This window comes from Tenrec ecaudatus, chromosome 1 (assembly GCF_050624435.1).
Source record: "Tenrec ecaudatus isolate mTenEca1 chromosome 1, mTenEca1.hap1, whole genome shotgun sequence".
NCBI classification, from domain to species: domain Eukaryota; kingdom Metazoa; phylum Chordata; class Mammalia; order Afrosoricida; family Tenrecidae; genus Tenrec; species Tenrec ecaudatus.
In genome coordinates, this window is record NC_134530.1 from 152816164 (window position 1) to 152888252 (window position 72089).

The 72089-nt window shown below is 45.5% G+C and overlaps 1 protein-coding gene across 2 annotated transcripts; it reads left to right on the plus strand.

Annotated features, from left to right (window-relative positions):
• The first annotated feature begins 1608 nt into the window (after positions 1-1608).
• On the plus strand, positions 1609-45970 carry CD101 (CD101 molecule). 2 transcript variants are annotated; one of them, XM_075540325.1, is made up of 9 exons: positions 1609-1651; positions 9172-9552; positions 10743-11159; positions 14462-14848; positions 19405-19785; positions 21930-22334; positions 29552-29962; positions 34164-34559; positions 45723-45970. In XM_075540325.1, exons 1-9 carry the CDS (start codon positions 1609-1611, stop codon positions 45968-45970), a joined length of 3069 nt encoding a protein of 1022 aa, XP_075396440.1. The 2 variants fall into 2 exon arrangements, with proteins under 2 accessions (XP_075396440.1, XP_075396441.1); XM_075540326.1 differs by having other exon boundaries at positions 10929-11159.
• Positions 45971-72089: the final 26119 nt, after the last annotated feature.

Sequence of the window (72089 nt, forward strand, 5' to 3'; positions counted from 1 at the left end):
TGTCCTCTTTATGCACTAATGTTGATTAAAATAGATTCCAAGTTTTCAGAACAAAGGACCCAGAATTCTTGACCTCCCAAGTCTTGCATAATACTTGAAACGGGAAGTGAATGACCTTTCACTAAGGGCATTTGTATTTACTACTTGAGTGACATTGCCAAGGGCTGCTAGTGATTAGGTGTCTTAGTTTGCTAGCACTACTGTAATACAAACATCACAAACAAGTGGCTCTAAAAAACAAAGTCATTGTCTCATAGTCTGGAAGCTAAAAATCCAAATCAGGCCCAACTCTCGTCAGTAGAGCTAGTGCTCCTTGGTGATCCTCCATGAACATGTGTTCCCCAGTGTGTGCTTTCTTCCTCTCTCTGGGCAACTCTTTACCTAGCTCAGAAGTAATGAGACTTAGGTTCCACCCTACACTGGTATGACCTCAGCAGATTGATTACATCTGATGGCCTTGTGGGCAGTTGAGTACACCCAATTAGATTACATTCAATAGTATCGGGGTTACAGTTCCAACATATTTTCAGACACGAAAATCCAATCCATAATAGGTATCACTGCTAATAGACAATATGAGGAAAAAGTAGCAAAACCAAAAAAGCAGAAGTTGGAGGTTCCCAGACAGTCCATTGCCATAGAGTCAACGCTGACTCACAGTGACCCTATTGAACCCCATAGAGTTCCCAGAGGTGAAGTCCATACAGACAGACACTGCCACGTCTTTCTCCCATGGAGCAACTGGTGGGTTCGAACAGCCAGCCTTTCCATTAGCAGCTGTGCACACCACCACCACGGCGTCACCAGTGCTCCACGGCAATTCTTTTAGGAAAGTAGGGCCTCGCTTAAAATGCTACCTTTTCCCTAGAGATTTTTCTGACCTCTATTATCCCCAAATTGGGTTTGTTCTCTTCCTTCTTCAAACAGCCATATCTCTTTGCTTGCATTTCTCTTAGGGGACTTGACGGCTTTATGGGAGAGCCAGTTCTGTCCTGGGTTCCTGTTTACCTCCACCGGGTGCCACAGTCACAAGCAGACGGTCCTTAAACTCAGAGGCCATACTTTAGTGCTTCATGGCTCTCTAGCACCGGACAAGTGCTTATCCGTCAGCAGATACTCAGTAGAATTTGGTGATTTTTTTTTTATCTGTCTCTACTAAAAGCACCATTTGCGTGCAAAGCCAGACAACCTACCCAGAGTCTGTCACCTGTCTCACCACACAGCATTTGAAACTCATATTTTCCAGGGGCTATTCTTTCGTGTCTCAATTCCTCGCCTCACTAAAAGGAAGATTAAGAAGTTCAAGATGAAGAAGTGAAATTTTCTAGTTGATTTTTATTATTATTATTTCATTGTTTACCTCAATTTCCTCCTGATTACCTGATGGGACTTACCACTTCCTACAAGTCACTAACTTCCACATGCAAATTTGAGTGATTAGCAAATAACTGCATAATGCAATCCGTCTTGCTTTGTACAAACCATTGCTGTTTCTCAGAGAGCCAAAAACCACACTATTGCTTCCTCTTTGTAATGAGAGTACAGCATTTGTCAGCAGCTTCTAAGCCACTTCAGTGACACCGCCGGGAAAGGTCTGTTCTGGTCCAAATGGCACGCGTCTCCTCTGTGGCAGCTTTCCTTCTATTTCTGAGTAAGTTTCTTAAACCTGCATGCTTCTTTTGTCCCAGGAGCGAGTGAATCCGTGGGAGCCTGTGGGGTGACGGACAGGACCCTTTGTTCTCTCCAGGAGCAGCTGTGCCTCAATCACTGGTGTAGACAGTAATGTCTAACGTATGGACCATGGTGCTTGCCTTACCTAGACGTCCTTGTGTTTCAGAGAGGAGCACTGCTTGGTTGACATCTCATGCACCTGAGCTTTGTACATATATCTGTGTTACCTGGCCCTGCCTTTAGCTCACCTTCCTGAACGGACAAACCCTCACAGAGAGAGTGAGAGACTTTGCTATCCCTAGACTGAGCGGTTTGCCTGTTGTTAGGACTTGACTTGATACGTATGTCTTGGAGCATCACTGGGGAAATGGGAAGGTTTGGGAACAATCGTCTCCAGTTCAATTAAAAAGAGAAGGTTGTGGGTTTGGCCTGTGACTGTGAGCGGACTTTTAAGGGACTAAGAAGAGGTCAGGAAGATTTACTTGGCTTTACAGACAGGCATGTATTGGGACTGATTAACAGCTCAGTGGCTCACCAGAGCTGGGAAGAAAGGCCTAGAGGCCTACATCTGGAAACCAGCCCTCCCCCCGCCCCCAAACCCTCTGGAACTCCATTCTCCATCACATCACTATCCACCGCCACTGAGCAAATTCCAACTCCTAGTGACCCTATAGAGCAGGATGAAACTGCCCCTTTGGGATTCCAGGGGAATAAATCTTAAGGCAGCAGACTGGTGGGTTCAAACAGCTGAGCTTGCAGTAGCAGCTCAAGGTGTAACCCACTAGGCTAGCCAGGGGCATGCTGGGTTCCCATGAGTTAGATTTGACTTGACACCAGATGGATTGGCTTTTTAGCTGGCCAGGGATATTTACATGTGTAAGAATAAGGTGGAAGAAGAACAAATTTGGAAGTGGAAGGGAGAATCGGATGAACTGGACAGGAAGTGAAATATCAAGAGGCTTCAAAAAATTATTGGAAAAATAGAATTAAAAGATGATGGAATTTTTCCATGAACTTTTTGAGCCCCCTTGAAGTCCCAGGGAGAAAGACAAGGCTTTCCGCTCCTGTAAAGAGTTACCGGCTCAGGAATCCACAGGGCCGTTTCTACCTTGACCTTCCTGAGTTTGAACTGAGTTTGAATTGGTTGCTCTGAGTTTGAATGGACTCCATGGTGGTAAGTTTTGTTTTGTTAGTTTGTAGATTCAGAGCAAGTCGCAGATCATTTTTTGTTGTCATTGATTCTCTTAACATCTGGTGCAGGCTATCAACACTCTCAGAATAATGTTTTAAATATATGAAGTAGATTTACTTCATAGGATTGCAGAGAAAATCAATCCTATTGAAATTCAGCCACCAAACACGTTGAATACATTGTGATATAGTCATTTGTGTTCCCTGTGCATTAGATGAAATGATTGAAATTCATCACCAAACTTCAAAGAAGTGATGCGTGTGAATCACATTTCAAGAGATCGGTAACACCTAAAATATGATATGAAGTATCTGCGATTTTTACTGGTGACAAAGTCACAGGTCTTAATTATACTGCGGCTTTCTCTCTACGTTCATAGCCGAAGGAAACACTAAATTTGCCTTAGGTGTCAGTGAAAGTAAAAACCCTTTTTTTGGACACATGTTGATGCACCCCTGAATGCTCTGTGGGGAGCCCAGTGAAGAGCCTCTGCTTCAGGGAGACTGGTCTCCAATGCCTGAGTCAACAGTGGATGCAACCAAACTGTCATCGGTGCCACCAGGTCTGTGGCTAGAGAATGACAAGGAACCAAAATAGCATCCCTACAAAGGGTTTGCTTAGAAACCCCTGGTTGAGTTGAACTGGGCTCAGGTCTTGAGGGACTTTGGATACTTTGAGTCAAGGACAAGATGCGGAAAGGGTCCAGGAGGAAAGTGTGGCCAGGGGGTGGGAGTGAGGGGCCTGTTACCAGGAGGACTGTTGCTGGGTGATCAATGCCCGTCAGACTGCCTTGGCAGGATTGATGGATAGGTACACTGGTAGAAATCTTTTGAGGCCTGGTGTGTTTCTATTTGTCCTGTCCCGTTGTCTGAGTGGGATTCTCAAGTGTATGTGCTTTGTGTATTTAGACTGTCGATAGGAGCAAACTGCACTAATATTAGGCAATCAATCAGGGAATTACAAATTCTCTCTCTGTCTTTGTCTGTCTCACTGTCTCTCTTTAGGAAGGAATGTTAGTAACCAAGGTGCCAAAAGGGGAGGCTGGAAGCTTTTCCTAAGTCCATTGAAACGAGCGTGTAGTGATATAATAACTGGGCTAGATGCTATGTCTCCTAACGTCTGACTCACTCGCGATCATTCTGCACACAACCACAGTTGTCATGTGGCCATACCCAGCCAGGAAGTAACCCAGAAAAGCTCTGGGAGTCAGCCGGGGGTCTTTACACATCCAGAGGGGACATGAACTAGAGTAATTGATGATGAATCGATCGATTACTGCATTTAGTAGGTGTCTGTGATATCTGACTGTAGTTTTATTTGTTCATTTGAATAATATAAGACTGATTAGTCTTGTTAGAATATGGTACTAATGAGGGAGTTCGCTGTTGTCGGATTAATGAGCTGCTGGAGTTAGCCCATCCTGTTTGATATGTTACCTCTCACCCTGACTCGCTGCCCTACACAGCAAGACCAGTAACATAGGAGGATCTTGGGAAGGAGCGCCCGTAGCTCCTTAGTACTTCATAGTGGTTATGTGTCGAAACTACCAGCCACCCTGTGGGAGAAAGACAAGGCTCTCTAATCTTATAAAGAGTTACGGTCTCAGAAACTCTTAGGGGAGGTTCTACCAGGTCCTATAGAGTTGCTGTCAGTCTAAATCGAGTTGGTGGCAGTGAGTGAGTGAGTGAGTGAGTGAGTGAGTGAGTGAGTGAGTGAGTGAGTGAACTGAGTGAGTGAGAAGGGAATGGGATATTACTTATCTTGCTGAGATGACATTCTTGGAGGAAAAAGAGAGAAATGATTTTACATAATTGGATCTAGAAGCTTAGCTATCTTCCAAGTCTACAGGGTGTTTATATGTGTAGAAGGCAAAAAGGTTGGTGGGGAGGGGGGAGATAATTATTATGTCCGCTGCTCCCCAAGCAGATTTGAAATCATTTGACATTGACGTTTTCTGTTTCAAAATTGGTTGAAATGGATTGGCCATTTAGATGCTCGACCTAATCATTTCAATTCTAATAATCACAAAGTGAAACATTTGACAATCCCATTGAGAATTTTGAAGAAACCCAATGTTCCAAGGAATTCTGACCGCTTTGTCAATGTGCTGAGCTGCAGAGTCAATGAGGGGAAGACCTGAGGGCGGTGCAGGGGACCCAACTCCCTGCCCATTAAAGAGAAAGCCATGAACAGTCCACCCAGTCTTTTACTCTTTGGGGGGAGGAGTGAGATAGATGTACTTGAAACAATTAGCTGGCACCAGAGTGGGTATTTGTGGGATACCAGTGCATGGCCACTGTCAATCATTGCTTTTCACCTCAAAAAAGCCCATGAGCCTTCCACGCCATTTCCTTCCCTCTTCTGAGAAACGCTCTAACGCTCTAAACCTACTAGCCATGTTCTTGACTGTATGTCTGCTAGGGCCTCACACCACTAATCAGCATTTCCCTGGCTTCACCCCTTCTACCCCTCGGCTGCTGTTCTTCACTCTGCTTGGCATGCACAGATCCCATCCCATATCCATTGCTCCATGCACAATCCCCTTCCCATATCCACCCCTGCGCCATGCACAATCCCCTTCCCATATCCACCCCTGCGCCATGCACAATCCCCTTCCCATATCCACCCCTGCGCCATGCACAATCCCCTTCCCATATCCATCCCTGCCCCATGCACAATCCCCTTCCCATATCCACCCCTGCGCCATGCACAATCCCCTTCCCATATCCACCCCTGCGCCATGCACAATCCCCTTCCCATATCCACCCCTGCGCCATGCACAATCCCCTTCCCATATCCATCCCTGCCCCATGCACAATCCCCTTCCCATATCCACCCCTGCGCCATGCACAATTCCCTTCCCATATCCACCCCTGCGCCATGCACAATCCCCTTCCCATATCCATCCCTGCCCCATGCACGATTCCCTCCCATATCCATCCCTGCCCCATGCACAATCCCCTTCCTATCCCCATCCCTGCGCCATGCACAATCCCTTTCCCATATCCATCCCTGCCGTCACAACTTCTGGCTTCCCAGCTCCTTGGCCGAGCTGCCATCCCAGCCTTCTCCTTCTTTCTGAACAAAACTTCTCGAGGTGGCTTACATTTCCTATGGGCACTTCATCTCCCAAGACGCTGCTGTTGCTTCAACTCTTTCCAAAGGTCTTCCCTGTCAGCCTCACCATCAAACTGAAGAGCTGTTCCTCAGCCCTCCACAGCACTTGATTGGCCTTCGTTGGTCTCCAGGCCACCATCCCCCAGCTGCTCTCCTGCCTGCCTGGCTCTTCCTTCTGTAGATTTGCATCTTCATGCCAGCTCCTAAATAGGGAGATTCTCTCGTAATTTCTTTTTAGCACTTTTCCTTATATTCCCCAACATTTCCCAATATCCATGTGGCTGACCTAATCCACATCTATAATCTGGGCCACAATGCTCCCCAGCAGTTCAAACCCACCAGCCACCCCTTGGGAGAAAATGAGAGTTGTCTGCTTCCATAAAGGGTTACTGTCTCCAAAAGCCAGATCCCCTGGCAGTGGGCTTTTTTTCTTGTCACTCATGGCAATGCGCTGCAAAATCCAGCGAGCACTGGATCTGAATGCGTACCTCGTTGGCCTCCCACTGGAAATGGGTGGGTGCCCAGGTGCGGGAGGGATGGGAACCCTCCGGGAGAGAGGCCACTTCGCAAGCCCACAATTGCTGAGCACGGACTGCATGTAATTGGCAATTTAAAGCAGTAGAAAATGAAGCTCTCATTTGTCACGATAATTCATTCCGACAAAACGTTTCCAACGTGACATCGCTCTCTCAGAATAGTGTTGAAAAATAGCAGAGAAGTGCAACCTAGCCACTCCAAACAACAAGTGCTTGCAGAAGCAGGCTAGGGTGTTGACAGGGCACCTCAGAAACTGCACTGTAAAGAAGAAAAATGTATTGTGAGAGATGCATTTATTGGGAGATAAGGTAATACATAAAATGCAAATGTGCACTTTAACAAATGACTAGAAAAGTCAAGCCCATGGAATTCCTACCAAGGACAAGAAGCTGCCCCACCACCTGCCCCCCTCCCCCACCGCCCACAGGATGCCCCTTCGGTATGACAACCGGCCTGCCTGCCTCCCACAACCGCTTGCAGGGAAACCACTTCCGTGCTCTCCTTCATGGTCTTACCCAAACCATGCGCAGCCACACCACCTGTTTTAGGAAGGCACACAGTCTTCCCACTCTCGTGTGGTGGGGCACACGGCTGCCTCTCGTTCGGGGCTGGAGTAAGCAATGCTACTGAGAAGACGCGGTCGCATGCAGCCCAGTGTACAGCGCACACGTCCCTCTAAGCCGTGAGCTGTCAGCTCTGCTGGAAAGGGTTTCTAACTGCCTTTGTAGTGTAACTTTTCGGTAGGTGATCATTTCACTTTTTTTCTGAAGTATTCTGACTTCTAGGTGCTTATTACAAAGAGAGCATGCTATAAATATACCACATTATCTGGGATTTTGGAATACATTTGTATATTTTAAATTATTACTGCAAATGCGTGCAGTGGGTTGATGGATTGAGTGCTTGAACTGAGCACATGCACATGCACACACACACACACACACACACACACACACAGGCAAGCTCATGTGCAAGTTGCAGGTAGCCCCATCAGCCCGTTTCTGGCCCCGTGCTAGCCCGTTTCTATCCCTCAACTCTATTCTCATCCCAGAATGCCCCCGTATTCGGCCTGAGAGTGGTCTGTATTACTTCGCTTTTCTTTTCCCTTTTTCTTTTTTGTTTACTCTAAGGTCCCTCCGTGGTTCGAACGGTTTGTGCTCATCGGCTAGCTTACAGGCTAAGGGGTGGAATCCACCCAAAAGGGCCAGGGAGGAAAACCTGGTGGTCCACTCTACTCAAGATGAACACGGAGAACGTCTTATGGTTTTAGACCCATGGAGAGCTTTGACTCTGCCATACTTGGCGTCACCGTGGAATCGGCCAGCGGTTCTTGGTTTTGGTCTTTGTGGCCGAGTTGGCTTTACTCGGTCCTTGTGGATTCCCCCAAATTCAGCAGATGCTCTGCTTCCTAAGGAGCGCTGGAGGCTCCCAGGATTAAGGATTGAACTGTTAACCCAGTAGGCTGTCGGCTTTTGTAAAGATTTACAGGCTCAGACACCGGAGGGAACGATCCTTGTCTGTCCTCTAGGGAGGAGAGGGGTCAGGATGACCCCATGGCAGCGGCTTTGGGTCTTAAGTTTGGCCTCTTCTCTCCTTGTGAAATGTCTCTTGACTCCCTAAGGCCCGCAAGCCATGCTGTTGAACTCCTCTTTCAGCGCTGTCCCCCCTCCACTGGGCCCCAGATGCTTCGGCCAAGTTCTAGCTCACCCTCTGGCCTCTCTCTCACTTGTTCTTTGTTCTTTTCTGTGGCACAAAATAAAACCAACCTTTCTAAAAGTAGGTTAAGCTTTTTTACTTTTGATTTTAATTTTCAAAAGAATGTGTATATCGAATGAAATGATGACCTTTAACCGCGTTTTCTCCTTTAGACTTAATCATTAGGATTGGTCCCCACAGGCAAGTGTCCACTGAGTCCCAAATGAAAATTTTTGGTAAAAGGTAAATGAAAATAGACTTAATGGGATCCCACATTTGGACTCCACAGCAATCAATTAGGAAGCTTTTCATTAAGGATATAAAATTTTTAAATAGAGAGCAAAACAAACAAAACTCCAACCTTGACGATATAGAAAGGAAATTGCTGCATGCCTCATCAGATGCTAATTTTAGTTGGTCTGTGATCACACTTGGCCAAAGCGTTTCAACCAACCAGCAAGAAAAAATCTTGGTACCATGGGCAGAGACATCGACTGCCTCTCCAGTGGATTGGTGGAAGCAGAGTGAGGGTATCCTGGACTTTGAGGCTTGAGGAAGTCTGTGCTAATCTACCCTCCCCTCCCCCACCATAATTTTAAAATCCTATGAATGTCTGTTCTCACACATGGAGCCTGCCTTACAATGACACTCCTTTTAAGATAAGCAGGCATGTTTTATGGAGGTAGTCATGTTAACACGAATAAAGCTAAGCTTTTTGCCTTTTTAAGCATGAGAACAGACACTGGTATGGAAGTGGAAATTATAAAAGAGCAATCAACTCATCAAGCCATTCCAGTGCTGCTCAGCCTGGAGAAGGTGTCGAACATTTGAGTTGATTATAGCTAATAACCTGCTACCTCATTTACCAGAATTGTAAGATGGGGAACCATATAAAGTGGTTCATTGGGAACTGGAATGCTAATCTATTTTTATTCCCCTGTCTTTCCCCTACATGCAAGTTAAGCTCGGCATTGGCCAGAGAGAAGTAACTGTTCAGAGAGGACCACTGTTTCGGGCTGAAGGTTACCCTGTCAGCATTAGCTGCAAGGTAACTGGCCACAAGGGCCCTTCAGAGCAGCACTTCCAGTGGTCGATTTACCTGCCGACAGCCCCAACCCAGGAAGTCCAGATTGTTAGCACCATGGACGACGGCTTCTCCTACGCATTGTATGCACAGCGGGTGCGAAACCGGGCAATCTATGTGGAAAGGGTCCAGGGCAACTCAGTCGTGTTGCACATCGCAAACCTCCAGAGGAAGGATGCCGGCGAGTATGAGTGTCACACACCCAACACTGACGGAACATACTTCGGGAGTTACAGCGCAAAGACAACTCTAACCGGTAAGCCATGTGCCCTTCTCTCCTGTCACAAGGCCTTGCACGGTGACACGGCATTATAATGTTCCATTTGCTGTAGCAAAGGAGCTCATGTAGCTTATGTGGCTATTTGGGGAAGTGGCGGTAAATAAGGGATCTCATGTTTTCTGAAACTGCCATGTCACTTTTTACCATGGAAATCTAGAGAGTGTGTATTTTCCAACACCTTGTGGACTGCCATCCAACAACACAGCCAGCAATAGCACTAGACAATGCTTCGAGAGTTCTCCCCCCACTGTGTGTCTTCTTCAGGACTGAGCATGGACTTGGAAAGAGACCTGGTATTGCTATGCTGGGTCCTTAACCTGGCTATGATTATTCTTGAGCAATATTGTTCTAGCATAGTTACCTTTCCTATGGGGAGAGGGCCGTAGTCCTTGCAAACATCATCTGTCCCTTTACTTGGGGACACTCCTTGTTCAGCCTTGCCAGTGCCTACATGCACAGCAAGACCCAGTTCTGTGGAACCTTGCTTGATTGGCTGCGTACCTCAGTTTCCTCTTGATGCTCCACCAACAGCACTCTGGGGAGCACTCTCCTTGCTGTGTGGTGACCAACTCTGGGTCTCTCTCCTGAGGACCCTGAGCCCCTTGAGAAGACGTGACTTAGTTGCGAGCATGGGGTCAACACTGAGTAGGCACCCCCAAAAAAACTCACTGGCTGATTGAAAGTGTTGACAGAAGCTTAGGCTCTGCAATTTCCCTGGGAAAGGAGAGAGTGGTAGGGTAGTAGAGTGATTTCCAAACGTTGGTAAGGATAGCATTTTAGCTATCAACAAAAACAAACATCACAACAAATCATTGCAGAACTACAAAGGGGAACAGGTTAAGGCCAGGAATGTTGACATACAGGGGCAGATTTAGAATCAGAATGTAGATCGTCAAGCTCCCAGTACTTTTCGCTTTGAAGGCGCTGATGAACTAAATTGGTTAGGGTACAAAGTCAGTGTCAATGCATCGGTGAGCCATTAGCTCTGCCAAGTTCCACAGCCAGTCAGATGCAAGTGTTTCTGTTGCTAGTGGGGAAGGCACACGGCTAAGGAAGGACCGTCAGAAAGGAGGTGCTTTGCAGACGGTTGGCAAGGACGCCGTCTTCACCCGAGGAGGCTAGTCTGATCAGCACTGGTCAGCTTAGCAGCTTTCCGTTGTTTCCAGTTATTCCAGATACTCTCACCGCCACCATGAGTCCCCGGGTCCTGAATAAGGAAGAAGGCGACCCGTTGGAACTTACCTGCCAGGTCTTCAAAACCACAGCTCAACATACACACCTCTCTGTCACGTGGTACGTGATGCCGGAGGGAGGCAGAAGCCAAGCCACCGAGGTGATTTCGCTCTCCAGAGATTTCATGCTGACCCCCGGGCCCTCATACACAGAAAGGTTTGAAGCCGGTGACGTTCGGCTCGACAAGCTCGGCGCCTCGACCTTCAGGCTGTCCATAGGGAGACTCCAGCCTTCAGATCAAGGCCAGCTGTTCTGCGAGGCAATTGAATGGATTCAGGATCCAGATGAAACCTGGACTTTCATCACTCAAAAGCAGACAAATCAAACAACGTTGAGGGTCCGGCCTGAAGGTAATTATCTTCTCGGGAAACGTATGAATGCACGGTCACCTGGGTCTTTGTGGGTTATCATGTCATGTTTCTTTCTAATCACCTACATAAAATTGTGTCAAAACGGTAAGCTAATTTGGTGTTTGCCATTTGGAAAGGATCACTGTGAAGAAGCACCTTTAGTTTCCACTCTGTCCGTGCGAGGTTTTAGAGGGAAGGTCATGATTGCTCTTGCTAATTGCCCTGGACTCATGGCGACCCCATGAACAATGGAATGAGACATTGCCTGGACCGCCACATCTCCGTGATTGGTGCCCGGCTCAGGACCACTGTGCAGCCACTGTGTATTTCCAACCCCTTCCAACCGAGAGACTCTGTTGGCCTCCATGGGGTGGTCACTGGCTGACTTTCAGAAGTAGATCAGTAGAGCAGCCAGGCTCTCCCCTCATGTGTGTCTTAGACGGGAAGTTCTCCTGAAAGCTGCCCACGTGGGGGGTCCTGCTGGTATTTGAAACCCTGATGGCCCAGCTTCCAGCATCGCAGCAACACGCTACCTCCGTGTGACAAAGTGACCGAGGATCAGCGGTTCTGTGGGCTGCTGCTGCTGCTATGGTTAGGTTGTGCTGTTGAGTCGATTCTGACTCACAGTGACCCTCGCGGCAACAGAATGAAGCACTGCCCAGTCCTGAGCCGTCCTCACAATTGTTGCTCGGTTCGAGTCCATTGTTGCAGCCACTGTGTCAGTCCATCTCGTTGAGGGTCTTCCTCTTAGTCACCTGCTCTTCGACGGTACCAAGAATGGTCTCCTGATAACTTGTCCAAAGCGCATGAGACAAAGTCTCAGGATCTTGGCGTTAAAAGAGCATTCTGGTTTTATGTCTTCCAAGACATACAAGTTCTATTAAATGATTAGATAGCTTCCACAAGCCAGTCATGGATACAAGTCCTGTAGCGGTTCTGGCCTGGCTCTGTGCTAGTGCTTTATCTATGATTTTGAATAGTCCTAAGAGCCATGACTGCGAGACAATGAGTCCATTCGCCTCCTAGTTGAAATGAGGAGCCGGAGCCTTAAGCCCCCTCAATGCTCTGCCTAAGCGTGCCTGGCTGCAGGGAGGAAGAGTGGCATTTAAAGTCTGATGTCTCTCCACAATCCGCGCACCAGAGACACCAAGGCCTCAAAAGAGCTCGAGTCAAGAGCTCACGAGAGCATCATGTCTGATCTTTGCCCAGCCTAGAAATCTCCTCCCAACTGCCAACTTTGCAACTTGAACGATGCCACACGTCACAATCGACGAGCATTTTCATCAAAACAAACAGAAAAAGCCCCCCGCCCCCCCTTGGGATTCCTGGTGTCTCCACATAGGATCTAGTCCTACTAGGAAGGGACTTCCGAAAGCATCCACGGGGTGGGCCGTGGAAATAGTCTTTCTTGTTAAGAATATTGTTTGCCATTAAGAATTGTCCTCGTGACCAGTGAACCCTATCAAGACACCTTAATGTGCTTCTAGGGGTTTTGCCCCTTTAAGTCATGTGCTATTCGCACATATTTTGGTTTGCAGCATGCCTGGGCCACAGCGAACCTCCCCTGTGATCATCAGTCACCTGTACCACACACAAAGCTGCAGCATGCACTTTGCCGAGGCTGTCAGTCTCAAACGCCCGCTCCAGATGTTCAGTCTTATGATTTGCTCCTCACACCACGGCCATGCTTTGAAAGGAGAGCTGAAAAGTAACACGAGGTGTTTGACTAATGTCACAACTGACCTGCGATGGAGTTGTAGCAACCGAACGTCGTTGTAAGCTGGGGACTACCTGTACATCATGTTGATAAACTCACCTGTACTTTCGAGATTTTGATGAAAACAGCAGATTAATTTACAAGGAGCCAAAAAAAATCAATCACTCAAATAATTTTTTTTAAAAATCGAACTACTTATTTATAATGAAAGAACACACCCTTAGTGATTTCTTTTACTTTTTATTAACTCACGTTATTAAGGGCTCTTACAGCTCTTATCACAATCTATACATGCACATTTGGATATTTGTTGCCATCATCATTTTCAAAGCATTTTCTTTCTATTTGAGCCCTGGATCTCAGCTCCTCATTTACCCTCCCTCTCCAAGCCTCCCTCCCTCATGAACCCTTGACAAATTATAATATTTTCGTATCTTGCATCATCTGCTTCTCCCTTCACCCACTTTTCTGTTGTTAATCCTCGCTGGAAAGGGGGGATTATATGTAGATCATTGTGGTCGATTCCACCAATTTCTTTTACTTTTTAATTCATGGATTTCTCATTGTATCAGCAGCCAAATAGATTTTGTACTTGACTAGCTTCACTCTATGAAGATCTACGCCTCGATTTCCCACAGAGGACTGGAATATCATTGTGAACACATTGACTTTGCAGATCCCTGTGCATTCAAATAGACCAAGAAAATTTCCAAGCGATTGGCCTCTCATATAGGCATTATTATTGTCCAACTATTTGACAAGAAATACTTAGTACCCACTGATGGCCACTCTAGGAATCCTGGTGGCATAGTGATAATGCATTGAGCTGCTAACCACAAGGTCAGCAGTTCAAATCCATCACCCTTCTCTGGAGAAAGTCTCAGAAACCCACATAGGAGTTCAATCCTCCCCTGTAGGTTTGCTATGAGCCAGAGTTGACTATGGCAGTGAGTTTTTTGCTCGATGGTCACCCTGTACTCCAAACTCACTGCCATCGACTCAATTCCACCACACAACAACCCTAAAGGACAGGGTAGACCTGCCCCTGTGGGTTTCTGAGATGGTAAATCTTTACAGAATTAGAAAGCCTCATCTTTCCACCCTGGAGGTGCCGGTGGTTTTGAACTACAGACGTGGCAGTTAGCAATCCAATGTGTAACCACTGCACCACCAGCGTTCTTTATATACTCATTTTGACTTCATAATATGAAGATATATACTCGTTTTGACTTCATAATGTGAAGGAATATTCCATTAACACTCTCAGCCTTCCCTCCCCTCTACCCAAAAGTGTAAGAAGTCCAGGTGTAAGCAGTTCAACACAGTGCAGAATATTAGGTCCACTATATTGCTTAATAGGGGTGCATACACAAAGTGAGGTCTCCTGTCATTTTGGAATTATAAGGAATAGCCAGGGACATTTTCAACTCTGCTTTTATGCCATCCTTACCTGACATTTCAGTACTGAATTCCACTCCCACGTGAAACGGGGTCCCCTGTGGTCTCCTTACACAGGCACGATGGTCCTGCATGGGAGGACCGATGGAGTGCCCCTCTAACTGTCCGTCTTGCTCTTGCTTCCCAGTGAAAGATTTCCAAGTCAACTTGACGGCTGAAAGCATGTTTGCTGAAGGGAAGCCCTTGGAGCTGGTCTGCCTGGTGCTGGGCAGCAGCCGGGCCCCCCAGCTCCAGGGTGTTTGGTTCTTCAATGACAAAGAAATGGCCAGCGTGGATGCGGCTGGGGTCCTGGATTTGAAGACCAGCTACAAAGAAAGAGCAAGCCAAGGACAGCTGCAGGTTTCAAAGCTAAGCCCCAAGGCTTTCTCTCTCAGGATCTTCTCCGTGGGCCCAGAGGATGAAGGCACCTACAAGTGTGTAGTGATGAAGGTGGAGAGAGCACGGACGGGCTCCTGGCAGGTGCTACAGAGGAAACAGTCGCCAGACACCCGAGTGCGCCTCAGTAAGCCGGCAGGTATGTGGAGCCTGGAGGGGCACTCAGTGGGCTGCTTTCAGAACCCCCTCCCCGCTGACAGTACAGAATGTCTTCCTTGTCAGAGTGGAAATCTTCCTAACTTGCTGAGTGTCCTTCCAGTCACACCTAAGGTGGCGTGGAGGAAAAGGATAGCGCCCAAACTCACGTCCCGGTGGCCTGAGTCCCGTTCCTGAGCCATCAACCAGCCATGGCCACAATCTCGTTTTCTTATCTGCAAAATGGGGGGCACACAGTGAGAGGGTGGCCTACCCCTTGAGCTGCTAACCCCAAAGTCTGCTGTTCGAAACTGCAAGCCTCTCCACAGGAAGAAGAGGAGGCTTTCTACCCTTTTTTAAAAAACATTTTATTAGGGGCACATACAACTCTTATCACAATCCATACATATACATACATCAATTGTATAAAGCACATCTGTACATTCTTTGCCCCAATCATTTTTTCCTTTTCTTTTTTTACATTTTATTAGGGGCTCATACAACTCTTATCACAATCCACACATATACATACATCAATTGTATAAAGCACATCTGTACATTCTTAGCCCTAATCATTTTCTTTTTTTTTCTCCTCTTCTATTTTATATTTTATTAGGGGCTCATACAACTCTTATCACAATCCATACATATACATACATCAATTGTATAAAGCACATCTGCACATTCCCTGCCCCAATCATTCTCAAAGCATTTACTCTCCACTTAAGCCCTTTGCATCAGGTCCTCTTTTTTTTCCCCCTCCCTCCACTCTGCCCCCTCCCTCATGTGCCCTTGGTAATTTATACATTGTTATTTTGTCATATCTTGCCCTATCTGGAGTCTCCCTTCTCCCCCATCTCTGCCGTCCATCTCCCAGGGAGGAGGTCACATGTGGATCCTTGTAGTCAGTTCCCCCTTTCCAACCCACTCACCCTCCACTCTCCCAGCATCGCCCCTCACACTCTTAGTCCTGAAGGTATCATCCACCCTGGATTCCCTGTGCCTCCAGCCCTCATATGTACCAGTGTGCAACCTCTGCCCTATCCAGCCCTGCAAGGTAGAATTCGGATATGGTAGTTGGGAGGAGGAAGCATCCAGGATCTGGGGGAAAGCTGTGTTCTTCATCGGTACTACATCGCACCCTGACTGACCCATCTGCTCTCCTAAACCCCTCTATGAGGGGATCTCCAGTGGCCGACACTTGGGCCTTGGGTCTCCACTCTGCACTTCCCCCTTCATTCAATAGGGTATATATATATATATATATATATATATATATATATATATATATATATATATACACACATACATACACACACACACATATACATATATATATATCTCTTTTTTTGCATGATGCCTTATACCTGGTCCCTTTGGCACCTCGTGATCGCACAGGCTAGTGTGCTTCTTCCATGTGGGCTTTTTTGCTTCTGAGCTAGATGGCCGCTTGTTCACCTTCAAGCCTTTAAAACCCCAGACACTATCTCTTGATAGCCAGGCATCATCAGCTTTCTTCACCACATTTGCTTATGCACCCATTTGTCTTCAGCAATCCTATCATGGAGGTGTGCAGCCAATGATATGATTTTTGTTCTTTGATGCCTGATAACTGATCCCTTCAGGACCACTCAATCACACAGGCTGGTGTGTTCTTCCATGTGGACTTTGTTGCTTCTGAGCTAGATGGCCGCTTGTTTATCTTCAAGCCTTTAAGACCCCTTTTAAAGAGTTATAGTCTCAGAAACCCGTTCTACTCTGTGCTCTAGGGTGTGTGTGTGCGTAGACTGAGAGAAAGAGCTATAGTGTGTTCCACTTCCTGGAAATAAACACCCACATTACTGTTTCCAGGCTGGGCTGGTGTCCTTCAGTTGCCTTTTGTTAACCCCTACCACTCTAGCCTTATATGGGAAATGGCACTTAGTCATAATTCTGCATCCACGTCTGACTCAGAGGCAGACATAAAGAGGTAAAGGATCCTGGGTAGCCTCTCTTCTGTGCATTTTTCCACGAGGAGGTGGCATGCCTGTCCACAAAGGCTCTTAGTTTCCGTGTGCACGGCAGTGGGAAAGCCCCTCTGCGCCCTTTCTCTGATTGGGGCTGCTTGCTGCTGCACACATTTGCATCGCAGTGCTTTTTGTGCAGACAGAAAACAAACAAACCTGCAACTCGTCATTCAAGCTCTCTAGGCTGGACCTTAAAAGTCTATAAAGATTTCATGTCGAAAATTAAACTCCAACTTAAGAATGCCTATACTTGCTTACTGGGGCCATCGGAATACCAGTTTCCCTTTCGAGTTTTCTCTGTCACCCCATTTGCCAGGACGGAAGAGACACAAGTATTGGCCTAGAATGGCAGGCCAGGAAGCATGATGGTGTTGATTTCACACTGAACATTTGGTTCCATTTCCATGGATCCAGGGGAAACTACATGGGGAGCTTAGCCATTACACAGAGCTGTGTGCATCTCGATCAACTCTGGGACGCATCAGCAAATGTTCTTCAACAGAACAAATGGGAACTTATAACAAAGGGGTCCAGTGGTGTCCTCACAGTGCAGAGGTCACGTGCGTGACCATAGGGCTGTCTTCCAAAGTTCAACTAGTCCTTAGTGTAGGCTGGAGCCCAAGCCAGGTCTAATGTGAGAAAACAGGAAAAGTTGCTAGCAAGTTAATTATAACTCCTGTTAAGGATTCTGCTCTGAGAGTCACACCATTACCTGCAATACAAGTAGTTTTATTATTCCATTAGTCTATGACTATTTGAACAGAAGGTGGGACTCACTACCCTTGGGAATATATAATTTGCACACACTTGATAAGTTTATTGCTTCTTACCAAGAGGCGGCAAGAACCACAACGAACTAAGAAAAGCTCATTCCAAAACAATAAAAGATGTTGGTCGAGAGGGTTATGTTAATGTGGTGAGATGGTGAATGATATTTTTTCCTCTAATGTCTAAACTTCAGTTAGGTCAGTCTGTTTTTAAACTTAATTTTTAAAAGTGTACCTGTGTTTTTACTATGTAAAAATCTGGATGCAGATGTTGCTAAATTTTTAAGCCTATTTGTGGACATTACATTCCAGTTGGCCTTTGTAATACACACACACACACACACACACACACACACCTAAAAGCACTGTCAGGTAAGCATTCGACGGATAATGGTGAGATCAGCAGTTCAATTGTAAGGTTGCTCCGCCAGGAGAAAGAGAAAGGTTTCTGCCCCATACCGAGTTACAGTCTTAGAAACCCTACGTAGGATCGCTGGGCATCAGAACTGACTGGGTGGCTGGAGGGCAGTGGCATGTACACAACAGTTGTAAACTGAACAGTTAGCAAATTCACTTAGGTCCTATTTAGAGATCTAATGCCAGGTCTTTCTTTCTTTCTTTCTTTCTTTCGTTCTTCTTTCTTGGGGTTGAACTCCCTCTGTTTTTTTGTGCTGTCATCCAACACTAACACTAACCGCTAACCTCAACTGGCCACTTGCCTATGCCAGCCAAGCTACGCCTTTTACATGAGTCATTTGGTTGATCCTCAGCACAACACTGAAAGCCAAGCCAGTAAGCATAGGACTGCCTCTGCCTGGTGGAAACCCCTGTGCATCAGAATAGAATTGTGCTGCATTGGATTTTCAGTGGCTGACTTTTCAGAGGTAGAGCAGCAGACCCTGCTTGTGGGGCACCTCTGGTTGGTCTCGCACTTCCAAACTTTCAGTTAGCAGCCAAGTCCTTAAGTTAACCATTAACCTTGGCTCCATAGCAGTACGATAAGATGAACTCTCTTATGTTCCCTATTTTTACAGGGATGAATACTGAGATGCAAAGTGGTCAAAACCATGACCCAAGATCATTTTGATTCTAGAGGTCTTGAACTTGCTCATGGTCCTTTGCTGCCTGGGATGTAGGAGCTCCTGCTTTATCTTTGCCTTGCCCAAGAAGCATCCTTGTATCATCAGTGCTTGTCGGAGGAGTGTTTCACATTTATAAGCACCGTGAATTTCCCATCTGGGAGTCAGACTGACATTTACAGCCTTACACTGCAGTGCAGACAATCCAAAGGCTCTCCCCTCGCCAATAAGCAGAGATAGACACATAGATCCCAAGTAATTGTTTCCCACAGTAGTGTGGTGACCGGAGGATGGATATACAAAGTTCCTCCCCTGTTCTAAATACATACTAATTAGGGCTGGTTAGGGAAAGACAAGGAGGAAGACAATATTCATTTTTAATTGTGAAAGTCTGACTTCTAAAGAACTTCTAAAGTCGATGAATAGCACTTGGTAACTTTCAGTATTAAACACTCATCCTAATTAACCTAACAAAACATGACGGAATGTTTTCCCAACTCGATATTCTGAAAGGTTGATCTAATAGCTAAAAATAAGAGCAAATTACAAATGAAGTGATTTTACTTTTCTGGGGATATCGTGCAATGGTAAGTGCCTTCATCTGATTGGCCATAAATGAGTCAAGTCCTCGCTAATGAAATGTCACTGTATTTTAGAGAAATTTTTCATTCATAGGAAATAATTTGTTCTCAAATCTGTCTGCTACAGCAAGAAGCGTGAACCTGTCTGAGAAGAACAAGCGGCAGGCAGTGTGGGAAGGAGAGGCACTAGCCCTCCTCTGCCAGGCAGGGGGAGAGGAAAGCCCTCTCTTGGTGAGATGGTGGCACATCCCCCAGGGCCAGACACAGCCAGAGTTTGTGGCTGCCATGGGGCAGGATGGCACTGTACAGCTGGGCCCCTCCTATGGGGAATCTCGGAACCATGGCAGCGTAAGACTGGCCAAAGTGAACTGGGCTACCTTCCAGTTGGACATCACCTCCACCGCCATCACAGACAGCGGGACTTACCAGTGTGAGGTATCTGAGATGATCCGGAACCAGGCCAGAAATATGAGAAAGACTCAGATTTTGGTCACTGTGAAATCTCTGGGTAAGTATCGAGGAAAACCTTTTCTCAGTTTCTATACATGTTGCTATTAGGTGCCATTGAGTCCATTTTGACCCATAGTGACCTTGTACACTACAGAACAAAACACTGCCCAGTCCTGGGCCATCCTCTCACAATTGTCCCTGTGCTTGAGCCCATGGTGGCAGCTTCAGTGTCATTCCAAGTCAGCGAGGGCCTTCCTCCATTTCACTGCCTGGTGACAGTTCTTATTGGATTGTGTGGCCCAGGACACGAAACATGGTAGTCTCTGGCTACCATGTCTATCAATGATATGCTGAAATTTAGTCATGTTTAGAAAGATTGTATTTAGAATACAACTTGATGTATATTTAGACAAGATAGGAGGGGGTGGCTGGGGAAAGGAAAGGGGGTTTCAACAAACCCAGGGATAAGGGAACAATAAGTGATCTAAAATCGATGGCAAGAGGGCATAGGATGCCTGGTGGCCTGATCAAGGGCAATGTAGCCGAGAGGAATTACTGAAACCCGAATGAAGGCTGAACATGATAGTGGGACAAGAAGAAAGTAAAAGGAAAAAGAGGAAAGAACTAGGAGGCAAAGGATATTTATAAAGGTCTAAGTACAGGCATGTACATATGTAAATATATTTACATATAACGATAGGGAAATAGAACTATGTGCATATAATGATATGTTAAGTATTAAGGCAGCAGTCAGACATTGGGTCTCTACCCAAGTACTTCCTCAACGCAAGAACACTTTGTTCTAATGACTCGGCATTCTGTGATGCTCACTTCCCCGATAAGATCACTGAAGGCAAAATGGGTGCATAAGCAAATGTGGTGAAGAAAGCTGATGGTGCCCAGCTATCAAAAGATATAGTGTCTGAAGTCTTAAAGGTTTGAAGATAAACAAGCAGCCATCTAGCTGAGAAGTAACAAAGACCACATGGAAGAAGCACACCAGCCTGTGTGATCACAAAGTGTCAAAGGGATCAGGTATCAGGCATCAAAGACTCAGAACAAAAAATTATATCTATGTGAATGATGGGGAGGGCGGAGTGGAGATGCAAAGCCATGTGTAGGTTACAAGGAAGATACAAGCCAGTCAGGGTGCAGTATAGCACCAAAGAAACATGCGACTTTCCTCTAGTTCTTTAATGCTTCTTTCCTCCACTGTCATAACCACAATTCTATCTTAAAAATCCGGCTAGACCAGAGCATGCGCACTGGTACAGATAAGAGCTTGAAACACAGGCAATCCAGGACAAATAAACTCAGGACCAATAATGAGAGTAGTGATACTAGGAGGGGAAGGGGAAAGGGGGAAATAGAGAAAGGGGAAACAGATCACAATGATCTACATATAGCCCTCCCCCCCCCAAGGGGATGGACAACAGAAAAGTAGGTGAAGGGAGAGATTGGTCAGTGTAAGACATGAAAAAATAATAATTTATAATTTATTAAGGGTTCATGGGGGAGGGAGGAAGGGGGTGGAAGGGTAAAATGAGGAGCTGATACAAGGGCTCAAGTAGAAAGCAAATGTTTTGAGTATGATGATAGTAACATATGTACAAAAGTGCTTGACACAATGGATGGATGGATGGATGGATGGATGGATGGATGGATGGATGGATGGATGGATGGATGGATTGTGATAAGAGCTGTAAGAACCCCAAATAAAATGATTTAAAAATAAAAAGAATACTATTGAAAATGAAATCCTATTCCTTAGTCAATGCATAGAAGCCATAAGCCAAGTAGATTTAGAAGCTGAACCTACCTCATCTGGCTCTTCACAGCTGTAGCCCTGGGATTGCCATTTCTTCGAGCTCTTGCAAGTGAATCTGGTATTGAAGCCATGAGTGGGGGTGGGGGGGTGGGTGAAGGAGGCCCTGCCACTGGGGCTGCAGAGTTGCCTGAGCAACAGCCTGCAGAAACATTGTTGCTCTCTTAGGAGAATGTCAATTTTGGAAAACAGAAGTCGAAATTCAGGACACGGTGAGTCAGCTTCTCTCCCCCAAATAGATGACAGCCCACACGGACAAATGGATGGTTCATGGTGAAGGAAGGTGGCGAGTGTGAATGCTTGCAAGTACATTTGAAGAGTAGAGCATTTGATCTGGCAACCCTGTTCGACATTGTGTTTTGCATTTCTGCCTGCAGAATCAAGTTTGCAAGTGACTCTGATGAGCCGTCAACCACAGGTGAAACTAGCTGACACCTTTGACCTGTCGTGCATAGTCAGCGCCGGCTACTCAGACCTGAAGCTACCACTCACGGTGACGTGGCAGTTCCAGCCAGCTGGGTCTCACGTCTTTTATCAACTCATTCAGATTGCCCAGAATGGAACCATTGAATGGGGGAATGACCTCTCCCAGTTCCCTAAGAAGACAAAGGTGTCGCAGACACCGTTTCGTTCTCAACTCCTCATCCACGATGCCACGGGGGAAGAGGCAGGAGTGTACCAGTGTCACGTGGAAGTTTATGGCATAAATTCCCTGCACACCAACAGCTCCGCGAAGGCTAAGGCCAATTCTCACCCACTGAGGATCGCCGTCACTTTACCAAGTAAGCTCCACGTGAACATCATTCCCTACTTTTGTGGGGAGGTTGTAACCTTTGGGTTGTTCAGACAGCTAATGTGCTCTGCTATTAGGCAAAAGATTGGGGTCAAGTCTGCTCAGAAGGACATAGAAAGAAAGGCTTCCCCCCAAAAATCAACCATCAAAGCCCTCTGAATCACAGATTCTACACTGGACACTCCTGGAGTGTCCATGAACTGAAATGGACTCAACGCAACTGGGTTTTGTTTGTTTGTTTTAAGAACACTCTGCCCTTTGGGGTAATTTGAAAAACAAAGCATACAGCAGTTCTGTTGTCCCGTCTGAGCCGTGGTTGTCCCGTCTGAGCCGTGGAATCAGGTGTTGTGTGCTCTGTATGACGCGTGCTAGCCGGGCTGCCGTCAAGTGAAGATGCGTGGGATGGCCATGTTGTTCGGGCGTCCAGTCAATTTCAACTCACAGCAGCGCACTGGCATTTTCTTTGCTGTGATCCTCGCGTCAGAAGAACGTAGCGCTTTCTCCAGCGGGTCTGCTAGGTGGATGCCAACTGCCAACCTTTCAGTTAGCAGCCGAGCCCTCACCTGTTTGTGCCACGGCCATACCAGTTGTTAAAATATTGTCGTATTTCCACAGTAATAGTAGTAGCTGTTGCTCTATGTTTGTTTTCTGTCTTCCCATCATGTCCACAGCCCAGCAACTGAAGTGGAACACAGGCACGGCAGGTGACCATGTGGAACCCAGTTACGGTCGTTGGGCATTGATTCTCATTGGTTGTGGCCTGTGCCTTAAAGCCCAACCAAACCCAACACCGTCAAGTCGGTTCTGATACACAAAAGCCCTGGGTCCAACCGAATGAGACACTGCCCGGTTCTGTGCCGTCTTCACTACCTGTCATGTTCGAGCCCCTCGTTGTAGCCACTGCATCAATCATGATGTCCTTTTCCAGGGACTGGTCTCTCTGAGAGAACACGTCCAAAACAAGTGAGATGAAGTCTCACTATTCTTGTTTCTAAGGAGTAATCTATCTGTGCTTCTGCCAAGACAGACTCGTTTGTTCTTTTGGCAGTCCATGGTACTTTCGATGTTCTTCACGCACTATATAGAATATGCACATGAGGTGACTGAAAATCCCATGGCTTGGGTCAGGCACCCTTTAGTCCTAAAACTGACATCCTTAACCAATGCAATGTATTATTTGATCTCTTAACTGCTGCTTCCATGAGTGCCATTGTGGATCCAAGGGAGACAAAATTCTTTTTTTTTTTTCTTCTTTTACATTTTATTAGGGACTCATACAACTCTTACCACAATCCATACATATACATACATCAATTGTATAAAGCACATCCATACATTCCCTGCCCCAATCATTCTCAAGGCATTTGCTCTCCACTTAAGCCCCTTGCATCAGGTCCTCTTTTTTTTTCCCCCCCTCCCTCCCCATTCCCCCTCCCTCATATGCCCTTGGTAATTTATACATCGTTGTTTTGTCATATCTTGCCCTATCCGGAGTCTCCCTTCCCCCCTTCTCTGCTGTCCCTCTCCCAGGGAAGAGGTCACATGTGGCTCCTTGTAATCAGTTCCCCCTTTCCAACCCACTCACCCTCCACTCTCCCAGCATCGTCCCTCACGCCCTTGGTCCTAAAGGTATCATCCACCCTGGATTCCCTGTACCTCCAACCCTCATATGCACCAGTGTACAGCCTCTGTCCTATCCAGCCCTGCAAGGTAGAATTCGGATCATGGTAGTTGGGGGGAGGAAGCATCCAGGATCCGGGGGAAAGCTGTGTTCTTCATCGATACTACCTCACACCCTAATTAACCCATCTCCTCTCCTAAACCCCTCTATGAGGGGATCTCCATTGGTCGACACTTGGGCCTTGGGTCTCCACTCTGCACTTCCCCCTTCATTTAATATGATATATATATATACATATATATACATACATATATACATATACACATATATACACATTCATACACACACTTATATCTTTTTTTTTTTGCATGATGCCTTATACCTGGTCCCTTGGGCACCTCGTGATCGCCCTGGCCGGTGTGCTTCTTCCATGTGGGCTTATTTGCTTCTGAGCTAGATGGCCGCTTGTTCACCTTCAAGCCTTTAAGACCCCAGACACTATCTCTTTTGATAGCCGGGCACCATCAGCTTTCTTCACCACATTTGCTTATGCACCCATTTGTCTTCAGCGATCCTATCATGGAGGTGTGCAGTCAATGATATGATTTTTTGTTCTTTGATGCCTGGTAACTGATCCCTTTGGGACCACTCGCTCACTCAGGCTGGTGTGTTCTTCCATGTGGACTTTGTTGCTTCTGAGCTAGATGGCCGCTTGTTTATCTTCAAGCCTTTAAGACCCCAGTCACTATCTCTTTTGATAGCCGGGCACCATCAGCTTTCTTCACCACATTTACTTGTTCACACACTTTGGCTCCAGCCGTTGTGTCGGGAGAGTGAGCATCATAGAGTTCCAATTTAATAAAAGAAGGTATTCATGCATTGAGGGAGTGTTTGAGTAGAGGCCCAAGGTCCTTCCGCCACCTTAATACTTGACCTATAAGTATAGACACATAGATCTATTTCCCCATCCTCCTATATATGTTTGCATGTACATGTCTTTGGGGAGACAAAATTCTTGACAACTTTAATCATTTCCCCATTTATCACGGTGTTACCTATCAGTCTAGTTGTAAGGATTTGGGTTGTCTTTACATTAACTTGTAATCTATATTGATTGCAATGATCTTCTTCATAATCTTCTTCTACAATCCATAATCTTCTTCAGCAAGGGCTTCAAGTCCTCCTCACTTTCAGGAAGGAAAGTTGTGTCATCTGCGTATTGCAGGTTGTTAATAAGCTTTCCTCCAATCCTGATGCCACATTCTTCTTCACATTATGCAGCTTCTCTGATGACGTGCTCAGCACACAGATTGAACAAATACAGTGATTGGATACAACCCTGATGCACACCTTTCTTGATTTTAAACCGTGCACTATTACCTTGTTCTGTTTGCACAACTGCCTCTTGATCCATGTGCAAGTTCCAAATGTGAACACAATTAAATGTTCTGGAATTCCCATTCTTCTCAAGGCTAGCAGTATGGATAATGCCATTTTTGTTAGACTATATTATCCACGTATTCTTGATGTGTTAATGTATAAGAGTCAGAGAACTACCTATTATAGTCATATTATCTACATTGTCAATTGATAATAAGTTAAAAATAAGACACAACCTGTCAAGACTGATTTTCTCTTTCTTAGAACATCTTACTCTTAGGAGTTTTCAAGGGATTTGGATGTTATTTAGATCTTCTGAGCACTTAATAGTAGTGAGGCGTAGGATAAGTTACTTTATGTCTCCATGCCTTACCTCACAAGTTACCTCACATCTAAAATGCTGATGTGCAGTTTGAAAGTGCGGATGTGTATAACGTGCCACGTACAGTGTCTGACTCTGAGAAGGTACACAAACATGGCACCATAGTTACGCTATTTGCTGCTGAACAAGATTTTTGGTAACAATAATGATCTCCTCGCTGATCAATTCAGCCTTTACCTACTTATTCTTCCTGTGTTATTTGAAATTGTTGACCCAATTTAGTCTCAAAATTTCTTGGGTTCCTGGTCTGCATACACAAGGTTTTCTTGACATTCTTTCTAACACGCTCATTTTGTGATGCCCTTTCACAGAATTCTTACGAATCCTTTAAAGAAAACATGTCCTTTGCCTTGCATCCTCAACTTACTTTCCTCTCATTCTATCTCATACAACCTATGTGCTAAGGATTCCTAGATCCATTATCCCACACAGACTTCTCTCTTGGTGTCCAGATTCGTGTCGCCAACTGCTTCTGGGATATGTCACAATTAACATGTCAAAACATGAACCCATTGTATTAATCCGGGTTGACTAGAGATACAAATTCATAGACACTCATTTGTGTAGAAGAAAGAACTTTATGTAAAGAGTAATTATATATTAAGAAACATCCCAGCCTAATCCAGATCAAGTCCATAAGTCTGATATTAGCCCATATGTCCGATTCTGGTCCATAAATTCCTCTTTAGACTCACGCAGCCATGCAATGATGCTGAATTCCGGAAGATCGCAGGCCAGTGGGTGCAAAGTCTTGCAGATCCAGTGGTGGTGGAAGCATCTCAGTGCTGGCAGTGGTCTCCACTTGGTTCCTCCAGCTCCAGGGCCCTGACTCCATCAGTGTGTCTCCACGTGGCTTGTCAACAGGAATGTGAAGCAGAGAGTTTGTGTCCCATCACTAGGGAGGAAGACAGGCATTCCCAGAATCCTCAGGAGAAGGCCATGCCCACACAGAGGCCTCATTGGCTAGGACCTGATTGACAGACTAGACTCCACCCCTTTGCTCAAATTGACAGATTATGTAACTACCACACCCATTATTTCTCTCCTTGCAAATCTACTCCTCCATCATTCCCTATGTTCCCACACTATCTGCCAGTGACCCAAATTGAAAACCTGAGTCATCCACAGCTTCTCCATTTCTCAGCTTCCACTTCCAGTTCATGTCCAAAGCATAACCTAGCACAGCACAGACTAACCTAGCCTGCAGAGTGCTTTATAAGCCAGGAACTGTGTGTCTTTGTCATACCAGCTCTTCCACTTTCACCTTGAATTTGAGCTCCTTTCACCTGAAATACTGGTTCCCTAAACTCCGTGTTCTCTCTTTCAAAGTTTCTGTCTAATCTTTTTTTTTTAATCCTGGAATCCCTGGGTCCCTTCTTTATTAGACGGATTCCTATTAATTTTGAAGACTTAGCTCAGGGTCACCTTTCCAGGAAGTCACCCCTTACGCCCACATTTGGGGCAGCTGATCCTCCTATGTGCTCCACAGCCATTTTTACACACCCCGGTCCCACGCAGGTGACGCTGTGCTGTAATTGCTGACACCTGTCTCTGTACATGACTCTCTCTTCAATGAGCTCATTGAGGGACCATATCCACAGAGCCTGAAACAATCTGCTACAAAGCACAGTGAATCCAAACCAAACTCACTGAGTCAATTCTGGCTCATAGCAACTCCTTAGGACAATATAACTGCCCTATGGGTTCCCAAGACTGTAGGTATTTCTGGGAGCAGGACGTCTCATCTAACTTCTGCAGAGCTTAGTAAACATCTGTTGAAGGAAAAATAAGGGACCCACTAATTGTGTCAGTGTCCAGTTACCAGAATAGGATCAGTGATAGAAGCAAGAAGCTAGAATGAGGTTTAAAAGCAGGTTTTATCACTCATCTTTCGGACAAAACAAAAAAGCTTCTGGGGCTAAAGGATAGTTGACGTTGAATCCCTCTGATGAGCCCACAGTTGAGTGATTTAAAGAGACAGGCGAGTGTTAACAGCTCGTGCACATTTCCTTTTGTCTACCCACACTTAGAGGCAGTCATGACTCCAACCCAAATCAAACTCACTGCCATTGGCTGGATGGGATTCATAAGGACCCTTTTAAAACAGGGCAGAACTGCCTCTGTGAATTTCCAAGACTATACCTCTTTAGACTCTGGCAAATTGAATCCAAAAGTACTCTGGGTATTGAACACGTGGCCCAAGCATTGACAGGGCCCCTTTCTCCTCTTAAGTCATGAGAACCTACAGGATGTCTTGCTGTAGGCATTGAAGGATTGACAGGGAGAAAAGAGCTGAGTTTTCTGTCTGCCCCTCATTACACACACACACACACACACACACACACACACACACACAGTAGAACTAGGATCAAGGGGCAGAATTTGTGGAGAGATCAAATTCAACTCAATATCAGAAAGAATTCTTTGGTGGTGAAACTCTCCAAAGATAGAATTGGCTGCTTGTTGAGAGAGTACGTTGCTCAAAGGCTGAATGAGACATTATCAGGGCCGCTGTAGAGGAATTCATGATTATGATGGATGTAGATTCTACCTTGTAGAAGTATTCTTTAGCTGACTTCTTGTGTCCCTTCGATCTTAAAATTTTATCTTCTAGCGAGTGATAAAATTAATTGTTTCCAATGTGGTCTGGTGTATGGGATATACCCATGTATGTATGTGTGTGTGTGTCCCTCAGATGATATTTCTCTATATGTATTTGTATGTGCTGCAAATATATCTACATACATAGTAGAGCATACTGAGGGAAAATATATAAAAACTTCTTTCTCAGAACCAAACACCATGAGGGACTGTGTTTGACTGGAGTTGAGGGCTCAAGGCCATAATCTGAGGGCGATAGTCAGGTCCGTTGGCTTCAAATAGCCCATAAAGACACTGTTCTGCACCCTATGCTGGTGATTACAGACGAGGGTCTTAAAAGCTTGCAAGTGGCCAGCTGAGATGCAACTATTGATCCCTTGCCTCGGGCAAAGAAAGGTGGGAAAAAAACCAGCCAACCAACGCTACTGACACATAACAACCCTAAAGAATGGGGTAAAGGTGGCCCCGGTGAAGTTCTGAGATGGTAACTCTTTATGGGAGTAGAAAGCCCGGTCTTTCTTCCAAGGACTGGCTGGTGGTTTTGAACTGCTGACCTTGTAGTTAACAGCGCAATTCATAACCATTATACCACCAGGGCTCAAGAAAACAATTCATCCAAAGAACTAATAGACCACATGACCAGGAACCTCTAAGACCCTGAGACCAGAAGAAGCAGATTGGACCCACTCTCGCTGCCAACCACAGCTCTGATGGGGCCACAGTAGAAGGTCCTGGACAGAGTAGGAGCAAAATGTAGATGCAAATTCAAAATCATAGAAAAAGACAAGACTAAGAAAGACTGGTAGAACCCCTGAGACTGTGGTTCTTAGGTACCCTTAGATATCTTTTTATCCTGGAACTGAAACCCCCTACCCCCTGCCCCCAATCACCTTTTTGTCACACAACAGGTCTATAAAGCGAATGATAACAGTTGGGAGGAACCTATCTCTGAGAACAACCCACCTTCTGAGACCAAAAGGCCTACCTTTGCCCCCAAACAAAGTCCAGAAGGCAGGAAAGAAGAAAAGCTGCCAATGAAGAACCCAGGGAGGCCGTGGGTCATGCGCCGTCACATTGAGGGGGTTGCAACTCATGTCCCAAAGCAACAGGTGTACACGTGGGGAGTGGGAAGCGCAAGCGCACTGCCCACTTTCGCCCAAGTAAAAAATCAGAAGCGCTCATCATTCTTTTTGAAGTAACGGTTTCCATTCTTTTCATTTAGAGAGCACGCTCAAAATGAATTCAACCAGTCACGTCCAGGAGGTGTCCACCAGCTCCAACGTGGACATAGCATGCAGCATCCTGGCCCGGTCTCAAGGAAAGCTTCCATTATCGGTCACTTGGTACTTCTCTCCCATTTCTGCCAATCCAGCCCAGCTGGAGATCTTGGAGATGGACCAGAACAATGTCATCCAATATGGCGATGAATTCCTTACCCCGAGGAGAAAGCAAAAATTTCACATGGAGAAAGTTTCCCAGGCCCTGTTTCAGCTGCACATCTTGAATGCAGACCATGAGGATCTGGGCAGTTACCACTGTGCCGTGGAGGAATGGCTCTTGCTGACCAACGGCACCTGGCACAGACTTGGAGAAAAGAAGTCGGGGCTAACAGAATTGAAAATCAAGCCCACAGGTAAACGCATGAGAGTGTGCGTGCGCATGCGCTACACCTTTCAGTGAGATTGCCATCATTTTTGGAGCAGTGTTTCTAAGGAGTGATTGTGTGGTGGGAACGATATGACCAGGAGTCATCAGAAGAGTATCTACCCGAACAATGTGCGCAGGACCTGGCAGCCCACCAGAGGAGAGGGGGTCACTTGCAGTCAGTCTGTCTGAGGTTTGGGGGAGCTGGGATGGGAGCAAGGTCCCTTTCATTGGTTTGCTTATCAGCCTGGCAGCCTGCTCTCTGCAGCTACCCGGGGTGTCGCATCTCCAGCTCTCTATAATAACAAGCTGTGTCGTTCCAGTGGGGCTCTCCTGTAATTTGGCAGAGAAAGAGTAATACGAAGCATATTCCTCCCACTGTGAACAGAAACTGTACAACTCTATAGGGATGTGTGGAGAAATGGCTTTTCAACATTTGGCTGCCTAAACATAAGGCAAATAAGAGTAGTTAACGGTTGGAATGGCTTACTTAGGAACTCTCCTCTTCCTCGGGAGATCTCTAAAACCGTAATAACAGTTCCATCCATTTGCATTGGCCCAAGAGTGCTGCTGTCTAAACATGGGCAGGGCCCATCAGGCCTCTCAGCGTTAGCTAGGTCACTTCCACTGTTGATTACAATAAATGAGTGTCCTGGAGAAAGTTCAGGAACTCGTTGACCTCCAACAGCTCCAACAATGCAAATAAACTGGTCTGGGTTTGGTACTTAAAATTTCATTTTCAATGTAATGTCTGAAAACAAGATGAGAATTGAACATCGTTGTACCTTCAAAGTCATCCTCACTGCCATCAGTTGATTCTGACTCACAGAGACCCTGCAGGACGGAGTAGAGCTCACCCCTAGAGTGCCTGAGGCTTTATGGATCTTGATGACCATGTCTTTCTCCCCTAGAATGCCTGGTGGCTTCTAACCTTTTAGCCTTCAACCAACTAGCCACCAGGGTTTTACTATGGATTAGGCACTGGGAATACAAAGATATGCAAAAACCGTGCTTGCCCTTAGGGGACTCACAGGTCTATTGGGTGCAGCCAGTACAAAAGGAGTAGTTCACAATGATGCTCTGGTTCTCGCCCTTCTCTGGGCAGCCCTCTTCTCTCACCCTAAATATTGGTGCTCTTCTGGGACAAATGGTGGGTCTGGTTTTCTTTTTTTGTTCTCTGCTTTCCCTAGGATTTCTTTTTTATCTGTTTTTAAGATGGATTTTTTTAAAAATCAGTTTTTCTGGGGGCTCTTAACATCTCTTATAACAATCCATCCATCCATTGTGTCAAGCGCTTTTGTACATATGTTGCCATTATCATTTTCAAAACATTTTCTTTCTGCTTGAGCCCTTGGTATCAGCTCCTCATTTTTCCCTCCCTCCCTCCTCCCTCTCTCATGAACCCTTGATACTTTATAAATTATTATTATTTCATATCTTACACCATCCACTGTCTCCCTTCACCCACATTTCTGGTGTTTGTTCCCCTTGAGGAGGCAGGGTTAATGTGTTGTCATTGTGATTGGTTCCCCCTTCCCTCCACTACTCTCATTATTAGTCCTGAGGGGTTTATCTGTCCTGGATTCCCTGTGTTGTGAATTCTTATCTGTATCGGTGTACATGCTTTGGTCTAGCCAGATGTGTAAAGTAGAATTGGGGTCATGATAGTCAGGGGGAGGAAGCATTGAAGAACTAGAAGAAAGTTGTATGTTTCTTGGTGCTTATTGCACCCTGACTGGCTCATCCCTTCCTTGTGACCCTTCTGTAAGGGGATGTCCAATTGTCTACAGATGGGCTTTGGGTCTCCACTCCACCCACCTCCCCTCATTCGCACTGATATAATTGTTTATTGTGGGTATCCCTAGGACTTCTTAAACACTGCCCCAGTTTCAGCTATCTCCTTCAAGATGATGACCCCAAGTCTTTATGTTGAACCCCAGTCTTCTGAGCAACCAGACTTTTACACTCAACTGCCTACTGCCCATTTCCATGTGGATACCCCACTGCTCCTCAAACCCAACATGTGTTCCAAATTGCATGTGTCCTCTCTGCCATCCCACAAGACCCGACCTGACTGCCAAACTCCATCCTTTTGACTGGCCTGGCACTCCCCTAATTGAGCCAAAATCATGGCCTTGTGTGCCTGTCCTTTTAAAGGGGTGGCCAATCCTTAACTCAAACCATTACCTCCCCTGTAGACCCTGATGCAGTGCTGTCAGATATCAAGGGATACCTGGAGTCTATTTTGCTGTTAACTTCCAATTTGAGAACATTCACACACCCAAAATTCCAATTCTTTAAAAATGCCGAGTGGGTTGCACTGAAAGATCAAAGGAAATGACATCACTGGTTTACATGAGCAGACTGTTGAGATGGCCGTTGCCTTATATACACATGCACACTGAAGAGGAGAAAGAGTTGTGTGTGGACTGGGTTTCACTCTGGCTCAGGAATGAGATGAAGAAGAGGTTCTGAAAGAGAAACTTAGAAAAACTGACCACCATAAGGAGGACATTTTCTCTGACGTCAAAAGAAGAGAGAATTTCAAGAATAAAATGGATGGCAGTGGTGAAGTCCACAGAGAGGATGGACATACATACCTGGGGGTGGGGGACAGTCCCCTGGGGGGAGAAATTATTGAGAAGTGATGCTGAAGAGTAAGGAGGGGTTTGAACGCTGTGCTGCCAGGAAGTGGAAAGTAATTTGATGTGAGGAAGCCGAGTGGATTGTCCTATCAAATACTATTTTACCATACTTTCCTAAGAACTTGTTGCCAGCGAATTGATTCCACCAGCGTAGTGGTCGTGCACTGACCAGTGACCCCCAAGGTTAGCAATTCGAAACCACCAGCCAAGAGACTCCCCGGAAGAACAATGAAGTTTTCTACTCCAGTAGAGTCACTCTCAAAATCCCAATGAGGCAGTTCCACCTTTTCCTATAGCCTCGCAGTGAGTTAGTATGGACTCAACGGCATTGAGTTTGGTTTTTTTTTAAGTTTATTATGAAGGAAAGGAGAGAGTAAAGATGGGAACTAAAGGGGAATGCAGGATTTGAGAAAGTTGCACTTTTAAACTTAGCCTAATCAATGTGTTTGGAAAGGAGTTGACAAAAAATAAAACACTTGGATTTCTATCATTTATTTATAGCTACTCTGGCCTTTCTTCCAAGTTCTCACCTGCTGATTAGCATGGAAACAACCACAAAAAAAGTAAATGTCAGAATCTGTTTTAAAATTTGTCTGATCCAATAACTAAACGGTTCCTGCAGACGGCATTCAAACACTTGGGTGAAAGTCTCCATCCCCAGGTAGCCTCCTCTCTTTCTGCATTGACGCGGAGACACTAACTGGGCGAATTAAAGGAAGCCGATACGCTAAGAATGAGGCGCAGAGCTAGAGTAAGCGACTTCAGGGAAGGCTAGAAGTTTTGAGTAATCCCTCGGAGTAGCAGAGGGTATCTACCAGAGAGAAGTCAAAACAACAGAACAGAGGACCTAGCTAACTCTAGGTTGTTTTCCATGACAGGGCTTGTGTTAGTCTGGATAGACTAGAGAAACAAGCTCATGGACACTCGCATGTGTATAAGAAAGAGCTTTATATACAAGAGCAATTGTAAATTGAGAAAACAGCCCAGTCCAGATCAAGTCCGTATGACCAATATTAGCCCATATGTCCGATACTCGTCCATAAATTCCTCTTTAGAATCAGGCAGCCATGCAATGATGATGAATTCAGGAAGATCACAGGCCAGTGGATCTAGTGGTGGTGTAAGGGTCTCAGCGCTGGCAGGGCTCTCCCCATGGTTCCTCCAGCTCCAGGACTCTGAGTCTGTGTGTATCTGGGCCCCCGTGGCACTTCCAAATGAGGTCATCAAGCTGCTACTTGATTGACAGACTAGACTCCACCCCTTCTCTAGTTGACAGGAGATTGTGTAACTGCCAAAGGGCTCCACAGTGAAAAGGGAGGATTAGAGTAGAGAAGTGAGTGGTTGGCTTCTTAGCAGAGAATTTGGGGGGGCAAGTATGAGTGAAAGAAAAGCAAGGGATGAAGGAAAAGTGTTAAAGATGAATGATTGGATGTCTAAAGAATGAGAGACGGGATCTCGTCAAGAGTCACTGGTAGATTTTCTAGAGGAGAAATACCGTCTGGAAGTCTAGGTTCTTCTCTAACTTACTGCCATCTTATTTCCTAGGAAGTACGGTACGTGTCTTCAAAGAGAACTGGACAGAAAATGCCATAGAGCACACGGACGTGGCCATCCACTGCCAGCTGGAGAGCTCAGGCAGCCCATCCTCCCTGTTCTCCGTCACGTGGTACTGGAGCAGAGGAAGTTCTGGGAGTCAACTGCTGGTGAGCCTGCAGCACGATGGCTTGCTGGAGTACGGAGAGGAGGGCTTGATCAAGGACCTGCACTGTTACCGCTCATCCCCTAAAGACTTTGTCCTGAAGCTGCATCAGGTGGAACTGAGAGATGCTGGAAGGTACTGGTGCAGGGTGTCAGAATGGCAGTTACACGGAAAGCCAAGCAAGTGGGTCAACCAAGCGTCAGACGAGTCACGGCACGTGGTCCTGACGGTGCTGCCTTCAGGTAACCAAGGGCTCGTGGGTCAGGAGGATCTTTAGCTCTGCTCTTCAGCTTTCCCTCTTAGCAATATTCTGCTCCTCTCGCAGGCTGGAAACAATGCAAAGACTATCTAAAGACGATGACTTTGCCATTGCCCTCAATTGTAACTCATGTGCGCACCGCGTGGCGTTTCGGTAGCATGAGCTAAAGGTCGAGGGCCCTCTGGGTTTCTCCTCCCCCCCACCCCCTCTCTAAAGGAAAGAGCCATCAGCCTCAGATCCTTTCAAACGGCCAGGTAATGTGTGAAGTGGACATCCATATCCCGGGCGTGACCCTCCAACCTCAAAATCCTATCCAAGGTGGGCATTCGAAGGAGGCATAAAGATGTTGCCCAGCCTATTTTACATTTGCATCTGATTGAACTAAAATCAACTACGTCTAAGTGCTCCCTGAGTCTAAAATCGTGTTTAACGAGTAAGTGCCAGGCTCCTCATTTCTCTCTGTGCCCCAAACCTCCTAGGACTTGTGCTGGTACTGCTCATTGGCACCTGAAAGGCACCAGAGAAGGACAGACATCCATGGTTGTTGTGAGGTGTCATCACGTTGGCTCGGGCCCACACTGACCCTCCTGCACAGCAGAATGAAACAGTGCCCGGCCCTACACCATCCTCACAACTGCCCCTGTGCCTGAGCCCACTGTTGCAGCCCCTGTGTTAATCCACCTTGTTGCGGGCCTTCCTCTTTTTCGATGGCCCTCTACTTGACCAAGCACGGTAGACTCAGCAGCCTACTTTGGAGGAAGTAGCCATTGAAAACATGATTTCCATGTAGGACTTGGTCATAGGCTTCCATCAAGAAGGTGGGTTACTTGTAGACCATTGGCGAAAGGGTGACCTTGCTCTATGTGGAAGCATGATACTATTCAGTGGAGTTCACAGCTTCAGTCGGGGCATGGGACAGGAGGCTGGGAAGGAGGAGAAGGTGCCCTTCTGCCTTGCATTGTGCCGGACACGTGCAAGACAGGTGGGCTTCTTTAGGAAGGTAAGACTGCTATCAAGAGTTGATGGCATCTTCTTGGCTCTAAGAACAGTTTCATCTCAACCCCAGCAATTCTTTGAGAGTAGAAGTCCAAGTCGTCTGACTCCATCAACAACTCCATCATTGTCTTTTTCCCAGGCCCAATTTTCAGCCTTCCTATGTGTCTAGGCAGATTTTTTTTCTTATTAGACTTTCTTCTGTGTCACCAATCACAGGATGTTCCACACCCCTGGGCACATTCCATACTTGTTTTCCCACTGGCATCCCCAGGCTCTGTGGAATTAGCAGTTTTTGCAGTAGAATAAATGGATAATAACTATAAAAAGTATATATCCTGTGACTAAAAAGAACATCTGCTTTTTTTGTCACAGGCAGATGGGCTATTTTGCAGTATACGTATCTATTAATCCTCGTGGAATCCGTTTAAACACTTACACAATCTTTAAAAGATGAACTCTGGCAAGAAACATTTTTTCAATGGAGTGGCCTTTGTATTATTCAGAATTGAAGAAGTGCCAGTGCCCTTTCATTTGACCTGAGATGAGAAAGGGATTTTTGTTTTGAGTGTAAAGTTAGGAAAGTTCTGCCACATCTGGATTCTTTTTCCACTTTGCTGTTCCTTTCTGGTAGTTTATGAGATAATGCGGAACGAAGAAGAATCCCAGGGTTTGAAGTCTAGGTTGAAATCATACCACCTTGTTATTCCTGTTAGGTTCTGTCAAGTTGGCTGTGACTCAGAGTAACTCTATGTACAACAAAGCAAACACTGCCCGGTCTTGTGCCAACTCACAATTGTTGCTTTCGGTGCCCACTGTTGCACATAAAGCAACTGAAAGTACCATGGCTTGGCTCAGGTGCGCCTCAGTCCTCGGAGCATCATTACTGTCATTTAACATTATCAAGAAAACTTTTGAAGAAGAGCTGCCCAATGGCCAATGTCCTTTGATGGCTTGACTGCTCCTTCTCCGAGCATTGATTGTGGATCCAAGTTAAATGAAACCTTGGACAACTTCCATCTTTTCTCCGTTTATCACGAGGTTGCTTGTCGGTCCATTTGTCAGGATTTCTTTCTGGATGTGGAGCTGTAGTCCACGCTGAGGGCTGGACTCTTAGAGACTCATCGGCAACTGCTTCAAGTCCTCTTTGCTTTCAGCGAGCAAGGTTGCGCCAGCTGCGATCAGAAGTTGTTGATGAGCCTTTCTCCAACCCCGATGCCTCATGCTTCATCCAATCCAATTACTTCTGAATACAGGTTGACTAAGTATGGTGGAGGAGACAACCTTGATACGCTTCTTTTGATTTTAAGCCATGCAGTATCCTCTTACTCTGTTTCAGCAACTGCCTCTTGGTCTAGGTACAGGTTCTGCATGAGCAGAATTAAGGGTTCTGGAATTCCCATTCTTCACAATGTTGTCCATACTAGTTATTATGTACACCTTAGAATTGTAAATATTGGATGCATTTGCATAATCAGTAAAATATAAGTAAACATCTTTATGGTACTTTCTCCTGTCAGTCAAACACCAGGGGACATGAGCAATGATAGGCCTCCTCTTCTGAATCTGGCTTGACCCTCTGGCCCGTTCCTGTTGGTTGTCTGTCGCAAAGGTTTTTTAATTCTCTTCAGCATCATTTTACTTTCAGGTGATATTAGTGATACTGTTTGATAATGTACACATGTTGTTGGGTCACTTTTCTTCAGAATGGGCATGAATATGGATCTGTTCCTTTTCGTTGGTGAGGTAGCTGTCTTCCCAATTTCTCGGCATAGACATAAGAGCACTTCCAGCATTGCATCCAGTTGTTGAGACATCTCAATTGGTATGTTGTCAGTTCCTGGATCCTTAGTTTTTGCTAATGCCCTCACTTATTTAACCTCTGTAAGCCTCAGTTTTTTCATAAAGTGGAGATCGTAACACAACGGCATATAATGAATCTAGCAGAATATAGTTCTCAGCACATTTAATTGTGCAACAAATGTTAATGACTTTTGTCCCCCTTTGTCTCTATTCATCCTACAGACACTCAGAGTTACACATATCTATCTTGGTAGCAGATATTTTGATTTATCCAATAAATAACTATTTGGCTTCGGAGGAATACAAAATTGGGAATGCAGTCTGTTCCCTAAGAGGGAGAAGTCATCTCCAATGGATACGTGCTATGAAGTAATAATTCCCAGCATGCCACTGGAGCAAAAAGGCAGGACCAAATGGGGCGGAGTTCTGGGATGAGTCCCCAGACTCTAGGGTTTATAAAAATTAAGAAGCATAATTTAGAAAAAGGAAATGGGATGAAGGACAATAGGCAGAGGGGAAGTTTCTTGCTCTCTCCGAGGATGGCCTACAGTTGGGAATACCAGGAACATGGTCTGCATTATACAATAACAAGAGCAGAGCTTAGTAAGGGGAGGAGGCTGCCTGTGTGCAAAACGACAGCGAAGGGGAACCTCAGCGCAAATGTTATTGGGTGGCATAAAACCGAGCAGGTGTGTGACAGCACCACATTTGCATTTCAGAGAGGTGCCACGGAGAGCAGTATTAAAAGTGAACCGAAGAGAAGACAGACCTGGATCACGGAGAACTAGGTGAAATTGGTGGTAGGAATCCAGCTGAGAGAGCATCACAGCTTGGATTACGGCAGCACCTGTGAGGGCTGAGAAAAGGACCCGATCTTAAAAAGAAAATGTACTGCTATCAAGTAGATCCTAATTCATAGAGACTCCATCAGGCAGCGTAAAGTGGTCCCGTAGCATTTCCTTGTCTGTCAGCTTCACAAAAAGAGAAGGCCACACCTTTTTCCCAAGAGGCCAACTAAAAACCAAACTCACTGCCATCTATCGATGCCTACCCGTAGAGACACTACAGAACAGGGGTAGAACTGACCCTGTGGGTTTCTGAAACTATAACTCTTTATGGGAGTAGAAAATCTGGTCTTTCTCCTGTGGAATGGTTGGTGGTTTCAAACTGCTGACCCTGCAGAGCACAGCCCAACTCGTAACCACCATGCCACCAGAAATCCTGTCCCCCATGGGGCAGCTGGCGGTTTCAAACCATTAACCTTTTGGTTAGCAACTGAGCACTTAACAACTGTACCACTAGAATTCTTACGAGGAGAACAGGCACTGGGTGTTTGGAATTTTTTTCTACAAGATTGAAAGACAGATGAGATGAACGTGGAGAGTGAACACACAGAGAGGATCGAGGATGATTATCTAGATTCTGGCTGGAGTGGGAATTCAGATCATTACCAAGCAAGAGGGCAATTAGTGGAATTTGGCATTAATTAGCCAGGAAGTTGAATTTGGTATGCCTGTGAGTTATCCATGAGTATCTTTCCAATAGACACATGGGCTTCCAAATAGTATCTGCCCCAGAGTTGTAGAGGAGGAGTCATCAATGCATGGCCAATAATTCAGAAGAGCCCATCTGGGAAACGTAGACCCAGGGGGTCAGAGGCTGGAGGCTGGCCTCTGAGAGAAGCAGCTATATTTCAGGGGAGTGGTGTGAGGTATCATCGGACTTCCTCTGACTTCAAAAACATGCAGGAGACTCAAACTCAAGCAGCCCAAGCCTGATTCCTGTGAGGCACACCTCAGGCTGGCTTCCACCTACAACTTCGCTCCTCCCAGCAGACCCAGCCCTTCTCCTGTGGGTGTGCGACTCTGCTGCAATGGACAAACTGAACCCAGAGACCATGCTCGCGATTACGGCAAAGTTAAGGGGCTCCAGAGACCATGCTCATGACTATGAGAAAGCAAACAGGCTACAATTTGGAATCAAAAGTGCTCAGGGTACCATTCTTCAGTCAGGACAGCTTCCTGTCGGCTGTGCCTACAAGCATATTTCTCTCAGCCTCTGAGCCACGTGGCCCCTTGGCCTCTGGGCAATGTCACAAAGCTCTGTGAGCGCTGCCCCACAGCACTCTCCCGTGCCCATCGGCCTCCGCCTGAATGTGCTCTGCCATAGTTGGCAAACGTAGCTCCCCAGACAAGTGAAGGGAACCCTCCTCCACAAGCAAGCCCCCTGCTCAAAGGCACTTAGCTTTCTTGCTCTGTGGGCTGGGAAGCTCAGTGCTCTCTCTTGTGCTCTTGGTCTTTCTGCTACTGTTTCTCTGTCACTTCTCTGTCAACCTGGTGTCACAACTCCATGTCCCCTGGATGGAGGATGTTAACCATAGTGTAAGTATCTCAGGACCCAAAGGATGCAGTCCACTCCTGGCTCAGTTTTGTCATCCTAGCAGGATGACAGAGTGGATCAATCTGCATGTTAGGTTTCATACAATTTACTCGCATGGTCACACTACACAAGAGTGCCATTGGCATATCTGATTTACATTATTAGCAAGCTATCCAATCCCTCTGGTGGGTACCAACACCTTACACTTGCATAATCCTACCCAGCTACTCGGAGATAGTTACAAAGGCTGTCCAGAAGAGCAACGTGAAGTAATTCAACGCACTTCGAGTGGACCAGAGGTGCCTAGGAAGTCGACGGCAAGAAGTGACTGAGTGGCAGGCAGGGAACAAGGGTTTGATGATATGGTAGAAATAGAGGCAGCGAGGGTTTCTGTAGGGAAAGAGAGAGCCAAGGACTCGCTGGTTGCAATGAAGTCAAACAAGACAAGAATGCGAACCCGTTGGCTTGACAACGCAGGGCAATCCCAGGCAATGCAGTGAGAGAGGTCCTACTGCTGTGGGTGAAGGAGGGAGAAAGCGAGAGCCTCGAATACCGACTACTCCTTCGGGAGTAAAGGGAAAGAGAGGTGGCAAGAAGCATCAATAAAAGTGATTCTGTTTGCTTTGTTTTACTTAGGTTTCAAGATGGTAGGGACATGAGCGCATTGACATCCCAAGGACAGAGAGAGCCATTGGAGAGGAAGAAGATAAAGGCTTGAAGAAACCAGATATAACTGATAGTCTAACACTTCCTATGAATGTGCTAACCCTTACTAGAACGCTGCTGCATGCCATCTTTGCTTGTTTAATGTCTTATCAGTCCATCGCCTACCAACTGAGCGGCCACTTCCTCAGTGACGTACTTACTTTGCTTAATCATCACTTCTTCAGTAACCTGCTTGACGCCTATTCCCACTGCCGCTCAAGACACTCTAGGAAGGCCAAGGCTATGAGTGCCTCGCTCCTGGCACTAGCACAGTGCCTGGCACACAGAAAACTCCAAACTCACTGCCATCAAGTTGACTCTGCCTCATAGCAATCCTAGGGAACAGAGTTCAACTGGGCCTGTGCGTTTCCGAGGCTGTAAATCGTAGGGGGCTAGCTGGTGGGTTTGACCTGCTGACCTTGTGGTTAACAGCCCAGTTCGTAACCCACTAAACCTCCAGGAGGCCTCTGGCACATAGAAGATACGAAAATACTTCTGGAATGTATAATTACACTTCGGATGAGTAACAACTCTGTATGTTAACAAGAGGCAAAGCAAGTGAAATGAGCTATCGATTCTCACTTCTCAAGTGGTTTTCTACCATGTCTATTTGGTTTTCTCAAGTAGGGGTGGGATCGAGATTATGTAGTACCACTGAGGAGTGCAGGAGTGCATGTGGTTTATGAGAAGGAGGGAAAAAAAAAGATAAGAGGCCAGTCACTAAGCCAGGGCAGTGCCTACAGCTGCCTGCGTCCTTTGACTTCACCCCCAGGCCCCAGACATAAACAGCTGAGCTCCACTAATTCTCTATGAGTAAGTAATAGGCCTGGGGGAGGTGCTGGATTATTAGTTATGGTGTAGTTATTAGTGATAGTCGTGTGGTATTCATTACTATTTCCCAACTTTTACTTGGGTGTGGATATACTTAGAAAACGGGTCTCCAAAGAAGAGGTGGTGTTTTCTGAACTTTCTGGTGGGACTATATGCTTTATCAACGTTTCCCTTAAAGAAAACTTTGTACCTGACACTCAGCAAATGCATGATGGAAGGAAGAGCAACAAGTCTTCAACTGGAGTGAAACAGGAGGCTTCAGAAGTCCACTCTTCTGGGGTGCACTTAGACCTGCTCTCATTGATTGGCCGGAGACTACACGGCCGCCTGCACGTGGCATAGGTCCACTGCCCAAGCTGTGTAGTTGTTTTTGGGGCTGGTGGGGAATTGTAGCCCCCTGAAGATCCCGTCTCTCTCTTCTCCTGAAGTCTGTTGCTTATGGCTGCTTCGAAGGTACCAGCAAGAGACAGGGCTCCTCGTGATGTGTTTGGCGGTGGGCGGACGCCAGCGATAAACCAACCCTCGTGATAAAGCGGTCTCATTACATTCTTGGCTCTGTTTTGTAGGCCTTGTACTTTGAGCACTGGCCACTTAGTTGGATTGAATCAAAATGCCAAGCCATAATGGTTTTGAATGTCATTGATTGGAGCCCAGCAATGGGTGAGAGGCAGATGGTGGGGAAGGGGGACTATGGGACCCCGAGCAAACACTGCCCTCCCAAGAGGGGCCATTTGGAAGCACTCAGCTGACAGTGTGCGAGTTGTTGGCCAATCAGCACAGTGAAGCGGGCCTGCTGCCATCCTTGGATGGCAGGGCGCTCTGCTGCAGGGCAGACGCCTCCTCATTAAGACCTTCAAGCTCTCTGGCAGTCCCTTCAAGGGGAAGGTGGGCATCTCAGTGGCAGAAGTGCCAAGCACTAGATTTTGTCCCCACTGTCTATGTGCCTACCTCATCGCCCCATCATCTCACCCGCATCCTAGCGACTGGGTACCATGGACTTGCCCTTCACACGAAAGCCGCCGCCTCACTTGACTGATCATTTAGCTGGCTGAATGACATCCAGGCCTGGGGTCAGAGCAGTAGGAAATGTAGAAGCTTGGACCGAGGAGGTTTGTGGTCAAGCTTGTGACCCTCCCTGTGTGAGGAATCAACAGGCTTTGACCCTGTTCTCTCTAAGAGAAGGTTGTCTACGATTTTTATAGCTTTTTCAGCAGCATTTTGGCTAATATTTATTGCTTGCTGACTCGGCAGATGCACTGGCCACTATGTTAAGTGCTTTATTATGCATTATCTCATCACGTCTCAAGAAATTATTTTTCTCTCCCACTTTGTTAGGGAGAAAACTAAGGGCTGAGAGAATAAGTAATTGGACCAATGCCAATGACAGTAAGTGGAGGAGCCAGGATTTGAACCCAGCCCTCTGAGCTGCAGTAGGTGCTCACTCATTACTTACTTTTTTGCAAAAGTAGCCCCAAGGCCAGTGTTTGTAAGCATGACTCTTTCTGGATCCATCCTCTTTCATAATTATAGTCTGCAATAGTATGAACATATTATGATGTGTTGAGCTACTAACCAAAAAATTGGAAGCCTGACTCCACCCAGAGACACCTGAAAGAAATGCCTGGTGATTTCCTTCAGACAAATCCGTCTACTCCCTAAAGCCCATGGCGTGCACAGTTCTACAGTGAGACACATACGGTCGCCATGACTGGAAAGTGAATAAGACACGGGCAAAGTATGGCAGTCTAGCAAAGTCATTTGGAGGAAGACATAGGTAGGATGTGGAAACGGAATAATGCAGAATTCAGAAATCTGGCATTTTCATTGCTTACCATTTCGAAAACAAAAGCCTACTTTAGGAAGGAGAATGCTAACGTGACAGAGAAAATCCAGACAACCACTCCCTGCAGCTCCTTGCCAGCCCCTCTCGGGCGGCCAGCCTAGCCCTGGGGGATGCTCCTTATTTTGTTCAGCACAGTGGCAGCCAGCCCTGGGTTCCAGCCCTGGGTTCCAGCCCTGGGTTCCAGCCCTGGGTTCCAGCCCTGGGTTCCAGCCCTGGGTTCCAGCCCTGGGTTCCAGCCCTGGGTTCCAGCCCTGGGTTCCAGCCCTGGGTTCCAGCCCTGGGTTCCAGCCCTGGGTTCCAGCCCTGGGTTCCAGCCCTGGGTTCCAGCCCTGGGTTCCAGCCCTGGGTTCATTCCTGCAGCGCATCCATTCCTCCATCTCCAATGGAGGTCCCACAGGCAAGTGCTACACAAAATAACGTGCATGGAAGACCCAGGCCCTTCCCTGGAGGCGCTCAGGATGCAGAATTTGCATCAGAATGCCCAAAGTGGAATTGCAGTTTGTGGTGGGAGCTTGGTTGAAATGCCCTCTAACACCTTTTTCGTCTGGAAGTCTTTAATCTCATAATTCCTGTAGTTTAATTTTGACCTGGAGTGTGGAGATGGAGGTAGGGAGGGGGAGGGAGACCTTATGCCATTCATTACAATTTTCCAAGGAAAGCATGTTACCATTAGCATGAGGAGCCCTGGTGGGGTGGTGGTGACACGTAGGGCTGCTAATCTCAAGGTTATCAGGTCAGAACCACCAACAGCTCCACGGGAGAAAGGGGAGGCTTTCTACTCCAGCAGAGTTACAGTCTGGGCAACCCACAGGGCAGTTCTTTCCTGTCTGAGGAGTCAAGTCAGCATCAACTCCATGGCAGTGCGTTTGTTGTTTGAGTTTTAGCATCAGTAAGCCCTTGGGTGGTGAAAATGGTTCGTGTACTTGGCTGATAAGCAAGCCTGGAGGTTCAAGTCCACCCAGAGGGGCCTCCAATGACTGACTTCCCCCAAAAGCAGCCTTTGACAACTCCATGGAGCATATTCTACACGACTTGCAATCAACTTGATAGCAACTTGTTTAAGTGGTACAAGTAGTTAACTGCTCCATTGCTGACCACAAGGTAGAAAGTTTGAATCCACCTAGAGATGGTTCAGAAGAAAGGCCTGGTGATCTGGTTTGGAAAAGTGAGCCATCGAATAAGGCCCTGTGGGGAGGGAATTACAATGAATGAGATGAAACAAAGCGTGTATTGAATCATTTCATGTAAAATTGATCTTCTCTTTAAACCTCCACCAAATCCGCAATAAGAAGTTTTAATAAGACAACGACAACCCTATGGAGCTCAATTCTACTTCACAAGGTTGCTATGAGTTAGACCTGACTTGATATTAACTGGATTTTCATATTTGTATCAGAATTCTCAGAACAACTTTGACTGTAACTCTTATGCCGTCAGTAACCATAGTTGGAAGCCTTCCCTGAATCTTTGGTGTCCCTTTGTGGGCTTGTCTTTTTACCTCAAGAGATTTCCTGGGGCCTGTGGTGTGGGCATACCCCACCCCCACACTCTCCTGGCTGTGTGGGCGGGAACCACGTCCGGGCTCCTTCTGCAAACGCCGCGTGTCTGTCTGCTGATGGCGCATCCCAGTGGACTGCAGCTGCTGGAGGAGCCTAGGCCTCAGCAGTCTTTATATAGCATCTTCTGCCCCCGTGGCTGCAGCCACTCCAATTTAATTGAGATCAGCAAAAGCGAGGGAGCACATGCGCTAGGCACTGGAGGGCTTAGAGAAGCAAATGACACCATCAGACTTCAGCAAAGGTCTATAACGGCAGGAAGGAGATCTAAATAAAGGGCGGTGAGAGAAGGAAGTGGGACAGAAGAACTGGGTGAAGGTGGAGAACCTTGGGGAGGAAGTGTGAGCAGAGCTAGCCCCCCAAAGCCCCAGGGGCTTTGGATGGCATTGAAGGTCAGAGCAACAAAGGGGAGAAGCAAAGTGAAGGGAGGGGCTGCCTCCCCCTCCCTTTGGAGAGATGGGTTTGGGTCAGGATGGGAAAGTGCCCCACTTTAGGTGCAATTACAAGACCAGTGCAGTGAATCTGTGGGCTCTTTTCTATTTCCCCTCTGCCTTTCTTTTTTCTCCCGCTCTCTCTTCCTTTTTAGAAACAGCAGTGGGAATAACTCAGTTAAAAATTCAGGACTGGCTACATGGCTGAGAATGAGGGTTGAATTATAGATATCTTTTCTGAGGAAAGAAGATCAAAGGAGATGGATTATTTATTTATTTGTTTTGTTTTGTTTTGCTTTGTTTTGTTTTTCTTCCTGGCTGTGAGTGTTAAATAGGTCATTGGAACCTCCAGTGGCTGGAAATTGCTGGGCTCAGGAGGAAGGGACGTTAGCAGGGCCCGGTTGCTGGTGCCAATAACCTCTTTGCTCCCCGCTCTGGTTCCTGGGCTCCCTTCCTATGGTGTAAGGAGCTGTTTGACCCCACCCTACCCTCTCTTTCCGTCTTCTTTTGCGACAAACAGACGCTTGCGCGTAGCAAGCCATCTCGGAGGGTTGATCTGGGACGAACTCCTCTGGCCTCCTCTCTTTCTCACTTTGTCGTTGCAGAACCCACCTTTCCCTCCAGGATCTGCTCATCCGCGCCCTTACTCTACTTCCTGGTCATCTGTCCCCTGGTGCTGCTCGCCCTGCTGCTCGCCTCCCTCCTCTGCTTGCACTGGAAGAGCAAGAGGCTGGCGATGCTGAGGTTCAAGGCGAGTCAAGACAAGGCGCTCTGGGTGGACCTGAAGAGGGTGGGAGACAAGACCTCCTGCAAGAGCGACGAGGACGGACACGAGGACGAGGAAGGCAACTGAGTCCTCGGAGGAAGCCCAGGCCTGCGGGAAACAGGGTGGACTCCTCGAAGGGAGCGCCCGGGGGCGACGGATCTCCCTCGTTTTTGTTCTTTACTCTGTGGCTTTGGGCAAGTTACGAAGAGCCAGAGGGAGCGTTTGTGGAGCACTTTGGGGGACCAGACCCTGTTAGTCATGTCTTGGGACAGCATCTCACCCAAGTCACTAGGAGGCTGAATCAGCTCAAGGGCAGTGGGTCTGGTCTGGAGAGTGACGCCTCATCTCGTGAGCTATGGGCTAACAGCATCTCCTCGCCCTTGGCCACCACTCAGAGCTGTTCTCCTATCTCCTCTGCAGGAGGCAAGGTCCCTCCCTCGCATAGTGCTGTGCAGATTAGAGGGGACCTTTTGGAGAAGCCCTGGGTGGGCTCCCCTCTTCTCCTCCCTCTGCCTCGGTTTCTCCAGGAAACCCTGGAGTGGACCAGCCCCATAAGCCCTAGATAATCTAGACAACAGGCGTAGGAAAGGACGCGGTGCAAGCAAGGCAAAAGCAATCGGGTATATGCGCCCATTTCCATCCATTGGGCTTCCCCGACAAGATGCAGCTTCCAGGAAGGCAGGACTCCATTGTCTCCCTCTGTCCCACTCAAAATTGAACTTTGCATAGTAAGTGCTTAATCAACATTGTCTCTTTAACAAAAGTATTAAACAAAACGAAACAAACACTTGGCAGCTTGAATTCTTTAATCCCCCTTCTGTAAGACTAAGTTGGTGCTGAAGGAAACCTTTATTTCTTTTACCCCACGATGTTCTAGCTGCTCACCCCCAAAGACCTCACCTCTTCTCTTGGTCCCCCAACCCAACGGTCCCTGTGATTGCTGTGTCTTATCAGTACCAATTGCCCTCGGGTCAGTCTCGCTCAAGCTGACCGCACCTCTCAGAGGGAACTCTGCTCCAGAGCGCTCTCTGGCTGATGGTTTTCAGAAGTGACTCACCAGGCCTTCCTTCTAAGACATCTTTGGCTGGACCCTAATCTCCAACGTTTCAGTTAGCGCCCTAGTGTGCTAGCAGTTTGAAGCCTCCAGGGACTTGCCCTGGTTCTTAGCCAGTGGGGTATTTCCTGTGCCCTGCCAAGCCTGGGCTGTAGAAAAGGGCATTGCTGTGGTTATTCCAGCAGAGTGACAGGGGAAGCAACAGGGCAGTCTGCTTCCTCAGCAGCTCCTAGTCTCAGCCCGGAAAGACCCACAGAGGCATTATCATCGTGGCAGAAAGCGCTTAACCACTGTCCCCAGGGGACAGCCACTGTCCTCGCTAGGCCTTGGGGCGCCTCCGCTTTGTTCCAAAAGCTGCTCGGGCGCTGTGGCAGCCAGAATTGGAAATCAATCCGTGTCACCTAGCAGACCTGAGAAAACACATCTATTTATTGTCTATGTGACCAAAGGGGTTGCTTTAACACTCGGTAATTTGCATTTCCAAAGAGAGCAATTTATTTTTAATTATTTTATCAGGCACACACATCCTCTCCAAACATAATTAGTTCCTTTGCAAAGGGATTAGTGGTGGCTATAAGAACTCCCACCGTAGACCTACTGGATCCTTAAATCCATCTCCCTTTATTGCCGCCTTTGAAGTACTCCAGATGACTTCACTTTCTTAATTTGTAGAATAGAGATAATCCCCTCCCCCACTCTGTGTGTGTGTGTGTGTGTGTGTGTGTTGGAGGGTTTTGAGAATTGAGCAAGATGATGAGAAAGTTTTAAGACTGAAACTCATGGTTGTTGTTAGTGGTCACCGAGTTGATTCCAAGCCATGACAACCCCCTGTGTCAGGCAGAACTGTGTTCTAGAAGGTTCTTAACACCCATGACTGTTCAGAAGAGATTGCCCAGCCTTGCTTCCAAGGCACTTCGGAGTGGGCTTGCACCGCCAGCCTTGCAGTGAGGAGAGGGACCTACTCAGAGGTAAGGACTATCTTTGCACGGGGTAAGTGCAGAAATGCGCCACGTGAGTAAAAGTCCTCTGTGCTTAGCGTTCGTAGCCTAACTGTCTACTGATGCGCATAGAGATAGGAATGAGCATCCTGTCACTCTCTCAACGGCCTTAGCTGTTTGATGCCTGCTTTTACAACATAATGTACTTGTTAGAAATGTGATGTTTCTTCCATGCCCCTCTGTATCCGAGACTCCTGAACCAACTCTGACTGCCAACTAAAGACATTTTCACCAGAAGCATAATTTCTCATTGAGCCATTTGCTGAGATGAAAGACCACATTGGCTAAAGACAGTGACTAATAAGCTCATATGTTGTAAATAATGAGTATATCGAGATTCCCGGCTTATTATTCCCTTAAGGGCATGCTCACAGTGGGAGAGGGTTGAGAGAGTGGGTGTTCCAGATTTAAGTTGCCTTTTTCAATAATATGATCCTCACATGAGCTGATCTCATTGCTGTCCCTTCCCACCATCCTGCACCCCAGCTGCACCAATTACTTGCTGACTTGCAATTGTGTCCCCGATTTGGTGCCTTGCGTTTTGGAATATCTGTTTGGTTTCTCTCTCTTTCTGTGGGTCTGCCCACCCCCATGGAACTGACTTGGATATTTATTTATTGCTGAGTGTTCCACAGAAAACACGTACGGGAGGAAAACCATGCTAGCCGCTCTTTAATTGGTGTGTGCGTAACTGGGTTGTGCTCATGCGGAGAGAGTTGGGGTGCAAGCCAAAAGTCCCAGCACACTGCCTGCCCCATCCCATGCCCTGTGGCAACCAGCTCTGAGAGTCTGAGCTCTCAAGGTCTTGTCTCGGGTCCTGTCATCTGAGACCAGGTTCTGTTGGAGGTTCTTCTCTGTGGCTTCATGAGCTTGCGCATCGTGCACTTGGAGAGAAAGCTTTCTATGAAGCCTTCCCTATAGCATTGTGGTAAAATGAAACCTTATTACCTTGCCTCTTTCTGGACTAAATAAGGAGTATTGAGAGCCACCAGCCAATTGAGCGTTGACATGCTATAGGATTAGCAGTTGCCCCTCTTGGATGACATGTGTGCGTCTCTGCAGTGACTCTACTGTTATAAAAATGCTGACAGCAGTAGTTCTTTGGATTCAATAATAATGAAAACTAGGGATCATGAATTCTGATCTCTAATATAAATGTAGAGTCCAGGCAGGGAAACAAGAGCAAATCAGTCTCAGGAACAGTCCTTGGAGAGCGATGGGAACCAGGATGACTGGACCATGTGTATCTCTGCAAAGACACCCAAAGTCAATATTGAAGGCACTGTGTAATAGAATGAAACCATATTGGTGGTGGGATTCCTGCCTTTGTCATTCCTGCATCAGCTCTAAAAGCTACCAATTGGTAGAAACATTGCCACCAAAACAGCATCTCAAGGTGATTTCTACCTCAAGGTCATAGAGCTTTTCATTTATGTCTTCGTCTAGTAGCTTCATTGTTCAAAAATGGGTCTACAACGCATCTCAAAATAGTGTGTGTGTGTGTGTGTGTGTGTGTGCGCAAAACGTAATGCAGAGGTCAACTTCCATTTTTTTCCCATATGATTATTGAGTTGCTGCAACATCATTTATTAAAATGCATCCCTTCCCTGCGGCACTGGCATCTCTAACATAAATTAGGCGAATGTGCGTGCTTTTATGAAAATTTAAGAAATATGTGTCTATCCCCCATTGAGCTCAGTGAGACACTAAATCACAACCATGTGGGATTTATTACAAGAATCCAAGATTGGTTTAGCATTTGAAATTCTGTCTATGTAATTCACTATATTAATAGAATAAAGAAGAAAAATTACTTGGCCATCTCAACAGACACAGAAAAAGCCTCTAATAATATTTGATATTTATTCTGGTAAGATTTCTCAGTAAACTAGTAATAGAGGGAAACTTTCTAAATTTAATAAAGGTTATCACACTCAATGATGAATACTTCGCCGAATTTAGGAATAAAATGAAGATACCAACCGTTGCTTTGTCTGGTGGGTAATGTATGGCTGTCCAGGGTAATGAAGTAAGACAAGGGGAAAGATGGCAACAGAAGTTAAGCTCTTTATTTGCAGATGGCATGCTTACATTTCTAGAAAATTCTGAAGTATTTACAAACAAATGGATGACTAAATACAAGACAGATCCATATACACAAAACTCGTTTATGATTTTATATGTTAAAAGGACACAATTGGAACACTACATTGGGAATGTATTTATAATAGCACAAAAATATCAAATGCCTCACACTAAATTTAACAAAGGTAGCACAAAAACTCTACATGAAAAGCTATGAGACATTGCCGAGTTAAAGAGCTATCTAAATGAAGATAAATTCTGTTGTCATGGATTTAAAAGCTCCATTTTCACTGCCAGTGAGTCGACTCTGATGCATAGAAACCCTACAGGACAAAGTAGAACAGCCCTGGTGGGCTTCGGGAGCTGTAACTATTTACAGGAGTAGAAAGCCTTATCTCTCTCCTGAGAAGCGGCTGATGGATTCAAACTGCTGGCCTTGCAGTTAGTAGTCCAACTTATAACCCACTACTCCACCTGGACTTTCTCCAAATCGATCTATAGGTTTAGTTCACTGGCTACTACTAACAAAGAGGCAGGTAGCAATTTGGGGGATGTTTGGCAATATGTAGAGCTGTTTTGGGTTGCCACCGTTCAGGGGCAGAAAAGAGCTGCGGGATCTAGCGGGTAGAGTCCAAGGATGTTGCCAAACATCCTACAGTGTAAAAGACAGACCTCTCCCTCCACAGCAAAGAAACATCAGGTCCAAAATTTCAGTTGTAGTTGAGGTTGAGAAACCCTGCTTTAAATGAATCATAATATAAACTCCAGACAATATTCAGACATTGAGAAACTCATTCTAATATGAGGGGGCTTCAGAAAGGTTGTGAGAAAACCCTGTGTCTTCTCATTTAATTTTCTCATCAAGATTTTGAAGCCCCTCAGTATTAAATTGAAGCACAAATTACCTAGGATAGATAAGACAATATTTAAGAAGAAAAAGTTGGATAAGTTATGCTCTCATATTTCGGGACATCATATCAAGCTATATTAAGACAGTGTAGGGCGCAAGTAGGAGTAGGTGCACATCTAAACAAAGAAGCCAGTGAGAAAGAGTCCAGAAAGACATGCACACAGAGACTCACTAATTTACGTTCCAGAAGCCAGTGTGGTGAGGAAAGGATACAGAGTGCTGAAGCAAATAAATACTCACTTAAAAATAAGTAAACTCTGATACCTGCCTCACATTTTATGCCATCACAGGAAGAAAGGTCGTTGTACTAGACAGCACTAAAATGTTCAGTGCATTGGTGCCCGGCTATCAAAGATACAGTGTCTGGGGTCTTACAGGATTGACGTTGAACAAGTGGTCATCTAGCAGGGAAGCAAATAAGCCCATGTGGAAGAAGCACACCAGCCTGTGTGATCATGAGGTGTCATTGGGATCAGGTGTCAGGCATCAAAATATCCCAAACAAAAAATTATATCAATGCGAAAGAGGGGGTTGGAGTGGAGACCCAAAACCTATCTGTAGACAATTGGACATCTCCCCGACAGAAGGGTTACAAGGAAGGGACGATTCAACCAGGGCGCAGGATAGCATCTATGAAACATACATCATTCCTCCAGTTTCTGAGCGCTTCTTCCCACTCACTGCCATGACCCAGTCCTACAGATCTGGCTAGACTGGAGTACATACATTGGTACAGATAAGATCTCTCTCTCCACACGGAATCCAGGACAGATAACCCCTTCAGGAACTGTACTAGAAGTAGCTATATCATGGAGGTGGAGCACTGGGGATAGAGGAGAAGGAGAAAGGGGGGGGGGAAGAGGAACCCATTACAAGGTTGGATATATAGCCTCCCACCGAGGGGGACAATAACAGAAGTGTGGGTGAAGGGAGACAATGGACAGTGTAAGATGTGAAATAACAACAATAATTTATAACTGATCAAGAATTCACTGGGGGGCCAGGGAATGGTAGGGAGAGGGAAAAAGAGGAGCTGATATCAAGGGCTCCAGTAGAAAGGAAATGTTTTGGGAATGTTGATGGCAACATGTGTACAGATGTGCTTAATACAATTGAATAATTTATTTTATAAGATGTTTGAGAGCTCCTAACAAAATTATTTAAAATATTTTTGCAGTGCTTCAAAAGAAATCATAGTAGTCAGTCAACTATTAAGAACATGATTGATCAACTATCAGGGAAATGATAGACTGATTGATGAGGGGAACAGTAACACCGGAGAGGTACATACTTCTTAGAACAATCAACCCCAGGAGGTCAAAATGGCAGCATTTGCCCAGGGATAAAGCTCAGAAGGCAGGGATGGCTTTCCGAAGGGCGAGTGCAATGAGATGCACAGGGAAGGAGTAGGAAGAATGCTTCTACATTAAAGGGGATTGCAGTTAGTGTCATGGAACAAAACATGTAGGAGGTATGGAATGGATACCAATTTGCTCTGTCCACTTTCACTCAAATCGCAATAAAAAGTTTTTATAAAAGAAATTATTCAAACCATAGACTGAAAGCAAAATACTGACAAAATATATCTGGCAAAGACTTGTATGCAAAAAATATATAGAACTTTTATAAGTAAAAAATTTAATCCCACCTGGGAAGTACACAACTCAACTTTTAAATAGACAAAACACTTGAAAAGCAATTTCCCAAATGGGATAAGACAAGTGAGGATTGAATGGGGGGAAATGCCTGTAAAGTCAAGTGGGGGGCAACAGTGGTGGTCAGAAGGAGGTTGAGAGAGTACTTGACCATGAGGCAGGTCAAACATCTGTGAAAGGAATCAGTGAATGAAAGAGTGTTATGGACAATGAGCTTCAGGCCTCAGAGCAGTTCTGAGATCATCAGTCAGGTTGATGGGAAGTCCTGAGAGAAACCATGCCTAATCTGGCTGAAAGCACCCAGGAAATGTATGGATTATGACTCAATGTAAAGAAAACAAAAATCTGCACAACCGGAACAATAGGTAACAACATGATAAGTGGAGAAAAGACAGAAGTTGTCAAGATTTCATCTTGCTTGGATCCACAACCAGTGCTCATGGAAGCAGCAACCAAGAGATCAAACAATACATTTTATTGGGTAGATCTGCTGCACAAGCCCTCTTTAAAGTATTGAAAAGCAAAGAGATTACTTTGAGGACTAAAGTATGCCTGATCCAAGCCATGGTATTTTCTTTCTGTCTTGTCTTACATTGCATTATTTATTTATTTAATCCATGGTAATTTCAATGGCCTTATATGCATGTGATAGCTGGTCACTGAATAAAGGAGACACAAGAAAATTTGGTGCATTTGAACTAGGGTGTTGGTGAAGAAGGTTGAAAGTATCGTAGGCTTCCAAAAGAACAGACAGCTCTGTCTTTGACGAGGTACAGCCAGACTGCATCCTAGGGGCAAGGATAAGGTGCCTCATCTCATGTTCTTTGGACATGTGGTCAGGAGAAGCCCGTTCCTGGAGAAGGCCATCCTGCTCGGTAAAGCAGAGGGGCAGTGAAAAAGAGGAAGGTCCCCAATGAGATGGATGGACACCCTGGCTGCAGCAATGGGCTCAAACAGCAAAAACTGAAGACAGGGCAGGATCGGGCAGGGCTTCCTTCTGTTTTACAGAGGGTCGCCAAAGTTGGGATTGACACAATGTCAACTAACAACAACAACAGCATGAACTTCATGATCAATCTAAAGGTCTGGTGGCTGGAAGCTGCCAGTCAACTGTGATCTCCTAAGCAAATTTCCTTGTAGGGTGGTTTGAGAAGGAAAACCCCATGTCCACAGCATATGAAAAGATGGACAACATCATTGCTCTTTGGAAAGATGCAAACTCAAACCACAGCCAGATATCTTTATACACATAACAGCATATCTAATATTTATAAGACCCATGGTATGAACTGCTGGTAAGAATTTGGAGTGACTGGAACTCAGATACATGACTGATGGGAATGTGAATTCAATCAGCGATTTAGTAGAATAGTGTGGTGGTTTTTACTAAAGTTAAACTTCATCTAGCCTGGGGCCCAGAAATTCTTTGGTTTTTTTTTTTTAACATTTTATTAGGGGCTCATACAACTCTTATCACAACCCATACATATACATACATCAATTGTATAAAGCACATCTGTACTTTCTTTGCCCTAACCATTTTCTTTTTTAACATTTTATTAGGGGCTCATACAACTCTTATCACAATCCACATAATATACATACATCAATTGTATAAAGCACATCCGTACATTCTTTGCCCCAATCATTTTTTTCCTTTTCTTTTTTTACATTTTATTAGGGGCTCATACAATTCTTATCACAATCCACACATATACATACATCAATTGTATAAAGCACATCTGTACATTCTTAGCCCTAATCATTTTCTTTTTTTTTTCTCCTCTTCTTTTTTTATATTTTATTAGGGGCTCATACAACTCTTATCACAATCCATACATATACATACATCAATTGTATAAAGCACATCCGTACATTCTTTGCCCTAATCACTCTCAAAGCATTTGCTCTCCACTTAAGCCCTCTGCATCAGGTCCTCTTTTTTTTTCCCCTTCCTCCCTGCTTCCCCCTCCCTCATGAGCCCTTGATAATCCACAGATTGTTATTTTGTCATATCCAGAAATTCTACTCTTAGGTATTTACTCAAGAGAAACGAATGCCTATGTCTACCAAAAGACATATATAAGAATATTCACTATTGCTAAAAAACAAACTGTAAAGAACCTCATTATCCATCAATAAACCTAAAATTCAACTGCCATCAAGATAATTTTGACTCATAGAGACCCTGTAGGACAGAGTAGAACTGCCCATTTGAGTTTCTTAGACTGTAACTCTTCATGGGACAAAACTATCTCCCCCCACCCCCTGCCGTGGAGTGACTGGTGGTTTTGAACTGCTGACCTTGCAGTTAGCAACCCAACCCATAACCAATATACCACCAGCGCTCCTTTATCCATCATTATGTGAATGGATAAATAAGTTGTAATATATTACATTTATACATGAAAAAGGTATACATACCATGCAATGCAGTACCATGTTAGAGTGAGAAAACCAAAATGGAAGGACATGCTCAGTATTGTGTCTTAAACTGGAAGATTTTTTTAAATTTCAAACCTCAGTTACAATATTGAAAGATTCTGTGGGCAAACTATTGAACAATGCAGGAAGCATTAAAAATTGGAAAGAATACACAGAGTCAAACTAGTGAGCATGCAACAATTTCAAGAAGTCGCATGTGATCATGAACCAGTGGTACTGAAAGAAGTTACAACTGCAATGAATGCATTAGCCACAAACAAGGCTCCAGAAATGGATGAAATTCCACTGGAAATGTTTCACCAGGAATGCAGCACTGGAAGCGCTCAATCACTTAGACCAAGACATTTGGAAGACAGCTATCTGACTAAAGGACTAAGGAAACATCCATATTTGCACCCATCCTGAAGAAAGGTGACCTAACAGAATGAGCACATCATAGGACGATAGTATTTCTATTTCACGCAAGTAAAATTTTGTTAAAGATCATTCAACAATGGTTTCAGCAGTGCATTGACAGGGAGCTGCCAGAGGTTCAGGCTGGATTCAGAAGAGATACAACAAGGGATACCATTGCTGATGTCAGAGGATACCAGAAAGATGTTTACTTGTGTTTTATTAACTATACAAAGACATTTATTTGACTGTGTGGATCATAGCAAATGATGGGTAGAATTGAGAAAAATAAGAATTCCAAAACACGGCCTGGTGTTCATGTGGGACCTGTGCGTGGATCAAGAGGCAGGTGTGGAAGCAGAATAAAGGGAGAGAGAGAGAGACTGGTTTAAAATCAGGGAAAGTATGCATCATGGCTGTATCCTCTCACCATCCTTGTTCAATCTGTATGCTGAGGAAATAATCAGAGAAACCGGACTACGTGGAAATGAACTAGGTATCAGGTTTAGAAGAAGGTTTATTAATAACCTTTGATATGCAGATGACACAACCATGCTTACTGAGAGGACTTGAAGCACTTGCTGATGAAGATTAAGGAGTGCAGCCTTCACTATAGATTACAACTTAATACAAAGAAAATGAAAATCCTCACAACTGGACCAGTAGGTGACATCATGATGAATGGAGAAAGATTGAAGTTGTCAATGATATCATCTGGCTTCAATCCACAATCAATGCTCATGGAAGCAGCAGTCAAGAGATCAAAGAATGCATCACATTGGGTAAATCTACAGCACAAGACCTTTTAAAGCATTGAAAAGCAAGAAGCTTTCTTTGAGGACTAAGGTACACCTGACCCAAGCCATGGTATTTTCAATTGCCTCCCATGCGTGTGAAAGGTGAACATTGAGTGTGGAAAATCAAAGAAGAATCAGTGCATTTGAACTGTGATGCTGGAGATCCCCCTGCAGAGGGGCCTCGGGGAGGAGACAAGCCAGACAGGGTGTGATGTAGCAACAATGCAAAATACAACCTTCCTCTAGTTTGGAAATGCTTCCTCCCACCGCCCCCACACACACCCACTATCATGATCCCAATTCTACCTTGCAAGTCTGGCTAGACCAGAGGATGGACACTGGTACAGAACAGAACCAGAAACACAGGGAATCCAGGGCGGATGATCCCTTCAGGACCAGTGGTGTGAGTGGCGATACTGGGAGGGCAGAGGGAAGGAGGTTTGGAAAGGGGGAACCGATTACAAGGATCTACATGTGACCTCCTCCCTGGGGACGGGCAACAGAAAAGTGGGTGAAGGGAGATGTCGGATAGGGCAAGATATGACAAACTAATAATTTATAAATTATCAAGGGTTCATGAGGGAGGGGGGAGCAAAGGGGGCGGGGTGGAAATGAGGACCTGATACCAGGGGCTTAAGTGGAGACAAATGTTTTAAGAATGATGAGGGCAATGAATGTACAAATGTGCTTTACACAATTGATGTATGTATGGATTGTGATAAGAGTTGTATGAGCCCCTAATAAAACTATTTTAAAAAAAAGAAATACCATGAATTACCAAAAAAAAAAAAACCCCAAATAAATATGTCTAGGAAGAAGTGCAGTCAGATTGTTTCTCAGAGCTCGATGGCAGGAGTTGGCCTCACATACTTTGAACATGTTCTCAGGAGAGACCAGTCCCTGGAAAAGGACATCGTGCTTGGCAAAGCTGATTAGCAGTGACAACGTAGACCCTCAACAAGCTGGAGTGACACCCTTGCCGAACCATGGGCTGAAGGAGCAATTGCGAGGCTAGTACAGGACTGGGTAGTGCCCCGTGGTCACCGTGACTCAGAGCCAACTCGAAGGCAACCGACCACCACCACAGCATGACTACTACCAAGTAAGAAAAGTAACGTGCCGGCATGCACGCCAACAGCACCGCGTGGTGAGAAAGCAGTCAGACACAAAGGGTAGGTATTTGAGGATGCCATATATTTGAGGTTCAAGAACCAGCAAACAGATGGCGACAGCGTCAGAAAAACGATTTCTCCTGGCAGGGGCAGTGTGGACTGGGACGGAGCATCCAGGAACAGTGGGAATGTTTTGTATCTTCATCTGCGTGGTGATTTCGTGGGGATTGTTGTTGCTTTTGTTGACATTCCGTCTGCTCCGCTCATGGTGACCGTCTGTTTAACAGATGAGATGTTGCATAGAACTGTGCTCGCCTCGTGAATGTTGGGATGCTTGGGCTGGCACTATTAGGTCCACCCATTCCACTGAAGGTTTCCTTCATTTTCATTACCACACACGGGGCATGTTTCCTGATGATGTGTCCCAAGTAAGCAAGGCCAACCATCCTGGCTTCTGGGGATTTGAGGGCTTGATGGTACATAAGTTATACCTACCTGTGCTTTTAAGTTTGTCTCTCGGGAACTTTTATATAGTTTGCTGGTTTATCCAATGGCAGCCATTTGCACCACCGTCCTGGCAGCAGAATATCATTCTGAGCATTCTTCTGTCCTCAGTGCCCCCAATAGGGCCAGCTCGATAAAAGAGTGCTGATATCAGAATGACCTTTTTTTCTGAAGACTAGACCAAATGTCATCCAGTCCCCCAATTAGCCGATGGGGCTTCTGTGTGCTAAAAAGGATGAAAAAGAAATCACCATTGAAGCAACCTCTTCAGTGGTGTTTCCAGGAGTTTGGTGGGACTTACCTGCAACATTGAATAAAAGGCTTCTGGCTCTGCTCAACCTCAGCCCCGAGCACACACATGTCGATGCGAATGCCTCAAAGCCTCCTTTGAAGCATTTTTCTTGATTGAGAAAATATATTCAGTGTAGTAAATAAATCACTCAAATGTAGTAAACCAGGAGACTTCCCATCTGGCGGCAGAGGGCTAAATGGCAACCGCCATGTTTAGTCGTCCTTGCAGACAAACGAATGGTAAACATCTGAGCCCTTATCGCACGTAGGCTTCTGCAAGATGAAACTCAAGCAACTATGCATTCTGAGGGTCTTCTACTTGACCTCTCCCTCCTCTGAAATATTTGCCTATTGAATACGTCTGGTAACAGAATAGTCCAGCAGAGGGGCTCAGTATTTACCGAGTGCATCACTCAGTAATCATGGGCTGTGACTTACTTCAAAGGGCAGGTTTTGAGGATTAAATGAGATAGCACATAAGAAGCAGTTGGAACTCAGAAATGTTAAGTATCGTCATTAGCATCATTGACAAGCTAGTCATTTCAATCCTTCTTCCTAGGCCTGAAAGGAAACCCGGAGCTTGCAGCTTCCTTCCTAATTCTGCATGTGCTGGAAGGAACGGAGTGCATGCTCGGGCTTGGCCACAAAGTGAGATCACGGAGGGGTGTGATGTTCTCAGTCCACCGGGCGAATTTAGGGATAACTAAGTCGACAGTTTCGGGAACGAGTGAAAAATATCAAGGCCGTGTAGACAGAGGAACATTTGGAGGAAACTGACTAAATGTATTTCAGTTAAATGAGGCGCTAGATCAGTTTAACCCCCCAAGTTCCAAGTGAAGATATATAAATGTCTGAGAATAAATGTGAAATCGAGTCCCCAGAGACTCCTCCCCTGAGGTTCTTTATACCTGTATTAATTAGCTAATTCAATTTACATGTAGACTCAAGAGTAAATGGCACACTTGGAAAACAAATGTTATGGTAAATGTCAACTAATTAGCTTGGGAATTGTTAGCATAATTAATGAATTGGATTGTGGTTTGCCCTGCACCGACCCAAGGTGGGTTCTTCTTGCCCTCTCCCATTGTTCAGATGGGGTCGGCTATATGACTGATGTTACTACTCTGCGCGCACGCGCACACACACACATACACACACACACACACGGATAAAGGGAAGTGAAAGTCAAGTGAACTGAGCAAAATGTCCCCACCTGCTACTTCACCGAACTCCAGCCTCTCCATCAGAGGTAAGCTATTACTGAAGTGTGGGAACTGGTGTCCTCTAGGGTGGCGGGTGGGGAGGAGGGAGGGAGGGTTAGGGATGAAAAGGGATTGAGAAGACATGCACAGCGAGCTGTGTGCGAGAACAGAAAGAATCTGGATTCCCTCTGCCAACCGTCAATGCTCCAAGAGCGGGGTGAGGAGCAAACACAAGAGTAGGAGAAAAATAAGAACAAAGAAACGGGGTCCTTGTCATTTGTGGGCGAGTACAGAAGTAAAAGCCACATGTCACAGAGAGAGAAAGCCCACATCTCCCACCCCACAATTCTCTTGTATTCAAGTACGTCGCTCTGATCCCCCAAACAAGAAGTGTGGGCAATGTCTGTTGGAGCCCACTGACCGTGAAGAAGAAACTGCATGCTTGCAGGGAGAACCCCTTCAGACAGCAAGAGAGGCCACCACCAAGCACCGTGCCACCACGGCCACCACCAAGCACCGCGCCACCAAGGCCAAGTCTCTGTCTCACTGAAACAGCACAACAGAGTAAGTTCTGTGGCCAGCTTGTGGGAACAGGTTTGCCTTGCTTCTGCTTAGAGTGAGCGGGAAGTTCAGTCCAGGAAAGCGAGGTTGAGAAAGTTCTAAAGAGGAACTGAAGAGCTAGGAGGAGCCAACACCTTTGAAGGAGATGGCCTGGGCTTCTGTCGCATGGCACCCAGGGAGACTGTGTCTCAGATCCTCATCAAAAGATTCGACTTGTCCTCTCCTCATTGTGGGACTGCAGTAAATCCCTCACGTAAGCCTGCGAGCCTTCCTCGGTTCTGTACAAAGGACTATAGACCTAGACAGCGGAGCACGAGGGAGAGGACGGCAGGGGCAGATTAGAGTGAGAAGTGAGAGCTGTGTGGGGGTGAACCAATGAGGCAGGGGCGGGGGTGTGTGTGTGTGACTGAATGCATCATTAGCCCAGAGTGAGGCAGGAACCTCTGTCCTGAAGAGCCACATCCCTTTGGGCTGCTTCCTTTGCTGTTCATCAAGGATCAGCCTTGCCAGATGAGCCTCCTTTGCTGTGCTGTTGTGCTTTGCTAGTTGGTCAATCAAGAGACAGCTATAGATGCAACGTGAATGCACCGCAGCAAGGCACTTGAACACTTGGAGGAACGAGCCGGCTAGATGACTAGCCGTGTCCAAAGCGCGAGGACCAGTGTCTCGTGCTTACCTGGAACACACCTCACTGCCGCGTGTTAAGGCGCCTTGCCTTTGTTCAGTACTTTAAAAATCATTTTATTGGGGCTTGTACAACTCTTATCACAATCCATGCATCCATCCATGTGTCAAGCACATCTGTACACTCATTGCCCTCATCATTCTCAAAACATTTGCTTTCTGCTTGAGCCCTTGATATCAGCTCCTCATAATTTATAAATTATTATTATTTTGTCATGTCTTACACTGTCCGACATCTCCCTTCACCCATTTTTCTGTTGTCCATCCCCCAGGGAGGAGGTTATATGTAGATCCTTGTAATCGGTTCCCCTTTTCCACCCTACCTTCCCGGTATCGCCACTCTTGCCACTGGTCCTGAAGGGATCATCTGCCCTGTTTCCAGTTCCTATCTGTACCGGTGTACATCCTCTGGTCTAGCCGGGTTTGTAAGGCACAATTGGGATCATAATAGTGGGGGTGGGGGGAGGAAGCATTTAGGAACTAGAGGAAAGTTGTGTGTTTCATCGTGGCTACACTGCCCCCTGTCTCTGGGAGAAGAGGAGATGTTCTGTATTTTCATAGGCAATTTTGAAGAAGGCAAAAAGAACCTGATTTTCAGGGGTTTAGTTGACACAGAGTCAAAAGATAGCACTAACAAGTCAATGGACAGGAACAAGTGGCAAAGAGCTCCGAGCAGGCTAGAAAGCTAAATCAAAACTCGCCAAAAATATAGAGAGCATCCATATTTAAGTACAAGTAATTAGACATCCTAGGTAAAGGACACTGGCATTCAGGCATAAAAAATGAAAGGCATGGTTTTGGTTGAGTTCACATTCAATATGGATTACTAGCACGACATATTTGTGTGTGAGAGAGAGATGTTTGCAGCTTTCTATTGCTTATACAAAACGGTCATCACCCGAGTAAAATGGGCAATTATCTCCCTGTATCTTCACATGGAACTTGCTTTGAGACACTTCAAATTAAGCAGAACTTTCATTGAAAGGTGCTGGTGAGAGATCTTGGGAGGGAGCGGTGAGATCACCGCTGCTGGAGCTTTCTTTGGGAAAGGATGAGAGAGCCATATTCAAATTCTTCCAGTGATGTTGAAAAGGATTAGGCATAGTGTGTGCCACTCCAGCTGACATGTCCAGGGCAGTTTCAGTCAGAGAGACAGATTTCTATTCACTATACATTATAATTCACTGACAGTTTGAGATACGCAGATGGAGAATTTGCTGCGACCAGGAGTTTCCATGCTAATTCCATTAGGGATAATGTGGAGAGGATCCCTCCACTGCTTGGGAGGGAACACTAGAAGACTGTAGGGTCGCTTTCATTCTGTGGGTTCATTCATTTCCCGTAATGGACGTAGGAATTCTTCTGGACAGTGAGTAGAGTGAATGAAGAGCAAAACAGAAACAAATCCCTCATCTCTTGGAAGCAGGATTTGAGTCCGTTCATTTTGGTTCTACCTCCTGCTGAGAACATTTGTACACTCCAAAAATAATCAAATCTGCATATCCACCCCCCACCACCACGAGGATTCTAATATACACATAAGAATCACCTGGGGAAACAACTCAAGAAGGGACTGAGGTTCAAGCTTTAGCTTTATTTTTCAAATCATTTTATTGGGAGCTCGTACAATTCTTATCACAAGCCATACATACATCCATTGTGTCAAGCACATTTATCCATTTGTTGACATCATTATTCTCAAAACAGTTGCTCTCCGCTTGAGCACCTAATATCAGCTCTTCATTTTCCTCCCTCCCCACTCCCTGCTTCCTCATGAACCCTCCATAATTCATAAATTATTATTTTGTCATATCTTACACTGTCCAATGTCTCCCTTCACCCACTTTTCTGTTGTCCACCCCCGCAGGAAGGAGGTTATATGTAGATCTTTGTAATCAGTTTCCCCTTCCTACCCCACCTTCCCTCCACCCTCCAGGTATCACCTCTCTCACCATTGGTCCTGAGGGGTTCATCTGCCCTGGATTCCCTGTGTTTCCAGTTCCTATCTGTACCAATGTACATTGTATGGTCTAGTCAGATTTGTAAGGTAGAATTGGGATCATGATAGTGGGGGGAGGAATCATTTAAGAACTAGAGGAAAGTTGTATGTTTCATCGTGGCTACATCGCTCGTCTCCTCCCTGGACCCTTTCTGTAAGGGGGGGTCCAGTTGCCTATAGATGGGCTTTGGGTCTCCACTCAACTTCATTTACAATGATATGATTTTTTGTTCTTTGATGCCTGATAACTGATCCCTTGACACCGTGTGGTCACACAGGCTAGTGTGTTTCTTTCATGTGGGCTTTGATGCTTCTGAGCTAGATGGCTGCTTGTTTATCTGCAAGCCTTTAAGACCCCAGACACAATATCTTTTGATAGTCAGACACCATCAGCTTTCTTCACATTTGCTTATGCACACATTTGTCTTCTTAATACTAAACCTATAAATATATGCATGCAGATCTATTTCCCCACCATCCTATATAAATATATTTACATATGTACATGCCTGTATTTAGACCTCTATAAATACCCTTTGCCTCCTAGTTCTTTCCTCTATTTCCTTTACTTTCCTCTTGTCCCACTATCATGCTCAGCCGTCATTTGGGTTTCAGAATTTCTCTTGGTTACATTGCCCTTGCTGAATGCCTACCAGGCCTCTCACACCCTCCTTGCTACTGATTTTGGATCACTTATTGCTCTCCTGTCCCTGGGTTGGTCAGCACCACCTCCTTGCCCCCTCCTCCCCCTCTCCCATGTCCCCCTGGAACCATCGGTCCCGTTGTTTTCTCCTCCAGACTGTTCATCCAGCCTACCTTATCTAGATAGATCTGTAGAGATAATAATATGCACCAAAAAATCAAGGCATTAAAAGTGAGAACACGGCAATAACAACAAAAAAGAAGACCAATGACCCATAAAAGAATAATTAAAAAAGAAAAAAATTAAAAGTGAAAGAAAAACCTTTAAATAGATTAAGGTCTGATTTTTGAACTCCAGGTGTGTCTTCCAGTCAGGTCTTTTGAGGTGCCATGCCCTGGCCCCAGAGCCTGTCCTTTGCACTCCCTCAGGGCTCCCTGCTCTGCTCCCCCCATTGCTCTGCCGCACGCTTTTAGTGTTTTGCCTCTGCGTTGTGGGGTCAGACCGGGCCAATGCGAGACTGAGTCTCCAGTGTTGTTCCCGGTAAGGCCACTGAGGGACGTCATGTCTCATAGTGGGATCAGCCATATGGTCCACTCTGTGCATTGGCCAAGCTTTAGTTTTACAAAGCAGACTTTTATACTTTTCCAAAGCAGTAACATGTTCTGCACGATCTCCTGAGTATGAGAGCTTCAGTTCTGAGCATGAGGTGTGCAGAAAGAAGGCTATAGTTTAGACTGGGAGCCCAAACGCCATCTTGAGGCTACGTAAATTCAGCAGCCATTGCATTCTTTCTGACCCTACACTAGCAAGGTCAAAAGGCTTCCTGCAGGCAAAGTGGAGGTGGATTGCTACCCCAGGAGGGGCGGTCTCCCTCCCAGGGACATGCCTGGGCATGCAGCTGATGGAAACGGGAGGACCAGGGTCCTGGGGTCATAAATCATGCTCCACCAAAGTGGTCAGAGGGCCCCAAACCAATCCTGTAAATGTTTCCAATCTGCATTCGTGTATATCCCGTCCCATGACATCCCTTTCCCGCTTCCACAGTCCCGCGGCAATGGTGCTGAACTGATCTGCCACAAGTCCTGCTTTTGTCAGGGTTTCCTCTGTTTACATGTTCAACTGAAGTAGCCATATGGCTGTGAGTCCCGTGGACACCATATGTCCCCATGCTGATGGCCCCCTCATCCATGTGGCTTCTCTTTGACTTTGTATTGTCTGTGTGCCATTTAAGATTTAACAAAGACATCTCTATAAAATATTTACCGTTGAGGTCTCTTTTTCTCTTGTAACCTGGTTCAGAGACCTTTAGGTTTTGATTTTGTGGGTTATTTCAGACAATTGGCCAAATGTTGGTAATATTTCTGTGTTACCTCTGCCTTTTATGGAAGTTCGGTTAAACATCCCCCCCCCCTGCCCCTGCCGCAGACTATTCCCCCTAAGTATCCTTCTAAATCTTCAGTCTTGAGGGAAAACGGGTGTCTAAAAGCCATTTTTAATCGAACATTGGTCTAGAGAAACTAGTGAGACCATTTTGTTCTGTGCATTGTGCTCTTTTGAAGACTTCAGTCTCTGTAGAGAAATAGACTCCAAAAAGGAAAATCAGACTGGGGGTGTAGGTTTAGAGCAGTTGAGTAAACATTTTATTTGGAATCCAGGACAATGTTATAGGCTTTTTTCCTTCTTTCTTCGAAGAGACCAAATGGTTCTTCCAGTATGGCTTTGTTGTGCAGCCCTCCTATTTTGACATCATGGAAACTGATGTAGAAGATAATCGTAATGGTGAGCAAAGGATTTCCAGCAAAATGCATGATCAGAAGAGAGGAATATATGTCTGTCTCTGAGGAAGTGACTCACACTTTTTGGTGGGCATCCTATGGAAAGGCAGGTGATCTTGGGAAAAACAGGAAGGATCCACCCTATATTATCTTGCTAATCATGTGTTTTTTATGGAATTTCTTTTTCTCATGGTGATCCAGGGCTAGTGCCTTAAGCTACTGTGATAGGTAGGTTTGTTGTGCAAACACAGCCAATGAACACATGTGAGATTAGTTGAAGGGCAGAGAGATAAATGGCTCGGCGAGCTTCACCTCCTCTCTCTTGCTCTTTGATCATGGGACCAGTATGTGGCTGCCTTGCTTGTTCTGTGCCTCCATTTGCAAGCTACACTACCTGTAGGACACCTAACCTGTGGACTGTATCACTGTAACTTGGGGTTCCTTCAAGACCTGCTTCCCCATGCTACTGGAATGCACATCTCTTGAGCTGGGGACTCTTGGACCCTGTCATCTGGCTGACTGTTGGTGACCTGCCTTGCTGTTTGCTGCCTGTGTCCAGATAACCTCAATTGCTCTACGGAGGACTACCCAGCGGCCCTCAAGACTTGAAGGACTGCCAGTGTACTAGCTGTCTCACGGAAGTTAGTTGACTGAGCCATTTGAACTGCTTTATAGATTAATTAACTGTTTATTTCTTATGTTATCTATCTATGTAAAATTATTAGTTGCCTGGTTTTCTCTAGAGAACCCTGTCTAACACAGCTACATTAATTTTAGATCTGTCCTTTGAAAGTTTCATAAAATTTTTCATAGGTAAGAGAGGCTTGATCACCAAGCGTGTCTGATATCATCCCAAAATATGATGCATTGGAGGAGATATCAAAAAAGACTCAACTGGAACTAGAATAAACTGAACTTTGCTGTGTTAAATTTGTCTCAGACAAAACATTTGTTTTGACTTGAAGCTGAAATGCCTTTAATGTGTAGAACGGGAGACAGTTATTCCAAAGGCCTGGACATTGAGGCCACTGGACTTTGTTCAATTCCCTACTGCTGTTGAAGTTGGCAGACCTTGGCAACTTCAGTGTGTTATGTATTTGCTGTCTTTTTTTTATATTATATGCTTAGGTTCTGTAGACTAACGGCTTTGCACTAAAGGGTAAGTGTAACTGAAACCACTGTTGTGTACTCAACACTCCTTGTTTTTAAAGCAGCTTTGTTCTATCCCTTATATTTCATTCATTTGATTTGGTGAAACTTTCCATGTGTTTTAATCAAAAAGCTTCCCTTTATACTTTTCTCATTAGTGTTTTAAATCCATACTATTTCCTTTATTAATTAATTATTGAGTTTATTAATTATTGACTTTATTCACGATGATATATTATTATTGCAATTACCAAAAGTTGTGTGGAGATTATGTATTATGTACCAAATGTTATGTATATATTATCTCAGAAAGCTAATATGCTGCCTATGAAATATATATATTAGAAAGTAGGAGAGAAAGGTTTTTAATATTTCTGAAGATGAAGTAAATACTCTGTTTAAAACCTGCTAATCCTTATCATTACTGTCCTGACTAACTTTTCTTTTTTTTTAAAACTTTTTATTAGGGGCTCATACAACTCTTATCACAATGCATGCATACATCAATTCTGTAAAGCACATCTGTACATTCATTGCCCTCATTGTTTCAAAGCATTTTCTCTCCACTTAAGCCCTTTGCATCGGGTCCTCTTTTTTCCCTCCTCCCTCATGAACCCTTGATAATTTATAAATTATTTTGTCATATCTTGCCCTGTCTGACGTCTCCCTTCACCCCTTTTCTGTTGTCCGTCCCCCAGGGAGGAGGTCACATATTGATCCTTATAATCAGTTCCCCCTTTCCAACCCACTCACCCTCTACTCTCCCAGTATCGCCACTCACACCCTTGGTCCTGAAGGTATCATCCGCCCTGGACTCCCTGTGCCTCCAGCTCCTATACGCACCAGTGTACATCCTCTGGTCTATGCAGACTTTCCAGGTAGAATTCGGATCAGGATAATTGGAGAGGGGGAGAGGGGGAAGAATCATTTAGGAACTGGAGGAAAGCTGTATTCTTCATCGGTGCTACATCGCACCCTGGCTGACTCATCTCCTCCCCTAGATTCCTCTGCAAGGGGATCTCCAGTGGCTGACAAATGGGCTTTGGGTCTCCACTCTGCACTTCCCCCTTCATTCACTCTGGTAAGATTTTTTTTGTTGTTCTGATGATGCCTTATATCTGATTCCTTTCACACCTCGTGATCGCACAGGCTGGTGTGCTTCTACCATGTGGGCTTTGTTGCTTCTGAGGTAGATGACTGCTTGTTTACCTTCAAGCCTTTAAGACCCCAGATGCTATCTCTTAGCCGGGCACCATCAGCTTTCTTCACCACATTTGCTTATGCACCCATTTGTCCTCAGCGATCCTTTCATGGAGGTGTGCACTCAATGATATGATTTTTTGTTCTTTGATGCCTGATAACTGATTCCTTCAGAACCACGTGATCACACCAGCTGGTGTGTTCTTCCACGTGGGCTTTGTTGCTTCTGAGCTAGATGGCCGCTTGTTTATCTTCAAGCCTTTAAGACCCCAGACGCTATATCTTTTGATAGCCGGGCACCATCACCTTTCTTCACCATATTTGTTTGTTCACCTGCTTTGTCTTCAGCGGTTGTGTCGGGAGGGTGAGTATCATAGAATGCCAATTTAATAGAAGAAAGTATTCTTGTATTGCGGGAGTACTTTAGTAGAGGCCCAATCTGACTAACTTTTCTTATGTAAATGTACTCCTGGAACATATAGGCTGAATGATTTATTGTTGTGTTATTATATTGTTAACTCAAACTTAGGAGGATTAGCCAGGAAAGAAACCAGAAAGTTCATGCATTAAAATATGTATCCTTAGACCAGCGGTTCTCAACCTGTAAACTGAGACCCTTTTGGGGGGGTCAAATGACTCTTTCACAGGATTGTCTAATTCATGACAGTATACAGTGATGAAGTAGCAAAATAATTTTATGTTTGGGGCTCACCACAACATGAAGAACTGTATTAAAGGGTTGAGACATTAGAAAGATTGAGAACCACTGCTTTAGATGGATGTTTCCTTTAAGAACATTAATATTGTCCAAAGGGGATGATCATGTCCCAGGATGCAGATATTGCCACTCCATAATTAAAGATTGCACTCCAAGATGAGAAAGCCATAAACGTTGAGAAAAGAATGTCGCAAACTCATGTCCTGACACTGGAGAAGTGTAGATTATACTCCTGGGTGGGAAGAGCACTCAATTCTAAGAAAATAATGTAACAAGCTAAATGTACTGACCCCAGAAAGGTATAAACAGCCCCAACCATATGGGAGAAAGGAAGTCTTTGAGAGAGATCTCACTCTCCTTCCACATCTTTCAATAAGCCATTCACTGATTCTCACCCCATCTCTGTGACTGGCTGCAGCAGCTGGTGCTTAGACCTATAGCTCAGCTTCATATGCATATAAATAACATGTATTGTATGAATTAATTTGGTCTCCGACTTTATAGCATGAGGCCTAATCAAAGGAGAAGTATTACACATTTTGCAATGTGACTCTGCTCAACATTGGGGCTTTCTGTCACTGTAAACCGTTACACTCTCGGGAAGCTCCAGAAGCAATTCTACTCTATCCTGTAGCATCACTATGACTCAGAACTGACTCGATGGCAGTGAGTTTTGGGTTTGGTCTTTGTTTTCTAGTAAAAACATTTGGAGTAAGGTAAACATTTCTGAGGATTAGGTAAGAATGAGGCAGCATAACGGAAAGGTTTAACATGAAAAGAAAAAGATACTTTGGTATAAAAACCTAAAAATTATACACCAAAATAGGGATGGGAATAAAAAGAAGGCAAAGAAAAATTACAAGAGGATCAAGGTCAAACAGCTAGGCTGGGGACTAAGAGGGTTTCAGATGTGTTAGGGTGGCCAAATGGAGACTTGGGTCTGCTATGATGCTGCAGCTAACAATAACATTCTATGTGCATTTGGCCAGGTTGTCTAGAGAAACAATCCAGTGACACTCATGTATGTGTAAGAAATAACTTCCTATCAAGAAGGCATCCCAGCCCAGGCCAACTCACGTCCACAAGTCTGATGCTAGCCAGGGCCCTCCTGAGACGCACATAGCCACAGGCTGATGGTGCAGAAAGATGAATCCGAATGCAGGAATATCACAGGCTGGTGGGTGCAGAGTCGCACAGATCCACGGTCGGCGGAAGAATGGCAAGATGCCAACCGCTCTCATGGTTGGCAGTCCACGTGGGGCCACCCCTGGAGGCAGAGTCCCAGCAAGCAGGAAGGTGAAGTGGCAGAGAAAGAAGGAGGTTCCCAGTTTCCCTGCTTCTACAAAGGCCACATCCCCAAGGAGGCATCATCAGGCTGTGACCTGACTGAAAGATGGGACTGCACCCTAACCTTTCATACATCTTCTAGTGGACATAAAAATCTAATTGCCACCCAACGCTATACAGAAAAAAACTAGCAAGAGAAAATTCACCAACACTCTGACTGTCTTCAATAAGCATTATCAGCATTTTAGTACATCTCCTCCACTAGTTTTTCCCTATGTATCTACTTTTAATGTTTTGGGTTAGCACCCCCACCATATATTTGGAGAGTAAAACATGCTAGTTGTAGAGCATAAAAACGGTGTCCACCTTCCACCTGCACCTTCCAAAAACCAATCTACTGCTGTCAAGTCACTTCCAACTAGTGGCCCTATAGGATAGAGGAAACGTCCCCACAGGGTACCCACGGCTGTCAACTTGGCAGAAGCAGACTGCTACATCTTTCTTCTATAATCAAGTTTGGTGGGCTCAAATCCCGACTTTAAGTTAGCAGTGAGGGATTAACTTCAAAAGTATATAAATGGGTTCATACAATATGTAGTCTCAATAGCTAATCATTTGCGTGGTGAATTTTAAAATCTTTACTATAATTAGTATACATACTATTTGGGATTTGACATTTGTGGTAGTTATACAATCTTTTGTCAACTTGAGACTAGCAAGAGTGAAGGGGCGGAGTTTAGCTTGTCAATCAGGTCGCAGCTTGATGACCTCATTTGGAGGTGCTAAGGAGATAAATAGCTCTCTGGAGGTGGGACATCAACTCACTCCCTGTGAGACATTCCTGTTGACAAGCCACATGGAGACATTCAGATGGAGCCAGAGCCCTGGAGCTAGAGGAGCCACACAGAGACCCACACCAGTGCTGAGATGCTTACACCACCACTGGATCCACAGACTTTCCTCCCACTGGTCTGTGATCTTCTTGCATTTGGCGCCATTGCATGTGTTTCATGAGTCTGAAGAGGATTTTATAGATTGGTATCAGACATATGGGCTAATATCAGACTTATGGACTTGATCTGGACTGGGCTGGGATATTTTCTCAATATTCAATTGCTCTTGCATAGAAAATTCCTTCTTGCACACATGAGTGTCTATGGATTTGTCTCTCTAGTCTACCCAGACTAACTCAACATTATACAAACTATTGTTATTTCTTAGATCTTTCTGGTGAGTAATAAAGCCATTTTAAATTTAGATTTTTGTCGAAGTTCCACCCGAATTCTTAAAGGAAAAAGACTTTTAAGTTCATTTAAAAAGCAGAAGGTGCTGGCTACGTCCATGAAAAGGAGCTTGACGTAAACCCACTGCTGCAGAGTTGATTCCGACTCGGAGTAATCCTGGAGGGTGGAGCAGAACTGCTCCCAGGAGTCTCTGAGGCGGCGAATCTTTACAGAAGCAAGCACCCTGCTTTGTGTCCCATGGATGGAGCAGCTGGTGGGTTTGAACTGCAGACATTGTGACTAGCAGTTCAATGTGTATGCCACTTTGTCACCAGGGCTCCTAACATAACCATCAGGGACTTCAAAATGCAAACCAAAATGAGAGAACACTCTGTCCCCACTAGCATGACAGGAAGACAAATGCACAATGGTCTAGCCGCTTTGGAAAGTAGTCTGGCGGTGCCTTGAAAAGGGAAGCATACACTCATGATAAAAAAACAAATCTCTGAGTCCATGCTGACTCGGAAACGCAACTCACTGCCATCGAGCCCATGCCCATTCACAGTGACCCCGCTGTGGGCGTCCTAGACTGTAACTATTTATGAGCGCAGAAAGTCCCCATCTTTCTCCCATAGAAGGGCTGATGATTTTGAATTGTCCACCTTGAGCACTGCAGCCCAACACGTAACCAATACACCATAAGGACCTATAATTCCAGTGCTGGATGTTTATTTACTCAAGAGGATGAAAACAAATGTTCTCATAGAGCCTCATTCATGACTGGTTTTAGCAACATTGTTCATAATAAACCCACAGTGGAAAAGAGCCCAAGGTCCCCCAGCTGATGAGTGGATGCAGTAGAGCAGGACTCAGCACATAAAAGGCATGAGGTTTTGATACACACTACAACGAGGATGACTCTCCAAAGCCTTGCGCCGGAAGCAGAAGACTGTACATGTTGCATGATGACCTTTGTATGGAATGTATCCAAACTAAAAAAAACAAACACACTGCCGTGGAGCTGATTCGACCCACAGCCACGCTCTGGGGCGGGGTAGAATGGCCCCTGGGAGCCTTCAAGACATAGCTCTTCACAGCAGTACAAAGCCTTGTCCTTCTCTCATGGACCATCCAGGGAAGGGAAACTCAGAGGCAGGAAGGTCAGAGCTGCCCAGTACGGGAGGTGGCATTAGGCACTGAGTAGGCACAGGCCTGAGGGAGGAAAGGAACTGTATTGCGGTGGTGGTTGTACAATTCCAAATATTTATTTTAAAAATCATTTATTAAACCAATACTAAAAAAAAGATGAATAAACGCATTCTTTGAATGACTTTTGAGGGTTTTTTTTGGTGAGGTATTTTAAGACCAGAGCAACTCAGAGCCTAATATTACAAACTATGAGTACAACACAAGAATATGTAAGGTCCTGTGGCTTTAAAATTCTCATAATGAATTTGTACTCATTCTAATATTATTCTGTGTCTATGTCAAAAGACAAATATAAAACTGTCATATTTTTTA

Excerpts from the sequence above, each read along its gene's own strand:
- CD101 (XM_075540325.1), top strand. The coding sequence starts at position 1,609 with ATGGCACGCGTCTCCTCTGTGGCAGCTTTCCTTCTATTTCTGA. Across the intron at positions 11,160-14,461 it reads GTTGAGGGTCCGGCCTGAAG|TGAAAGATTTCCAAGTCAAC; the intron begins GTAATTATCTTC and ends CTTGCTTCCCAG. Across the intron at positions 14,849-19,404 it reads GCGCCTCAGTAAGCCGGCAG|CAAGAAGCGTGAACCTGTCT; the intron begins GTATGTGGAGCC and ends TGTCTGCTACAG.